This window comes from Apium graveolens, chromosome 11 (genome assembly GCF_009905375.1).
Source record: "Apium graveolens cultivar Ventura chromosome 11, ASM990537v1, whole genome shotgun sequence".
Lineage (NCBI taxonomy): Eukaryota > Viridiplantae > Streptophyta > Magnoliopsida > Apiales > Apiaceae > Apium > Apium graveolens.
In genome coordinates, this window is record NC_133657.1 from 190,010,864 (window position 1) to 190,072,732 (window position 61,869).

The 61,869-nt window shown below is 35.9% G+C and overlaps 1 protein-coding gene across 2 annotated transcripts; it reads right to left on the reverse strand.

The window, feature by feature from the left end:
• Nucleotides 1-24,271: 24,271 nt before the first annotated feature.
• On the reverse strand, nt 24,272-33,270 carry LOC141695035 (amino acid transporter AVT1C). 2 transcript variants are annotated; one of them, XM_074499266.1, is made up of 13 exons: nt 33,119-33,270; nt 32,307-32,514; nt 31,043-31,359; nt 30,649-30,863; nt 30,204-30,227; nt 27,413-27,593; nt 26,704-26,923; nt 26,201-26,336; nt 25,825-25,844; nt 25,408-25,553; nt 25,130-25,173; nt 24,960-25,022; nt 24,272-24,555 (listed from the first exon to the last, which is right to left on the reverse strand). In XM_074499266.1, the coding sequence occupies exons 2-13, from the start codon at nt 32,498-32,500 to the stop codon at nt 24,460-24,462; spliced, it is 1,656 nt and encodes a 551-aa protein (XP_074355367.1). In that variant the 5' UTR covers nt 32,501-32,514; nt 33,119-33,270; the 3' UTR covers nt 24,272-24,459. The 2 variants fall into 2 exon arrangements, with proteins under 2 accessions (XP_074355367.1, XP_074355368.1); XM_074499267.1 differs by lacking the exon at nt 33,119-33,270 and adding an exon at nt 32,611-32,933.
• Nucleotides 33,271-61,869: the final 28,599 nt, after the last annotated feature.

A 61,869-nucleotide genomic window follows, 5' to 3' on the forward strand; every position in this document is an offset into this window, starting at 1 on the left:
CACACTTTGAAAACTTTGCATACAGCTTCTCTTTTCGCAGAATTTCCAAGGAAATCCTCAAATGCTCCTTATGATCTTCTTCCGTCTTGGAGTAAATCAGTATATCGTCGATAAACACAATCACGAACTTGTCCAAATACTGCTTGAACACTCTGTTCATAAGATCCATAAATGCAGCTGGCGCATTCGTTAAGCCAAATGCCATCACCAAAAACTCATAGTGTCCGTATCTTGTTCGGAACGCCGTCTTGGGTATATCTTCCGCTTTGATCTTTACTTGATGATACCCAGATCTTAAATCAATCGTTGAAAGCACGAAGCTCCTTTTAATTGGTCAAACAAGTCATCGATCTGCGGTAGAGGGTAATTATTCTTGATCGTCAACTTATTCAGCTCACGGTAATCGATACACAATCGCATACTTCCATATTTTTTCTTTACAAACAACACCGGTGCGCCCCACGGGGATACACTCGGTCGGATCACTCCTTTGTCCAACAATTCTTGCAACTGAGCTGCCAATTCCTTCGTTTTAACCGGCGCCATGCGATAGGGAGCTTTCGACACTGGTTCCGTACCAGGAGCCAAGTCAATCGTAAACTCAATCTCTCTGTCTGGAGGTAGTCCAGGCAATTCATCAGGAAACATGTCTAGAAATTCCCTTACCATCGGAATATCGTCGATCTTTACAGATTCTTTCTCTACGTCCACGACATGAGCCAAATAAACTTCGCATCCTTGACGTATTAATCTTCTCGCCTCAATAGCCGTTAGAAATTTCTTCTCTTGCCTCTTTCCTTTAAATATCACTTCCTCACCATCCTTGGTTCTTAACTTCACTTTCTTACTTTTACATTCTATTTGCGCCTCATGGTTTGAAAACCAAATCATTCCTAGTATAACCTCAAATTCTCCTAACTTAAAAGGAATTAAGTCAGCAGAAAAGTGCCGACCTTCTATAGTCACATCACAGTCAGGGAAAATCTTATTAACAACAACTTTCTCTTGATTTGCTACCTCTATAATCAAATTAGGCTCTAGAGGGTATGCAACACAATTTACTTTATCAAGAATACTTTCAGAGATAAAAGATCTGGTTGCTCCAGAATCCATCAAAACTTTTACTTCTACTGAGTTTATAACAAGCATACCTGCCACCACGTCCACATCTTGCACCGCATCTTTCATTGACATGTTAAAGGTCCTAGCTCTGGGCTGAGCTGATGGTGCTGGGAGTGACGGCGGTCCAGCGATTCTGAGAACATTAGCCTTCTGCACAGGCTCCTTGCAATTCCTAGCCATATGGCCCACTTTACCACACTTGAAACAAGCCAAATCAGGCTTCCTTACTCCATTTGAACATTCTGAAGAATAATGCCCCTTCTGGTTGCACTTGAAACAGGTTATGTCCAGCTTATTACACCTCCCCGGGTGTCTCTTTCCACAGTTCCTGCATTCTTGCATCTGGGGTCTGCTTTCCTTTCCCGGTTGTCCAGCTTTCTGGAAACGGTTCTTCTGAGCTCCATTCTCGGGTCTAAACTTCTGGAACTTTTGGTTCTGACCTCCACCATTCTTCCCAAACTTCCCTCTGAACTTTGAGCTTCCTTGCTCTTGCTCAGAGCTTTCAAACTTCCTCTTTCTTCCTTCATTTTCTCTTCGAGCAGCTTCTCGCTCACCTTCTACTATCATTGCTTTCTGAACCAATGCAGAATAGTTCTTGATCTCCAACATTGCTATTTGACTCATAATCCACGGCTTGAGTCCCTGCTGGAACCTCTTAGCCTTCTTCACTTCAGTATTCACGTACTCAGGTACGAACCTTGACGATTCCGAAAACTTCACCTCATATTCTGCTACCGACATTTCCTCCTGTCTAAGATCCAGAAATTTCATCTCCAACTGATCTTGCATATAACTTGGCAAATACTTTTCCAGAAACATCTCAGTAAAACTTCTCCCAAGATAAGTCTTTGCCTTCCAACAACGCCTTAGAAGACTCCCACCAGGAACTTGCTTCATCCTTCAAATAATAACTTGCGTACTGAGCTTTCTTATCATCCTTAACTTCGGCTAACTCAAAGGATTTTTCCATCTCCCTCAATCACGACTGCGCTTTAATTGGGTCTGGCAAACCTAAGAACTCTGGGGGATAAACGGATTGAAAGTGCTTGAAATTTCCAACTTTTGGGGCCACAGGTTGTTGCAAAAGTTGAGCAAGTCTGCTCATCATGGTGGTTTCTGGGTTTATTTCTGGGTCTTGGGTGGGAATTTCTTCTTCTTGGTGATCTGGTGAGTTGGTCATTTCTTACAAACCTGATTGAGCAATTATTTAGCAATACGATAACATGGCATATATATAACAATAATTTTTTTTTATGAAATCTCTTTTGTGGGTTTTAAGTTTTACCCAATTTGCACATGCAATCCTATTACTACATAATTCTCATATCAGTGTTGTTTTATCATGGCACGGAATAGGGTTTTATGATCTTTAAACATGGTTATACGAAAACATGGTTGTATTTAAAACATGGCATTGAGAACAGTTTATAAGATAATCGAGGTGCACAAAGGAAAGCAAGATAATAGATTTATTTAATCAAAGGTTACATAGGGAATATTCTGGATATTAAGGTTCTGAATCAAGGTACAATAAATAGAAGGGTTAAACAGAGGAAAAACTGGAAAACATCCCCCTATCTACCCCTAACTTCCAACTACTACTGCTACTACTACACTATTCTGAAATACAACGAGATAAATGAAAAGGGATCCCGGCATCTGACCAAGTATCCCAAAGCCTACCGGCGCTGAAAACAACAACAACAATCTACGGGCTCAACCAACAGTCCCGTCTAATCATCTAGAATCTCTCTCAACACAACCAACATCCAGCGAATGATCTTATGCAGCCTCCGGGCCTCAGCATCAGCATCACTAGTGGATGGTCCCTCATCCAATCTCCTCCTGGCAACTTGCTCCACAATCTGAATCCTAGCTCTCCACTCCTCCATCACCACCGAAGTCCTCTGCCTAGAGTCTCTAATCAACCTATCTACCAAAGCTCCCAACTCAGGAATGCGGGAGTACACAAAGTCTCGGTCCTGGGCTAACTTGCCACCAACACTGACAGAAACAGTCTTAGGCATCTCCGACTCTGGCTCAGGGGCAGGGGTCTCTGAATCTGGCCTCAGGGGTGAAATCTGCATGGGGATCTCACTACTCTCAGAAGGGTCCTCCCCTGGGTCTGAACTAACATACACAGGCTCCTCTGGAGAGGGTGGAACGGGGTCCACAGGGGTACCAGTCAAGCTAATCTCTGAGTCTGAGTCACTACCACTACTAGGATCCTGAGAGAAAACACAAAACAGCAACCAAGAAATAATGTTAGGGGTTAAATAAAGCATCCAGCTAACTCACACCCTAACTCTAGTTTCCACTTTACCAATCAACACTTTCCTTAGACTATACCTAATAGTCTAACTCAACTCTAGATGAGTCGAACTCTCTCGCGACATAGATATATTCCCAAAATACCCCTTTATAAATCCTAACTTGTCTCAGGGACTAGATCCTGTAGCTCTGATACCAACTTGTGACGCCCTCAATCTCGGGGTTAGGAAATGAGGACTCACACACCTCTAATCTAATAGTTAAATATGCATAAACCCCGATTAACTACTAACAGGATCAACAGGATAAAGTATGACACAAGATTACAACTACCAATCACAAAATATAACTTGCAAACCCAAAATACTATTAAATAAACAATATCGATTCCGGCTGGGAACCGACAGATAACCCATTATATCTTTATACACTTCTTTCTAGGCGCGAGCTCACTCATAACAACTACTACCTACTCTGGCAACCAGAAGCCCTCAACACGGTAGGGACCACCAGATACGCTCTTACGAGTAGTGCGCCTAAGCCTGGCCATCTTTTTGCTTAACTGCCATGGTTAGATTAAGACAAAACAAATGAGTATAAAACTCAGCAAGTAACTATATAGCAGTTCTACAATATCAAATCACAATATACTTTGAACAAACTAGGGCATTCTACTTTAATTAATCTAGGTGGCAGATTTCCATTTTTTTTTCTTTGGGATAAGGAAAGGTATCTGAAGAATAGTTGGGCTTTCAAGAAACAAGGCTCGAAACAGGATGAAAGCCGACATTCAACACAAATCATTATAGGATCAAAATAGATCTTTCGATAGAGGAAAGCAACAGTATTTCAAGATATAGAATCAATCATATGATCAACAATTTCAAGAATCAAGGTTCTCGAGCCTTAAGCTCCACAATGACATAATCAACTCTTTTCAAAGCAATATAAACCATTTTCATTTCCAAAAATCAATTTACTGAATAAAAGTTTCAGTTCCCTTTTAAATACTCACTTAGAACCCTTGATTGGATCACTTTATCTTTCCATTTCATCATATACGGGTGATCAGCCCGTATCGACCTCCATTCTGGTTTTTAAGGTACCAATCGGCATAATTTCAGCCTTAAATTGGACTAGTCCCACTAGCCTCTTACCATGACTGGACTAGTCCCACTAGCCTCTTACGTCTCTATCCAATCCATCAGGAATTTATTTGGAAAACCTTGAGTTTGGAAAAACAAATAGGTTTTCTAAAATTCATTTTATCATTACCAAGCATTTGAAATCATTCAGACTCTTTCAAGTCGAAACTCATTCTTAATTCATATTTTAAAGAAACAAAGTTCAGGGAGTGACTCGAATATACGCAAGGAACAATTCACAAGAATTCTGTATCAAGGACGACAAGGCACTAAATAAGAAAGATCAGCATTGACTTAGGGATCAATAGGGTGATCAAGAGAATCAGGGTATCATTAAACAGAGTTAACCAAGATAATCAATAGGTTCAATATGATTCATGGCATTATAGGTAACTTGAACAGAAAGGTCAGGTTATCAATGAGTGAAATCAATAGGCTTATCAATAACAGGTTATCAAGAACATGGATTCTTTAAATCAATAACAGGGTTTCATAAAACATGGGTCTCATAAAACAAGGGTTTCATGCTTAAACAGTTCAATACTCTACATTGTATGAACAACATTTCCTTTATTATCATTTACACAAGTAATCAGAGTTACTTGCCTGAATTTGCTTTCCTGAGGGTTGAACTACTGCCACCTAGTAAATCATTTCCTTTCCTAGCCTGAATGCCCTCACGCTCCGAATCTACAATAAAACCAAAATCTTAATTAGATTCCCAACTCTCGTTCCCGGAACGATCCCACTATACGGTAACTCGATTATATCCTTGACTCGAGCATACGAATATAGCTTATACATATAAGCACATAGCACTTAGCACATAGCATAATCCTTATATACTTAGCAATCAAAGCGTACTCGCTTGACTTTGGCTATGTCTCAATTCACACTAACACGACTCTCTTTTATGAGTACAAGACCTATTTACAACCAAACATTTACATATATACTATCGCTTATATCAATCAACTTAATTTCCTTTTCTTTTGCTCCTTAATTCGAACCATATATACAAAACACATCCACATATATTCATTTTCAACCTCATATAAGCAAGCACAACTAATGCAATTCACAAGGATCATTTAGCACTTAAATTTCATCCCTTTTTAACCAAAAATCCGAATCTTACTCTTATTAAGATCGAAATCAACACTCCCGTTTAATTACCAAAATTCGAACATATCACTTCTTAATCTTTATCATGCAATCAAAAACTCACATGCAAATCCTCAATTTTTGATTTTCTAAGCAACAATCATATGCACACATTCATTTTCTTCCTAACACAATCAATGGAATCTTTTAATCAAGCACACACTTGAATTTCATCAAAGAAACAAAACCCTTTTCTAAATTTTCAAGAAATCATAACATGCAACACTAAAATCCAACGATCACATCATGGAAAATCCACCGGCTCTCCTTTGGATCATGGCCGGTGGTGGTCAAACTTGAGAGAGTCCATAACGGATCTCTTCTCAAGTTTATGACCTCCAATCATGCTTAAATTCACTCTCTTAGTTATGCATCAAGAAATTGTTTTTCTTAAACACAACCATAGTGATTACTTCAAAAAAACCTTTATAATCACTTACATGCAAGTAGGAATCGAGGTATTACCAAGAATAACAACTAATGGAAGCAATATCTCGGTGTTTGAGTGTGTTTTAATGGTTGCATGCGAGTGAGAGAGGTGAGAGATGAGAGAGCCAAGAGGGAGTGAGAGAGAGAGTGTGTTCGAGAGAGAGAGGAGAAAAAAGAAGAAGAGAGAAAAGAGTGAGTGCACAGAAAAGAAGAAGAAAATGGGGGGAGGAAGGAGTATTTTATACTCCACCAAGATTAAGGGCAAAATAGTAATTCAATAATTCCTTTTTGACTGGCGCTTTCTTTCTCTTTTTACTCAAATGCAATGAAATTCAAAATAAAAATATTTCTCTCTCGGAAAGATGAAATTGTCTTGAATAAAAATCTTTAACACGTAGGTTTCGAAATTAGCTTTCCAACCATTACTCATAATGAATTTTTGAGCGAACGGTTGATTTTATATGAATTTCGCAAACTTGTTTTAATAAATACATTTTCCACATAAAATTAATTTAAAAATGCAAAGATCGACAATCAAGTTCACTTATTATTTTTAAAAAGTCTCTAGGATCTTTACGAAGATAACAGAACAAATCCCATGTTTTTATCCTTCTTGGATGATTTTATAAAAATGCGCGAAGGTTAATTAAACATTTACTTAAATCACGTAATTCCTTTAAAATTCACAAAATTGACACAGAACACATAGTCATGCACACAGTCAAGAAATCACACACATATAGTCACATAACGACTCAGGTCTGATCATAGAATCTATCCCTCTTTAATCCTTATCCTCTTTTATGCGTACCGGGTCACGTTCAGCCTGACGGCCCGACGCTCAGCGTTTCGATTACGCTTCTCATTATCTTTGCCAATCAACACGTCTCTTAAGACGCGAAATGCTTTATTCATTCACTTCACATATAATTCACATTTTATATTATTTAATTCCATATTAGGACGGGTTCCGTTCTACCTGACGGCCCGACACCAAGCTTAACTTCTAAGCTGACTCTTTAAATTGGAATATTTTTATCCACGATCCGTAACTCTAGTATACAGATAAGACAAATAATCATCACTTAATCACATAATTATAATCTCATCACATAACACATACTTTATTTTCTTAATTACGACGCAAAATTCTCGGTCGTTACAACAACATCCTACCACCATGTCAAGTAACCATATGTGTTGTTGATCACACACATATTAGATATACTTGTGTCTTGAAGAAGTCAATATTTGGTCTCACATACATATTGAGACAAATGAATAATTTTTAACCATTTTTTTATATTTGCTACTTTATTTTATATTGTTATATAGTATACAATAGTAATTTATGGTATGTAGTCAACTTATATATTTTTAAATCTTTCAACTTACCGAAATGGTATAATTTTTTAAAAATGCTTAATTTTCGATCAGATTATCACATTATTGTTTATGATGGTTTACTAATCCATACTATATTTCATATTCTTCTTATTAAAAAAAATCAGAGATTAAATGACCGTTTAGACTAAAGTTTGCACATACTTTTAATGCTCGTGAATTTTAAATTATATAATTTATGAGTGGTAATTTATCATTTTACGTAGATTTAGAAAAAAGAATTAAGTTTTTATTATAAATTAGAAATATTTTTTATGCATTTTGGTAAATACATAGACATCTAAAAATTTGGACTCATCCTCATAAAAATATTTGAGTTAAATATTTCAATATACATTTAAAATTGCATTTCGATTCAAATATTTGTAAATTGTATATTAAATTATACTCATTTGTTCACTTTAATGTGGATTGATTTGTGTTTTAAAATATAAAAATGATATCTTTTTTGTTGGATTAACCACATAAATTATATATAACATAAAAGATCAAAGTACAGAGTTAATTTTTTTTTTCAAATTTAATCGAATTGAAGATTATTAAATCTAAGAAAATAATGTTAATAATTGTCACACAAATGTGATCGGAGATCAAGACTTTGATCCGGCGGACTCAAGATACCACATAAATTTTTCAAAAAATAATAACGAACGGTGTTAAAATGCATAAAAAATAATACACAATATGGAAAAACATCTCTTCTCTTCTATATATAATAGCCCAACATGGTTGTAATATTAGTAAGACAATTTATTCTCGTGAAATGACAGATTTGCTCATTTTTTTGTTAACTTTTAAAAAAAATGTTTAAAAAAATGTGTTCATTCTCATGCACCAATATTTCTTTAAACCACTACACCAAAATATCACTTGTGTTTTCCACTATACATATAATATGTGAGTGTCATTTAATATTGAGACAATTTATTTAATTTAAACATAAATATTGGATTATTTGTGAAGTTAATTTTAATAATTTATATTTATATATAAGTTTAAACATAATACATTATTTACTAATAATTTCTATGTTTAAAAATATGTTTTAAACCTGTTTTATGTAAATTAAAATATACAAATCCCTATATTTTTTAAAAACTAAAAATAGAATCACACACACACACATATATACACACACACACGTAGGTCACGATTATAAAGAGTTGGTGTACTTCAGTTGAATTCGAATCATAATTTGACTCGATTTTTTTAAAAAATACTTGAAATAGTTTAGCTTAATTTGAATTCGGAATTTGACCCATTTTTTGGAAAATGTTCGTGATTTAGCTATGTGAATGGATTCACTACGTAAATTTAGTCAATTTAAATTACAACTCTGATGAAGACATTTGATCCGTAAGTCGTAATGTTTTATATCAATAAAATGTGTTTGATTTTTTTATAAGATCAATTCAATAAAATATGTATCATACTAACTTGAACAAAGATGGGTTATTTTATGGACTTGACATACATGAAATTTGACATGAGTCGTTACAAAATCTATTGATTACCCAAACTTCCAAGATGTGTGTTTGCCGGCAAAAGTTATGAACCCACATGATTTCAATGTAGTTTCTACGTATCGTATCAAATAAAAGGCTCGGGTTTGAAAATAAATAAATAATATTATTGATTTGAATACCAGACCTACACAAATTATAATTAGTATTGACATATCTTTGAATATCTTTAACTCAAAGATCACTTATACCCAAAAAATCTATCATGATTAGAATCATCAAAGCCTGAAAGAAAAAAAAACTGTGAACACTGCACAATAGTTCATAATTCAACGGTATAAATAATCATTGAGTATATGTTGCTTTGAGTGATATTTTTCACACACTTCAAATAAATTATGAAGCACTATATATTTTATTTTCTAACAAAACCCGCGCAAACTAAAATTTGAAAAATTATACCCTCTGTTTTACGAAATATTGCTAGATAATGGTCCGTGTCTCGCATGGGTTATTATGCTAGTTTGATATAAAAAAGGAAAATTAAAACTATAAAATGCATTTCTTATATAAATATACAAACATATATATAAGTAAAAATTATAATTATATATACATGTTTCGATTCGGTTCAGTTCTAACCGTTCTAGAATGTAAAGGACTTAACAGAGCCGAGAACTGAAATTTCAAGAAAAATAAGAACCGAACCAGACTAGAATAATAGAGGACCTGGATAATTTCAGTTCGATTCGGTTTGTTTCCCATTTTTTAACAGGGAAATGCTTACTCATACCTAATGTGATGTCTGCTTTCGGTCATGGGCCCTAAACAGGTCCCAGTGGGTGCGTTAAAGAATTGGGCCAACACATGCGAGCTGAGCTCTCATGTGTGAGTCGGGCTCATGAGTTGGTACATGGGCTGGGCTCCCACATGCGAATTGGGCTCCCACGTGCGAGCTGGGTTCCCGCGTGCGAGCTGGGCTCCCACGTGCGAGCTGGGCTCCCATGTGCGAGCTGGGCTCCTACATGTGAGTTGGGCTCGTGGGCTAGCATCAACTTATAATTAGGATTACTGGGCGGCCTACCATTATATGCGAGCTGGGCTCAGGTGCTCATATGTGAGTCGAGCCCATGAGCCCACATCTTGTGGAAAATAAAGGAATCATCTTATTTATTGATTTAGAGAAAAGGCGGTGCGGGCCGAGGCGACCAGGCCGGCCCGCGTTAGAGGACTTTGTGTGTAACATGGAAAGTGGCTTATAGATGACTGAGTTGCTCATAAATTTTGAGGCCGACACGGGGTATTACTGCAATCATGGGAAGAAATGCGGAGATGCCGCGAGATTGTAGGAAGCATGTGGAGTCGGTCGAGATTTACGTGACTAATTGGTTGAAGGCCTGACTTTATCATGGGCTTGGGCTGCACAGGTTGAAGAACTCTAACCCTAGCCTATGCGACTTGTTCTCCAAGAACTACGTAAGGCTTGATCCCTATAAATGGGGCACGTAGGAACTTGTATGAGACATGGGTCAACACATGAAAAAGAATAACGAAAACCCTATTCTTTCTTGAGGAGTCAAAATACAAGCTCAGCCACCACCATACATAACCTTCCTCCGCCCTCAAACACCACCCTTGATCATTATTCCGGCTATCAACCTCCAAAACATTATTATACAAAATTATCTCTATAATATTTAGCGCTAGAAGGAGGGGCCTTACATCTTAGGGAGAAATGATGACCAAAGAGAGAAAATCAGTGGTGACACCAGGAAGCGGGGGTAAGAAAAAGGACCAAAACGGGATCGAGCACACGCCCCCGGAGAATCAGGCACCACCGCCACCGACTGCAACCGTGGACAGGCAGGAGGTCATGACGTGTCTCAAGGGGCTAGCCGACCAGATGAACGAGATCAACGCCCGGATGTCCAGGCTAGAGAAAATCTCAGTCCAGAATGTCAAACATAAGCCACGCCGCCGCAAGGTCTCTCAGCATAACTTGAAAGGCAAGGGTCCTTAGAAAAGGTTGATCCACGAGTTTGATGACACGGAAAATGAGACCAAGCAGAAGAAAGAGGCATTACTAGAATGGGATGAGATACCCCAGGATCGGGTAGAGCGGGGAAGCCACATCTCTGAGAGATCGGGTCAAAAGCCAGCTTCATATGAGGTGAGGTCGACTAGTGTGCTAGACCGCGTGAGAAAAAAACAAAGTGATCATGACTTCATGCTCAAGTTAGAGAATTGTAAAAGAGAGAGAGAAGAGAAGGAGCCCGAAGATCAAAAAAACCCAAAAAAGGAAGCGTGCAGCGATTTCTCCACGAAGGCGTCATCACACCCCACCCATGAGGGAGGAACAACGAAGACACATGGTCAATCAGGAAGAGGAGTCGCAGGTGTGACCCGGAGGAGGAGGACACCATGAGCGACCTCAGGGCTCCCATCACTCGAGTAATACAAATGGTGATAGGGAGAGAGAACTTGTTAGGGTGGGAGACCTGAGGAGGATCCTGGACCAGATGGAACGGGAGAAGAGGGGACCCCAGCCTCAATGGCCCCTTCTCCGTTCATGGATGCTATCTGATCATCTCCCTTACCTCGAGTGTTCAGGCACAACCCTGATCTCCTATTTAATGGCAAGGCCGACCCGACGGAATATCTTATACAGTTCAACACTGAGATGGAGGTCTATCTGGTGTCGGAGCCACCCCGCTGTAGACTCTTCGTAATGTCACTCCGAGGTAGTGCCTAACAATGGTTTTTCAAGATTGGATGAGCTAGCATAAGGACTTGGCGACAATTGGAGGACCTATTCATCAGGCAATTTCAGTCCACCCTTCACTACTCACCTCATGTGACGCTAGCCAATATCAAGCAGAGGGTGGAGGAGCCTCTGGAGGAGTACTTTTGCCGGTGTAATATCAAACTTCCTAAGGTGATAGGCGCCAGCGAGGAGACCATCAAGAACTTTTTAATTACGGGGTTGAAAGAAGGGTCGAAATTTTGAAAAAGACTCCAGGCTAGCGAGCCAAGGACCTTGGCAGAATTTTACGAGCAAGATGAACTCTTTAAGAGGGTGGAAAAGTCAATGAGGGAGCTAAAAATCAGCGAGAATTATCGAGATAAGAGAGACCGATCCTCGAGCCCTAATGAGAGGAGGAAGACGTATCAGCGTAGTTCAAGCCCAAAGAAGTCTGCCCAGGGCGAAGAGATGACCCAGGATTCGGGGAGACCCTATATGAGCAAATGGCAGATGCACACCCCACTTGTGGCCTCCATCGACCATTTATATGCTACCTATGCTGGAAAGGGGGTATTCAGGAAGGCAGCCCCCATCACGGACTACAACAGGAGGGATACTTCAAAGTATTGTGCATACCACGAGGCCACGGGACACGATACGTCTAATTGCAGACAGCTCAAAGATGAGATTGAGACGCTGATCCGTCCAGGGAAGCTTACATAGTGGGTTGTTAAGGAGGTTCAAAATCATAGAATAGACTATCATACAGTCCCCCCTCCACCCCCAGAAGAGAAGGAGAGAGTGTCTCGAGCCAACAACATACATATAATTCTAGGCGGGTCTCATATTGGTGGAGACAACCGGAAAACGATGGACAGGTATGCCCGGAAAGCGAAGGACAGGCCCCTCACCAACGTTAACCATCTGAGCCAAAGGCCCCCAGAGCTCTTCGAATGGGAGGCTGATGACATTGTGTTTAGGGAAAATGATGCCAAATGAGTGCATTACCCTCATACTGATTCCTTGGTCATAAAAATGAAGAGTGGGACGGTGAATGTTCATCGAGCATTGGTGGATACCGGAAGCCGGCTGATGTTTTCACCTACGTTGCCTACAAGAAACTAGGATTGTTGGATAGGGAACTAACCTCGACAGGTGGGCACTTATACGGGTTCACGGGAAACACAATCGGAGTAGAAGGCACGATCCGGCTCCCGGTGACCTTGGGAGAAGAACCTTGTGTGGCCACCCAGATCGTCATGTTTACAGTTGTAGATCAGCCTTGTGCCTACAATGTTATAGTGGGCAGGCCCCTTATGAGGGCAATGAGGATGGTGACCTCGATCCTTCATATGACAGTAAAATTCCCAACTCCCACGAGGGTAGGCTTCTTGAAGAGCTGTCAGTACGAATCGAGAGTCTGATACAACCAGGCACTCAAGGCAGCAGAGTTAGGAAACACATCAAAAAAGACGGTCAATCCGGGTGAAAGTGATGTCCTAATGGAAGAAGCAAAGGGAAGGAACAAAGTACGTTCTGAGGGACACGAGACTTGCAATATGATCTCAATCGAGGAATTTCCAGAGGACTATTTCGAGTATAAGGGGATTCAAGTGGAGCCGCACCCTGAGGCTCTGCTAATGGAGGCCTCTCAACCCATCATGTTAGTACAAGAGGGGATTTTAGAAGAGGCAGGTGATGAAAAAGATAGTCCGGAGCAAGTTGTTGCGAGACTCAAGAAAAGGAAGTGGTCACGCGAAGAAACAACAACCATAGATCTGCCCAATGGAATCACCCGCACGGTCACCATGACTTCTGAACGTTTGGTAAATCTGGTTCAAGCTCACCATCCCGAGATCAAGGAGACGGAAGGTTTGATATCACAGAAGTGGGATAAATTAGTGAAGCTCGGACAGACCTAGACCCAAAATTGCCCCCGATGGTTGAGCGGGTTGGGGCCACAGAGGACACAATCCTAATCTTGGCAGACCCGAATGATCCTTCCAAGGTGCTGAAAATAGGCTCTAACTTGAGGTCCGAGCTGAGAGAAGACCTAACTCAATTCTTGAGGAGAAATTTGGATGTCTTTGCATGGTCACACTATGATATGGTAGGGATTGACCCGAATGTCATGTGCCACCGGCTCAAACTTAGATCCAAAAAAGAAGGGAGTCAGACAGAAGATGCGGCCGATTAGTGAAAAGAGGGCAGAGGCCCTCAAAGAAGAAGTGGATAGACTGATGGAGGCAGGGCTTATAAGGGAAGCCTTCTACCCAATGTGGTTGACAAACCCAGTGCTTGTCTAGAAACCAAATGGAAAATGGAGGACATGTATGGACTTCACTGACCTCAACAAAGCCTATCCGAAGGATAGCTTTTCTCTACCTCGGATCGACCAGCTGGTTGATTCCACAGCTGGGTACGCATTACTTAGCTTTATGGATGCTCATTCGGGATATAACCAAATCCCAGTGTATGGGCCAGATCAGGAGCACACCTCATTTATTACTGATCAGGATCTTTATTGTTATATCGGGATCCCCTTCAGTCTCCTTAATACCGGGGCAACCTACCAAAGGCTGGTAAACAAGATGTTCAAGCACCAATTGGGAAAGACTATGGAGGCGTATGTGGATGATATGCTTGTGAAGTTAAAGGAGGCAAAGGATCGTGTTCGCCACTTATCAAACATGTTCCAAATCCTGAGGGAGTATAGGATGAAGCTCAACCCCCAGAAATGTGTGTTCGGGGTCGAGTTTGTGAAGTTTCTGGACTTTATTGTCAACCATAGGGGCATTGAGGCCGATCCCGCCAAGATACGAGCCCTACTCAAGATGAGATCCCCACGACGGGTGAAGGATTTCCAAAGCTTAACGGGGTGAGTGGCTGCCATAAACCGCTTCGTCTCAAGGTCCTCAGACAAATGCCAAGAGTTCTTCAGAGCGATTAAAGGAGTGGGGGAAGAATTTTTAGTGGACAAAAAAGTGTGAGGAAGCTTTTCAGAACATAAAGAAGCATCTCAGCAGTCCCCCGATCTTGTCCAACCCAAAGGCAGAAGAGACTCTGGTCCTTTACTGGGTCATTTCCGACTTTATGGTCAGTATTGTATTGGTCAGGAAGAAGATGGTGTCCAGCTCCCAGTATATTATGTTAGTAAAAGATTGGCCGATGCAGAAACCCGGTATGCGAATCTCGAGAAGCTGGGATATGCTTCAATCCCGACTTCTCGAAAGCTTAGACCTTATTTTCAGGCCCATAAAATAGAGGTAAGAACCTATTATCCCCTCAAGCAGGTGATGCACAAGCCCGAGGCTTCAGGTCGAATGTTGAAGTGGACAATAGATCTCGGCTAGTTCGAGGTGGAGTATAAGCCTAGGACCGCGATTAAGGGCCAAGCCTTGGCTGATTTTATCCTAGAGTTTCCCCCATGTCAGGAGGACCAGGGGGCCCTCATTTTCATACCAGGGGTAGAGGAGAGTGAGCAAGGGAAGTAGAATTTTGCCCCATGGTGGAGCCTGTTTGTAGATGGAGCCTCCAATGGAGAAGGGGCTGGAGCCAAAATTAAGTTGATCAGCCCTGAGGGGCACAAGATTAGACATGCGACCTATTTAGCTTTTCATGCAACCAACAACGATGCTGAATACGAGGCCCTAATCAATGGCCTCAAACTAGCCTTGGAAATGAGGGCGGAGAACGTGTACAGTGATTCTATGATCGTGGTCTACCAGATAAACGGGGGGTACCAAGCTAAAGGGCCGAGGACAGAACTTTACCTAAAGTGTGCACAAAGAATAATCATCATGTTCCATGAAGTGAGGCTGGAGCTTATCCCACACGGGCAGAATGAAGGCGCGGACGAGCTAGCCAAACTAGGCTCGCGTCGTGAGGCCACTCTGCTAGGGGCCGTCCCTCTTGATATACAGAGGCGACATTGAAGGTAGCCTTGGCTTGACATGAATGACCCCTATCTTGGCTTATATAAAAGAAGGAATGATTTCTGATGAAAAGAATGAGGCAAGGAAAGTAAAGTATAAGGCAACACGTTATATGATATATGATGGGATCCTATATAGAAGGGGGTTCAACGTGCCCCTCCTCAAGTGTATAGACGGAGAGGAATGCAACTATATCCTAAAGGAGGCGTACGAGGGAATTTGTGGCAACCACTCGAGGGGTAGCTCTCTAGCTCAGAAAATCCTCCGTCAGGGTTACTATTGGCCAACGCTGAAAAAAGATGCCTTTGAATTTTCTCGAGCCTGTGATAAGTGTCAACGATATGCCAATTATTATAACAGCCCCGTGGCCCCTCTCACATCTCTCATGAGCCCTTGGCCCTTTTCTATGTGGGGAATTGATTTAATTGGAGAACTCCCGAAGGCCAGGGGGTGTCAAGTATGCAGTTGCCACGGTGGATTATTTCACGAATTGGGCAGAAGCTGAGCCTTTGGCGCTGATTTGGATAATGGGAAGCCGTTTGATAGCAAGGAGATGAGGGAATTTTGTGAGCAATTGGGAATTCATAAGAGTTTTAGTGCGGTTAGCCACCCACAAAGCAATGGACAGACTGAGGCTGTTAATAAAATCATCAAGCATACCCTGAAGGCAAAACTAGAGAAAAAGAAAGGAACATGGCTAGAAGAGCTCCCGCAGGTTTTGTGGTCCTATAATACCACCCCGAGAACTACAACCGGGGAGACCCCTTTCTCTATGGTGTGTGGGTGTGAGGCCATGGTGCCGGTTGAAATGGGGAGGATCTTTTCGATAGGATAATTATAACTCAGAGGCAAATAAGGTCAACCATCGACTCTACTTGGACATGATCGAGGAGACTCGAGAGGATGCTCAAATCAGGATAGCAGCATATCAACAGAGGACAGCTCGACACTACAACAACAAAGTTCGAGCCCGGACTTTTAAGGTGGGAGATTTAGTTTTGTGTCGGGTCATGCCAAACACCAAGGTGGTTAGCCACAGAGTCTTTGGGACAAATTGGGAAGGCCCCTATAAGGTAAAATCAGTGCTTTGGGAGGGAACCTACGACCTTAACGATATGCAGGACAAGTTGATCCCAAGAGCCTGGAATGCGGAGCATCTCCACAGGTATTATCAATAATATTGTTCTTTTCAGACTTAGTATTATTAAAATATTCCTAAGTATCGGGGGGTATTCCTATATAGGTGCCTCCCCGAGGCCGCAAGCATATAATTGACTCACTTTCCATTATCTATGAATGAATGATTGTTATTTATTTGTTGTGTGTCTTGATTTTTGACATTTGACTAAGAGACCAGCATGGGAACACTGTCTAGGGACTCCCACGCGAGAAAAAAACAATCACCCTTTTTTATACTCGAGCTGGCCTCCAGCACACTTGGGATCGGTATTATAACAACCAGTTTATATAAAGCGAGGTCATTACATAATAAGCAACACAAGCTCGTTATGAAGTTGAGGGCAACTGCATATGCTAGCCCACATGTGTGAGCCCGTATATGCAGGCCCAAACTTGTAGAGGCTAAGCCTGCGATGCTAAATGTCTAAGCTAGGCACGAGGATAAAATACTTGATAAAGATTGGATATTTTTTAAAAAAAGGATTGACATACGATGAGATCCGCTGGGCTCGGTCCATAACAAAATAAACTCGCATATGCGGCCATAGTTATAATAATTCAAGGATGATAGCAATGCTAGTTAGTTTTACTTGGGTTTTATTTTGAATATATTTTATTCACTTTGAACTTAGAAGCGATGTGAGCCCATAAAACAAAAAAAGATGCGAGCTAGTCCGTCTGGCCCGCTCTATGGAGAGATACCTGTCATACGCGGACAGAATTACAAATAATTCTAGGCCAGTAGGGGCGAAGAATATGTGAGCACATTCAAGTTGTAAAAAATAAAAAGTAAAGGAAATAAGAAAAAGAAAAAGCCAACCAACATAGTGCGGGCACAAAAGACTTGATAATTTATATAACAGTTATAAATAGTTGAGCCCGAAGGCAAGATACTCTGAATACATATGTGAGGCAAATTTGGTGTCCGCTTCCCCATCAAAACGTTTATAAAAATAAATTAAAACTAAGAATTGTCACCTTCTGTCTCTTTCTGGACCTGTTCAGCTGCGACCCGAGCCTGCTCAGCTGCTGCCCGAGCCTCCTCTGCCATCTTGGCATCCCTTCCATCTTCTACTTCAGCTTTTCAGCATGTCTAGCCATACCTGCGCCTAGATTACCCCAATAGAAGTCAGGAACCTTGCTAATGAAAATCTTCATGAAATTTCTTGCTCCCAGGTTCCTAGCATCGAGCCCTCCAGCTCCTCCACCTTCTCCTCTAGGGCCTCTTTTTACTTCTTCCATTCATCTGCGGCCAGGTCGTTGGCTTCCTTCTCGTCCCTCAGCGCCTTCTCGTGAGCAGAAGACAGATCAAGAATCTTTTGATTATAATTGTTTACAAGCTTAATCTTCTCCTGCCCATGCTCATTAACCTTTCCCTGAAGGGACTTCACCTTAGCGTCCAGCTTCAAATTGGCTTGGCTGATGGCTCGAATTTATCGAGCCCTAGACAGCTGGCGGAAGTACACCTCGGCAGCAACCCTGGTCAATGCATCATTATTGGCCTCGAGAGAGGTTGAGGTCCAATTTTTCACATCCTGGTCGCTGACATTGGCCTGAGTGAGCCGGAAAAACATGGTTGCAATCTCTCTAACAGAGGAAGAAGTAGGGAGAGGGACATCGGCTGGAACAGTTCTTTTTGGGTCAGGCTCGCCGGTTTTCCCGTCCTTAGGGCCGCGATGCTTTTTTATCCGAGGAGAGGGCCCTCCACTTTTGAGATACACTGTGAGGGTTGTCAGGAAGACTGGAGGGACCACTTGGGAGCGAGCCATTGTGGCCGCAGCAGTGGGCTGAACTGGACCCAAGGCCGCGGGCGAGATGGGCATTTCTGAAAAATAATCAACCAAAAGAAGTGCGTTAACACCAATACGAGCAGGAAAATGAAACTAATTAAGGTAATGTGCGAGCAGATAGGAGATGTAAATAAAAATTCAATATGAGATATGCATGTTAAAGTAAAGTGTGTGCCGAAAATTCAAGGTGCGAGCCCATGAGGTTGCATGTGCGTAGAAAACATCCTTACCTTTTCTGGTTCTTTTCTTCGATTTCTTCTTTTTAGGAGTTAGCCACACTCCCTCTTTCAAAAACCCACACTCGACCAGGTTCGAGGTAGTTATGTGTTTTTGGATATCTCTGTCCGCGAGAGGGAGCTCAGGAGGCTGTACACATTTATCTTCTCCTGCCCTTGAAGGATAGTTTGAGGCGGGGTGGCTGGTGATAAACAAAAATGAAGTGTGATTATTAGAATATACTACTATAAGGGAAGGAGATGCGGCCAAAAAGAACTTGTCTTACATGGGTTGTAGTAGAAGTGAGTTTGGACTTGAGGCACCTCGTGGATATAGAAGTAGGGGCTCTTCCACTTCCCTGAGTTGCTCGGCCCGTTGTGGATGAGATTTTTCTTATTATACCACGGCTAGACAGAAAGATAGAAATAACCGAAGTCATTTGGTGAGTGCTTCAAATTAAGAAAGTACCCCAATTGTCTCGCGGTGAGAGGAGGGGACCCGCACTTATGATATATGATGTACAAAGCAATAGTGGCCCTGTATCCATTCGGATTAATCTAAAGCGGGGTGAGATGGTAGTATTCACAAACATATTTGATGAAAGGATAGAGAGGTGGGGAAATCCCTAGCCTGAGCAGGAAGGTGGACAAGACCATGTGAGGCACCCTACCCCCATTCTCGGGGTGGTTGAACCTGTAGCATCGCATGTGCGGCCTGGTCAGAATAACGTGACCCTCGAACTGGAACTGGTCGATAATTTTGGCAAAATGCTTTTGAGTGAGGGAAGATGTGAGGTCAGGATAGGCAAGAATTTTTGTCTCCTCTTGGGCCGAGGTCGAGCTCTCCTCCCCGTCCTGAATAATTTGTTTTTTAAAAAAGATCTCGCCTCTAGCTCGGGCTGAGAAGGAGGCACATACGGTTCAAGATAAGCCACAGGGACATAGTTGTAATTGCAGATTTTGACCTGGCTCGTCACATCTGCCACCTCCTCGCTATTAGGAGAATCGTAAGACCAATGCGATCCGTCTTCTTCACCATCGAGACATACGATGGGGTATTTTGAGGCAACTGGCTTCTTTCCTTTATTGGTGTCTTAGTAAGCACTGCCCAGATCGCTGTAAGTGGATTCAGAATCAAGAAAAATGGGGTCGAGGTCATTGGCTGCAGCTTGCTTAAGGCGAGCCTCTCTCTCCCGATCCATTTCCCTTAGAATCTCCTCTACTCGCTCTTTGTCAATAGGAGTGGGCTCGCGTCTTAAAAGTTCCTCTACTCCAAGTGATGCAGGAATCTTGGAGAGGTCCACAGGTCTATTTATCCAATCGTAAATGTTGGTCTCTCTAGTGTAATTTTCAGAATTAGGGTCGAGATGGATGTTCAGCAAGCTGGAACCACTAGCTCGCATCTCGTTTTCAACTCTAGCTATGTTCATAGCTCCCTGTGGGGTGATAACGGAGCCGGGAGAAATAGGTTGGATAAGGCGTCCATAAATGGAGGTGAGCTCGCGTTGGAAGTTCTTTGAGCCTTGCTGCTCAGGTGGATATTGGTTCAAAGGAGATGGAGTAGCTGAAAAGTGAGCCGGGCTAGAGGATGAATGAGACGACCCGTAGGAGCGAGCAGAAGACACACTCGACATCTGTAAGAGATGGTGGAAGTTAGTGTCTGGCCCTAAAAAAATATAAAAATAAATATGGGGCCGCACCTAAGTGTCCTCACATCACACACGCAGTCACGCCTAAACGTCTACGCGAGCAAACGGGCTCGCATCGCAGTTGGTGATTGTGTGTGAGCTCGCGTCGAGCAGGTGGTGTGCGCTCGCATGGTGCATATGAACAAACAAGAATGAGAATGCATGGTATTGGATCAAAGGGGTACCTGTAGATGATTCAAAAGATGATCTTGATGAATCTGTTGTCGGAGAATATCGCTGCCGGTAGACGATTCTTGTGGTGATGATTGTTTTGGCCGTGGTAGATTCTTGAGCAAAATGAAAAGTAATTTGTTAGTGTTCTTGAATAAGTGAAGAAATGAAGTTGAAGTTCACATATTTATATGGGATAGGAGAGAGAAAAAAGAAGCGACACGTGTCATCATCTCAGAGGATGACACAGATCCCTACGCCAGCTGTCCTACAGCTGTCATGGGTTCAAAAGTCATGACCGTTGGAAGGCACGCGAGGCAGCTGTGTGCGACCTCATAGGCTCGCACTCACAGGATCAAAAAAATTAATGTTGGAAAATTTCTAGCCTCAAGATGCGACCGGAAAATTTGGGGGTAGTTGGTATGTCCGCTTTCGGTCATGGGCCCTAAACAGGTCCCTATGGGTCCGTTGAAGAATTGGGTCAGCACATGCGAGCTGAGCTCTCATGTGTGAGTCGGGCTCATGAGCTGGTACATGAGCTGGGCTCCCACGTGCGAGCTGGGTTCCCGAGTGTGAGCCGGGCTCCCACATGCGAGCTGGACTCCCATGTGCGAGCTGGGCTCCTACACGTGACTTGTGCTCGTGGGCTAGCATCAACTTATAATTAGGATCACTGGGCGGCCTGCCCATCATATGCAAGCTGGGCTCAGGTGCCTATATGCGAGTTGAGCTCATGTGCTCATATGCGAGTCGGGCTCATGAGCCCACATCTTGTGGAAAATAAAGGAAACATCTTAGTTATTGATTTAGAGAAAAGGCGGTGCATGTCGAGGCGACCAGGCCAGCCCGCATTGGAGGACTTTGTGTTTAACATGGAAAGTGGCTCAAAGATGATTGAGTTGCTCGTAAATTTCAGGGCCGACACGAGGTATTCCTGCAATCACGGGAAAAAATGCGGAGATGGTGCGAGATTGTAAGAAGCGTGTGGAGTCGGTCGAGATTTACGTGACTAATTGGCTGAAGGTCTGACTTTATCATGGGCTTGGGCTGCACGGGTCGAAGAACCCTAACCCTAGCCTTTGTGACTTGTTCCTCAAGAACTACGTAAGGCTTGATCATTACAAATAGGGTACGCATGCACTTGTATGGGACATGGGTCGACACTTGAAAAAGAATAACGAAAACCCTATTCTTTCTTGAGGAGTCAATATACAAGCTCAGCCACCACCATACATAACCTTCCTCCGCCCTCAAACTCCACCCTTGATCTTTATTCCGGCTTCCAAAACACTGTTATACGAAATTCTCCCTATAATACCTAACACTTAAAATAGCATTTTGAAGCTTTGAAGCTTCAAATACCACGTAAAAAGACGTTAAATGAGCTTAAAACACTACATAAAGTGGCATTATTGTCGGGAAAGATAAAATAAAATTAATATCAAACCCCATACGACTGGGGATGTGCATTGGCTTCGGTCCGCCCCGATCCCTATCCGAAAGTGGCGGGAATTTAGGGATTATTTCGTGTACGGGCCACGGAACGAGGACGATTTCAAAAAAATAACGGGGAGCAGGCCGATGATGATTTTTTTGTCAACCCGACCCGATCTCCTTCCCTAGCCTGATTTGCGATTTTTTTCCCGCTCTACAATATATTTATATATTCTTATTCATGTTCAAAAATATGCAAGTATCAGGAGACAATTTTCATTTCAAAGTATAAAGCATGAGTGAAGTACTCCGAATGTGCTTTGATTTTACAAAAAGATTTCATGTGGTCAAAAGATAAAATTATTATAATTTGCAGTTTAATATTTAGTTTTTGGTACTCTTTTTTTAAAATTTTGCATGGAAAAAAATTGTTTAATATAACTCTTAGTTTAAATGAAATAGTCTCGAGTATCTGCATGGATCCGCGTTCCTTGTTTGGGTCAGCGACGGGAAATGATATGTAATCTCCCGACGTGGAATGGGTCGGGGACGGGGACGGGGATAACATTTCCGGCCCCGAAGTGACCCGACGCCCATCCCTACATGCGACAAGATAATCTAGCGTTTTGCGCAAAAAAAATTTTGAAGAAGAAAAAATTTGGCGTTTATCGAGAAAGTTTTTTGAGAAAGTTTTTTGAAATAAGTTTTAAAAGTGTCATTTATGGTCATCTTTGCCACATGTGTAGTATTACCTTTCAAATTGTGCCATGAAGTGCCATCCCCCTAATTTTACGGGACCATTTGATATTTCGTCAAAAATATAACTTAAAACTTAAAATTAAAAAGTGTCATATAGTGAATACGAAGATCATAACTTAAAAGTTATTTATGCGTCTGGATAATTTTACGTATAAATTACTTATAAGTTTATAATATGTTTGATAAATTACAACTTATAAAAAATTAAAATTTTAATATAATAATTTAATTTATAAATGTAAAATTCAAAAAACAATATCAAAAAAAGAATATTGAAATACAAATTATTAAAAACAAAAAAATAAAGTAAAAATTACAAAATTTATGTAATATGAGCAGCAATCTAATCACGTTTTGCAATCCACATCACCAGTATCGTGCGTCTCTCCATTCTAATTATTGGTAAAATTTTGAGGGATGTAAATTTTACTTTCATGAGCTTGACACGCAACATTAAATATATTGAATAAACTTAATTTGTAAAATATTAAAATTAAAAAAATTAATTTATTTTAATATTTAGGTGTTAATTAACATGTCGAATCATGTAAAACAAAACATAAATATAAAAAGATTAAAGCCAAAAAGAGAAGATTTGAATAATAAATAAGATATAGTGTGCATGTAATTGTTCTAAGGAGCGTTTGGTTAGGGGTAATTAATAAAAATAAAGAGAATTAATTAGACTCATTCCCTTTATTTATTATTTATATTTGTTTAGTAAAAATTGTCATATCATTTTCTCTTTTTTAATATTTGGTTTACCTCAAATTTCTTAATGCCCATTTCCCACCTCCCCTTAATTATTTGCTTCTTCTTTCCAACTTTTTATTTTCATTTTAATTTTAAATTATATCTTACGACCCCAAAGAATAGATTTATATGTAATTTATTAGTTAGTCTTTATAAATTTAAAATCATTTTTGCATTTAATTTATTAAAAAATAGGTTATAAATTTATTAAATTGACTTATTTTAATGTAGATAAATTATACTGTTATAAATATAAAATATATATTTAACTCTTTTTACATTACATTATATTAAAAAAATAAAATATTAATATAATCATGTAAATTTTCATGATATAAACCAAATAAGTAAAATAATTCTAGATCATTTATTTTTTTCTCCTCATTTCCTGTATTCCGTTCCGTTTACTAACACGAAGCAAATGCCCCCTTAAGTCCTTTAATAACAAATCAGCATCCCGGGTTAGTTTATGAAATTGAGAAAGCTGAAACTTTTCCTTTCCTGCTTATTTAAGGTGGATAAGGATAAAGCCCTTTCAGAAATTCACCCAAACAGCATGAATAAATAGTTAATGGGCTTTGGCACATACAAGTGCTTTCCAATTCCAAACATTAAAATTGAATAATTTTATATCTTTGCAAACCCAAACAAGTTCCAAACAGCCCCTAGCTTGTCTACAATATACAAACACTGTAATATATCAAAGATTTATGGGAGTATATGTGATGTTTCACTGCTACTAACTTGTCCAACATTATTTAGAAAAAAAAAACTTATCCAACATTACATAATATTCAGATAAACTGCTGGATAATTTGAAATATAGCTGAGTAGCTTCCAAAAGCTGATGATATTGTGCCTACTGCAATAATCAGCATACACAGAAATCCCTGCAGTGGAAACAAGAAGCAAATGTTGGCAAAATGAGTTGTACATACAGTTAAAAGATGGTATAAAATAATCTATTTTCTGAATGTAGATCAGCAGATGTTAGCTGAACAAGTGGATTTTCCTTTCTTTCTTTTGTTTACCCGAAATCATCAGTTGCATGAACTTGAATGAACACACACATGCTACCGAGCGTCAAACCCTCAACCTCTTGTTATTGAAGAGAAGGTATCCGCTCCACCATTTGTTACCAAGATAACAGAGAATTTGCTAGGCTACTAACCCAAATGTATTTTTTTTTCTTTTAAATAACCAGCCCCCAATATATTTGCAAAAAACTTTAGCTGTTGATATTCTTCCAAATAACACAGAAGAAGAGGAAAAGAAAATAAAGTATTGTCGTTACCTGTAAGGGGGTAACTTTTGCCCCGAATATGCTCAGAAAGCAAGCACAAGGGAGTATGAGAGTCTGCAAAATAAATTTCTATTAACAATGATGATATTTTATATCCAAATGGCAAAGAGTACTTAAAAGGAAAATATAAGTTATTGCTTATGAAATAAGAGAAAACTTACTACTAGCATTGTTAGTAAAGATCCGATCAATGACATCACCAGCCCTGCAAAATTTAAAATTGAGATACTCTAGTTTCTAACATATATGTATCCATGTGTGTTTGGAATCTGGATCTTAACGATTTACAAGTTCAAATAATTAATGTGATTATTTTATTGGTAAGTGGAATTAGTATGGAAGAGACCCATGGCTAATAACCTAGAACACTGAAAACTGTTGCAGTTAAAATGTTGAAACTGTTGAACCACCAAAAAAATAAACAGTGCATGTGGCTTACCGAAAAAGGGAACGCTGAGACCCACAAATAAGGTTGAGAGCACCAACGCCGTTCTAATCAGAATCGAGTAGACATGAAATTGGAGATTGTTTGATGGTATCAGCTCTTCCAGGCTCATAGCCACCGGAGACATAATTAAGGCATACGTTCTTCTTATTAAAGATAACAATAATATAGTTTGGCATTGTAAAGTATAGAAGAGCTGCAAGGAATAATAAAATTGCAAAAGAGGGTAGAATAGTTATTCTAAGAACTAACAACTTTCTGCAATCAATATGTTACCTGTCCATTCTATTTGTTATGCTCTTTGAGTGCAAATGGTGAAGTAACTAGAAGTTGTAGCATGTTTGTGAATTATTAATGAGATACGAGATTATATCATAATAAACGGTAAAAAGTATTTAAAGAAAAGGATATTTAGTCAATGGATTGACCACCTGCAAAAAAAAGAAACATAGACAAACATGTTTTTAAGTTGCAAACTAGAATTCAAACATTACTAGATATGCAGAAAGTTGGTTATGAGTTATGACTAGTGATATAAGATTGCCCATTTCACACCCTAAAAACTAGATAATGTAAGTTGTATCTCCTTCGTAACCAAATGCATTTCACAATTAGACAATTCTGTTTGACATTGTTGAACTCGTAGATAATTATCTTCATAATAGGCAATTTTTTATAAGAAATCTAAGGAAATATATGTGAAAACATGCGAGTTGCTGCAAGAATATACAAAACCACTGCACAAGTGAAACTCCTATATGTGAATCATAATGTCTCCTTGTATTACCGTAGTCCATATAGCAATTTTGGAGGCAACCAAATCATTAGGCATATTAAGGGTGAATTGTGACTCTGTCTCTTCGCCAAACATGAAGTATCCAAATACTGCAACTCCGGCATACAACACCGTACAGAGAGCAAAGCTGCATATTAAAAAACTTTAGTTATGAAGCAAAACTTGTATAAATTCAATATGAAGTTCATTCTCATTTTATGAAGTTTTAGATGTTATGAATTAGTCATAATGTTGTTTGTAAATATTGAGAGTTGTGCCTTCTTCCTACAATAACAGGATCTGCACCACAATGCTTTCACGTCTCAAATAGTACACCGAGTTGCAGTAACAAAATAGTTAAGAACTTTTTGCTCTTGCTTTTTAATTTGCTATAACCAGAAATGTTTTTAACCCTTAACATTAAAAATAGTGCTTCGACCGGTAGGCTAGCTGATAAGCAAACCCATTAACCATAAGATTTGGCTGGAAGGAAAGTTTGTGCATCATAATTTCACCTAGTAAAGAGGACAAGGGGAAACTGGCTCCGGTTTTCCATTGAAGTATAGATATTTGGAAAAACTGCATGTCCTGAGTAGCAAAAACCATAGAGACCAAGTGCGACAGGAAGAGTGGTGAAGTTAAATGTTGTCCCTTTTCCATGAAAACCAACGTCATCCACCAACCCGACCCAGAATAGACAGAGAACCACCAAAATCGATGCAATGACTCCTCCAGCTGAAAAAAATGGGAAGCAGAGTGTAACTTTATATATATAATAAAAAATCAGATCGATTAGTCACGATTCTACATGAATTTGCTTTTGCAACAATGATCATGCAACTCAATATAAATTACATTTGGACAAGCCAAAACCCTTCCAGAGAGAAAAGGCCTAAATTATCCAAGTGCTTTTTTCTACAAAGAACAACACATTTATCTTTTCTGACATGATTGTCTTCTCGCATAACAATACATGCATTTGAAAGCAGGATGCAGGGGAGTCCATATACTGAACTTGTCAGCAAACATGTGATTGTATCTTAAAATCTGGGACATACTAATTACTAATTATCTACCAAGATCTTGACAAAACATTGCCCTACTTACAGCTTAACACTTTACAAATACCATATCTGTTGGAAAACACATAAAGACCTAAAGTTTATAATGAAAAAATGGTAACCCTCAAAAATAAAAGTTGTAGGAAAAAAAATTAGTACGTACCTGAGAAGTAACTTAGAATGCTAAGGTCTTTGAGCCAAACCATTGGAAGAACAGTAAGGGCGGTTATAATGGCAAACAGATATCGTGAATTTAAGTCAAAACCTGCCAAAGTTAAATTTGCGTTTGGAAACAGAGATGACAAATTATCGCTCTCCAAAATTATGTATTCTACACAACTGGCCTGCAAGGAAAGACAAAAGAGATGATCACATTACAATGTTTAAAAGAAACGGCAAGGCTTAAAGGAAACACCGGTGTACAAAGCCAGCAAAGAAATCGAGCTGATTTTCTACTATTAGACAATATGACATGTACCCAACCTTTTTTATTCCTTACTAACAGTTATATTGTAACATCCGATTTTTTATAATTATTTTTAGTTGAATTATTTGATTTAATTATTTATTAATGTTAGTGTGCTGTAGTTAAAATAGTTTTTATAAGTTTATTTTTATTCTTATATTGAGAATATTGTTTTAAGAGTATTAGTTTAAAAAAAATAGTAAGGCTTTTATTAAAAAAGAGTGAGGGTTTTAATAAAAAAAAGGGAGAAAGAATGAAGAGAAGAGTTAGGGTTTGCTAAAAAAAAGGGTTTGCGTTATTTAATTGGAGAAGAGAGGAGAGAGAGAGGAGAAGAGAGAGAGAGATGGAGAGAAGAGGAGAGAGTAAAATAGATAGAAAATGAGGAAAAGAGAAGGGAAGACAAGGAGAAATAGATGAACAACAAAAGTCAAATAGGAGATTATGGATTTGGAGTTTAAGGGATTAGGGTTCTTGTGATTTGGGGTTCTGAATTCTTTGTTAGCATTCTCGATAACTAAGATCTCGAGGTACGAACATCTTTTTTGTACTCTTTCTTTTCAAATTCAAATTCGTGTGTACGGACATCTTTTTTGTACTCTTTCTTTTCAAATTCAAATTAGTGTGTACGGATAACTTCTTTATTCTCTTGTTTTTCGTTTCCGTATTCTTCATTGTATACGATCTGATCTCTTGTTAAATTCATATCTGATTCGTTATCTGTTAGAATTTGTTGATTCTGGTCATTTCGGAAAGGTCTTTTAATTATCTACAACTTTCGTTCCTTGCCGTTTGTGAAATTCGGTCTCTAAATATGAGTTTTATTGCAATTTGTATGACCTGCCTGTTTGACTTCAGGATTTGAATATCCAACCTTTGAAAAATCATATTAAATTGAATATTTGTTCAAATATTATGAGCAATACCATTTTGGAAAGCTCTTTTCGATATCTGCAATTTGCGTTTACATTCTGCTGCTAAATTCTGTGATTTTGATGTCTTAAACATCAAAATACAATTGTAATCAGGGGCTGATTCTGTTCTGCAGTCCGCATTTATTTGTTTTCTGAATTCGTTACTTGTTCGTTTTTGACGAGCCTTACCATTATGGAAAGGTCTTGGAATTTCCTACAACTTTCGTGTTTCGTACTTTTTCAGTTGACTTCATTTTTATGCAGTAATTTGACATTCTTTGAAACTGATCAGATTTGAACTTATCAATAATTAGTGGTTTGTTATTTATTTTGTTTCGTGATGTTGGGTTATAGTGTTTTGAGGTTATTTGATAAATTTATATATGATTTTGGAGATGTAAGATATTTGAGTGTGTGATCTTTGAGTATTTATTTTGAGTTATTTATATTATTTGTATGACTTGGGAGTTTGTAAGACATCCGTCGCGAGTGGATAATCTCGTGCTTGGCACCTCCTATGCGGTGTACTTAAATTGTATGGGCGTGTCGCCGAAGTTGTGGGACACGCAAAGCAATGGCTAGTATGTGTATGATTTGGCCTTTTGGGTAGCACGTGTTTATTGCCGTGCAAGCCCCTGTAAGATATTGGGTAGCATTTGCTTTGTGTTGTGCAAGCCCCTGTAAGTTTTGATGACTACATATTTTTGGAGTACCGAAAATGCAGGACATCCTGTAAGTGTAAGATTATCTCCCATGTTCGTATGTAAGCTATTTTATGTATTATTTTGTAAGTGTGAGAATATGCGTAAGAGTATGTGTAAGGGTATGATTTCATTTTATCATTATTCTTTCGATTATATTATTTGTGATTAATATGTATAATTGATAAGGATATGTGTAAGAGTATGATAAGTTTTGGGTGGTAAGCATTTAGTTTTGTTTTGTGAGTTGAGTATTCATTTTTTTTATATTGTCTCATTCACTATTATTATTGTGCTTCATTCAGATATTCAGTTGTGTTCTTAGCCTCGTCATCTTTTAATCTTTGTTCAATTATGCTTTATTTTATATCCGTATATGAGCCTTTCGCTCACTGTCGGTCCTTTGTTTTTCTTATTTTCCTCCGGCAGGTATTCTCTCTTTTAGGTGGGTTGTTTAAGGGGAAGAGTGCGAGTTCCAAGACTTTGAGGAGATTTGTATTTTCTTAGATTTTCTTTAGAGTTTGTTGGTTTGGTTGTAATTTAGTTGTATTTTATTTCAAGAATCGAAGGTTTTATCGGATTTTAATGGAGTTTGGATTTAAATAAGTATTATATTGAGAAATTTTATTAGTTGGGTTGTTAAATATATAGTAAAGCAATAAAACCATACTAAAATTCTCACTATAATGTTTGTTGTACATTGGGACTAGTGGTAACAATAAAATTGATTGGAAGGGGGCAAGGGCGAGGCTTATAAATCTTAATTTAGTTGAAGACCTTCGAATCAGTTAGAATAAAACTTACAAAATCAGGTTCGAAGAAGACAAGAAGTTTATAATAATTGAATTCTTAACAAATAAAGCAAGTGTCACTTACATATAACTCCACGTATAAAACGATCTGCAATCAGAAAACAGAAAGTATCAAAACAATCTGATCGCAATATATCTTTCTAAAAGAAGGCAAAAGAAAATTTTGTTGATACAGAATGTTAGGGATTAAAAGACTAAATTGTTTACTTTCATATATAGCACAAAGCCAAATACTTAGCTCTCAAATAATCTTATGACATCATGGATAGAATGAAGAAGATTTCTGAAACTACTGTGCCAGATTCAATAATCAGTACTCTCTACAACGAATATTGTATAACATTAATTCGTAAATGATACAAAAATAGAAAAGTAATGCTGATTATTGAACACATCATATGAAGACTTGACATCAAGTAAAAAGTTAAGCATCAATAATCTTGCAAATTGTTTTATAGAGCCCATTTTCTTTGTTTTTAGATGTGACTCTGTTGATTAAAAGAACTTACCGAGATGGCAATGCGGCCTGTAGTGCCAAAGGCAGCTTGGCCGATATCGGGGTATGTCTCAAGACCAGGTTGACTGTCCAAGCAGTTCCGTAAGAGGATCCCTGTGTAGAATGATAAAATTCCAAAAATAAACAGTAAAGAAAGGCTAGACCATCCTCCTTCTTTGACTGCGTAAGGAGTAGAGAGGAGCCCTACTCCACATAGAACATTCATGCCTGCATACAACATAAAAAAATTATATTTATGTGGACAACTAGAAATAGAAATAATTAATCATGCTCTTTAAGTGCCAAGTGGATTTAAATGCACTAGTTAAGGTAGTTATCGCAATATTACTTTATATACTTCTAACCTGAAAAACCAACACCAACAATTAGTGTCTTAAAAAACATACCATTTAGTACAGCCTGGCCATATGAACTCTTACGAGAAACTTCATGCGATACTTTGGAATATTTCTGATCAGAAGTTGCCTTCTTTGAATGTTTTCTTTCTGTGATAGGAGGAAGAAAAGAATGGGAACTACGTCTTAGTTGAGGCAGTTGCTCATCCGATGCTGCTGACAACAAAGGTTTAGCTGTCGATTGTACAATTTCAGGAGTTTTCCTTTTTGTAAGTGAAGATGAAAGGAATGAATTGCTTAATCGTGACAATACAGGTGTCCCCAAAAAGTTGAGGCTTGGAGACGGTACACTCAAATCAATTGATTGCCTGGAAAATTTTGGATAAAAATACTTTGAAAAGACCACATGGTGCATGCATTAATATATAAGGTAAAACTAACATGGAGGATTCCTAGAATAGGCTAGATAGATAGTTATATGCTTAAGAATATGGCAAACAGATACAGTAAGCGTAAATCTGCACTCATGTCTTCAAGTAACCAAAATATATATATTTCGCAACTTTTGTAAACATATAGTGGGTGTTCTGGTGTAAAAATTGATTCTAAACAATTATTTTTCACCTGTGTTCTGGAAACATGATAATAAGTATATAATTTAAAATTGGAACTTAATATAAAATGATTAAACACAAACATAATTGCTGAAAAAAATTCCTTTGTCCTTCCTCCTGAAATGGTTCAACAGGAAATTGCCAGAATAGCTTCAATAAGATTTTGTGTTGACTTTAGCTAATAGGGTACCCCCAGGTATGCTTTGTGATTCCTGAAACTAAGATCGTTTTAGCCGATGATTATCACTCCACAAGGCGACTAGTCCTTGTACAATATATCAAGGAGTGCTGTACATATACTCGACTTGGAAATTTTCTAGTTGAGGCCCAAAATTGGCATTTATGCAATTGATAACCACTATATATCGGCAATTAAATAAACTTCTTATCAGGGATGCAACTGCACTTTTATCATTAATATTACATTAATTGAATCAGTGTTCATTTTCTTCATGGGAGTTCGATACACTCAGCTTATAAATGTCTACACAAAACCGAAAAGGAGAGCAGAGAAACCAAAAAGGAGAGCAGATTCTGCAGACAAACCTAAATTTTACTTGTTTCAAACCTAAATCTTTCACTTCTTGAAGAAAATAGCTGAGAAAGAAAGTCTATATCCCAGTAACATTTCCTCCAGTAGTTGGCAGTGTATGTAATAGATAAAGAGAAGTATGTGATCAACACAAGGGACGCTGCATAACCTGTAAGTTTGAGGCCATGCACTGGAAACGGAACTGGTCCGGCTGTGGTGCTCGTTGTTGTAGGAATAGTTTGAAGAATCCGAATCATCTGAATCGTCTACATTATTCCTCTTATCATCACCTTTATCATGCACATTCTCATCATCCTCCTCACTTTCAATAGACAAATACGAATCCGATACTGAATTCTTCATCTTCTCGCAATATCCTAGTCAAAATCCAAAAATAATTTTCCCACTTAGTCAAATATATATAGCCTTTTTAGCAAAACAGAAACTGCCATTTTTTTTCAATGAAAACTAACTTTCCAGAATCTTGAGTTATTTGAAAACAGAGCTTGTTTATACAAAAGCTCAACTTACACCTGACTAAATTGGAAAATAGGAGATTAATCACTGCATAGCTGATACAGTACATATGGACACAAACACACACATCTACAATATTTGCATGTAAAATTGGCAAGTCTAGAAGTATGCAAATTCCATTCATGCTCACAGCTATTAATTTAACACATAACACAACCACACACACAAACACACACACAAAATCAGTAAGAGGTTCAGATCCAAATTGCACACTGATTTACTGAAGTAAAATTTGTAAATAAGCACACAACAATTACTTATGTAGTATAAGTAACATAACTTATTGAAATATAACACCGTGATACATACAATACGAGAATAAATCTGAGATCGATTTATTTTTTTAAAAAAAATAAACATCAAATTAGTAGTAAAATTAAAGACTACACAGAAGACAATAGTGTAAATGTGAGATTGAGTAGAGAAAGATTAGAGTGTACTAACCTTTTGATTACGGAGTAATTGTGTGTTTGTGTTAATGTATCTATGTATAAAGAGAGACAGCAAGACAGCGGACAGGGAGAGAGAGAGTGAGAGAGAGAGATGAATCAGACTGACTGTCAGTGACTTGGAGTATGTTGGTACGAATGTAGGAGTATATTTATTTATCCCATATCGGGAAATGTTTTATTCCCCGTACCTTTTTGTTACGTAAAATAGCTTACATATGAACATGGAAGATAATCTTACACTTACAGGATGTCCTGCATTTTCGGTACTTCAAAAATATGTAGTCATCAAAATTTACAGGGGCTTGCACAACAGAAAGCAAATGCTACCCAACATCTTACAGAGGCTTGCACGGCAATAATCACGTGCTACCCAAAAGGCCAAATCATACACATACTAGCCATTGCTTTACGTGTCCCACAACTTCGGCGACACGCCCATACAATTTAAGTACACCGCATAGGAGGTGCCAAACACGAGATTATCCACTCGCGACGGATGTCTTACAAACTCCCAAGTCATACAAATAATATAAATAACTCAAAATAAATACTCAAAGATCACACACTCAAATATCTTACATCTCCAAAATCATATATAAATTTATCAAATAACCTCAAAACACTATAACCCAACATCACGAAACAAAATAACATAACAAACCACTAATTATTGATAAGTTTAAATCTGATCAGTTTCAAAGAATGTCAAATTACTGCATAAAGATGAAGTCAACTGAAAAAGTACGAAACACGAAAGTTGTAGGAAATTCCGAGACCTTTCCATAATGGTAAGGCTCGTCAAAAACGAACAAGTAACGAATTCAGAAAACAAATAAATGCGGACTGGAGAACAGAATCAGCCCCTGATTACAATTGTATTTTGATGTTTAAGACATCAAAATCACAGAATTTAGCAGCAGAATGTAAACGCAAATTGCAGATATCGAAAAGAGCTTTCCAAAATGGTATTGCTCATAATATTTGAACAAATATTCAATTTAATATGATTTTTCAAAGGTTGGATATTCAAATCCTGAAGTCAAACAGGCAGGTCATACAAATTGCAAAAAAACTCATATTTAGAGACCGAATTTCACAAACGGCAAGGATAAAGTTATAAACTTACTTATTTTATTAGAATTACATGATTACTCGTAAAACTTATATTAGACTGAAATCAGTTTTCTTTCAAAATAAAACTGAAATCAGAATTATGAAATAATTTATTTACACGACTTTCGACTAAAAACGGACATTAAGTACGATGAAATAATTAAAATATTAAAAATCTACTTTATGTGATTCTAGAACCTAATCATCCTTGAAACAAATATTCATTTAAAAATTATAGTATAAGTCTAACTATTTAAAAACAACGAATAAAGCTCCCAGAAGCCAGATTCAGAGAAGAATATACCGTGTTAGGCACCAAAATTATAAAATATGTAATTTAAAGTCTTCAATTTGTGGACTTGGATCTAGAAAATAAAAAAGAGTGAAGGGTCTGATTATGCTGACGTACTTCTGTACATTCACCTTTATGATTTTCAACTTCGTTCCCTGCAAAAATGTTACTACTACCTCACTCATTTGTAAGTCATTTTTAATTATTTTTTTATATAAAAGTTTACATATTATATTTTTATTTAGAAGAAAAAAATTAAAAAAAATTATATAATTATATTTAATAAGAGTATTAAAATACCTGACGAACCAATTGAGGGGGACGGAGAGAGTATTACGAAAATGTGAAAACATAAGCTATTACGAGTTCTATGGAGTCCACCTTTTTATCGGAGTCCTCGGAGTCCATCTACGTTCTGCAAATAAAATATATTGTAAAACATGTTATTTTGCAAAACATGTTACACAAATAGCATAACTTCAACAAAATCATGCAAATCTCATATATTTACGGTACAATATGTATGTTCTGCAATATGTTCTGCAACATGAACATTTATGTTCTGCAAACTAAATATGTTTTGTAGAATATATATTTTTGCAATGTTCTGTTTGTAAAATGTATGCAATCTACAAGATTTTTGATAGAATAGTGATGTTTGTCGAAAAATAATATGTTTTGCAATATTTTAAGCTATATTTTACTTGCAGAACATATATGGACTCCGAGGACTCCAATTAAAGGTGGACTCCATAGAACTTTACTCGCTATTACTATATTGTAATAATTACTAATTTGTATTTTATAATTATGTAAGAAAATATCGACAAAAATATAATATAATTTAAATTATTGTAACCACGCGTATTTGGAATTTTCTTTTATTGTTCTACTCTTTTAGTTGTTGTTATTACTAATAATCACGAATACTTTAAGGGAAAAAAACAAAAAGAGTAGGTCTATCAAAATAACAAAATGGATCCATACAAAATAGTATCTTTTTGAAAAAAATGTTGGGAAAAGACAACAGTAGCTATTACTACTATATATATCAACCGTTGCTGTCCCTATTAATTAAATCATAATAATGCTGGTTTGTATTGTATACTATTATTTTTCGCAACTTGTACGTGTTTACTGTTGGACTGGGGCCCAATAGTTCCTTCACATCAGTATATTCAGTATACTCATTAGAAATGTAATTTGGCGCAGGCAAGATGAATTTTGAGCGGAGCTTAATTAAGTCGAGACAAGTCGGCTAGTTTAACTAATAATTCTAAATATCTGGCTAAATTCAACTTATTTGTTTTTACGAGTCGAATTGAGTTAACTTATTTAATTTTATATTAAACCGAGTCAAAAATATTATCAAAACTCGACTCATTTAATTTCACGAAATGAATCGAGCATGTACATTAAATTACCTTTATCCGAACTACAACTTATTTGACTAAACGAGCCGAATTCAGTAAAATAATTTCAAGTCAGGCGAGATCGTGAACTACCCTTATAGAATTACGGTCCTCGTAGACTGGAGTCCGTGACTGCTAATTTACATTCAGATTCAAGATCTTCCATATAATTCGCACCTTTCTTCAAACTTTTTAGTATAGAATACAATTTAATTATATTCTAAAATGTTACTCCCTACATCCCACTGCGTAGTTTATATCAGGGGACGTGGGATTAACACGCAATTCAAGACTCCTGTAAAAATTTTATGATTCCCTAAATAATTTTAAATATATTTTTTTAAATTAAAATATAATATTTATATATTTATATATTTATATAAAGAAACAAAAAAATAAAAAAATTATAAAAACAATATTTTATAATAATATTAAATACGTGTCAAGTATGAGACTAAAGTATACAAAAAATTATGAGAATAGAAAGTATTACCTCGTGGAAATACCAAAGCGTCACATGATTCTCTAATATAATAATGTACATTTGCACTTCAACATGTCGCTGTTGGTGACTGTGTTGCCAGACCACATACTTCAACTTCTGAATCACCTACTACTTACGTTTACAGAAAAAAAAAGGATCGCGCTACTACTAATAATAGGATTGTGCAGTATTTCATAAGTCGTAACTATCTGCTATGTTCCGAAAATACAAATTTTAAACCATCGACATCTTATAAATGGAACGAGTAAGATATCATTATACCGATGTCCCGGTTCATTTGTTGACGACTGTTTATTGTTTATCCTTGTGGGTGGATTCTATGGACAACAAGTCTCTACTCCGACTCCAATATTATCCAAACCAAAGTCACGTGTTTACAAAGATGTGGGTGAAATGCGTTTGAGGTGTACATCACATTCGACAGTCCAAGGAATATAGTATTAGTAATTCCTAGTTTAGATTCACATACTTGATACTGCTATATCTTCTCTAGATTCCAACTATAAACTACTCGTTTTCAAATCAACACCATTTGCAATGTGTCGGGTGTACATTGGTCCTGTACTATATTATGAAACATATTGGACTGACGTTGAGAAACACTATCAAAAAAGATATACACATGTTTGCATCCATGGTTTCAGTTTCATGATATGTTCAAGTCATTATAGAAAACTGAATCGAGAGTGAATCGAGGGTTAATTGTTTCATCCATTTGTTTACGGTGCAGCAGATACTATTCCATTTTCATACAATTACAAATATTTGTGTTTATACAAGCTTTTGGTTTGAATCTTAGATTCTGAGTACTCAGTGTGTACCCGTTTGCATGTAGAGTCTATCTCTTGATGGTTATTTTCCAAATGACGTATTAAAATAAATTCTCTAGTTTTCCACTGCTGCTGATAATTATTGTGTTTTTATGGAAGTGTCATTAACACTAAAATTAATAAATGAAAGGGATAATTTTAAAATTTTGTTTATATATTTTGTTAAAATTTATAAATCCATGTTTGGGACTTATTCACCGATCTTAAGATTTTAAACCGAACATTGTATCATATCTCGGTGTAGGGAGCGTCTCCATTTTTTGAATTTAACTATTTCTAATTAGTACGGGTATTGATATTTATTATATTTGTTGTTATCCATTGTAACAAAACCCGGATACTTTACAACTGACAGGTTGTGTTAAAGAGTAACATGTTTGGTTATTCAGCTTAACATTTTAGAGCTATTTGTTACATAAACATTTTACTAAGTAATCATCCCAAATATAAACGCTAAATTTAATTATATTTAACATATGCTAAATTAATATTTATGAGGTCAAATATTTTTTTCTTATTTTTTTATCAAATCAAGAAAATATATTGTCTTCACTATATTAATTTGAATTAATAAAATTATTTATTATTAAATATTAATTTATCAAAATTTCATTATTTCAACGACTTGAAATTCCATATATGATGTAGCATTGTCACGGACACACTGCATTAAAGAAATTGTCGGTTATTATCTATTCTCACTAAAAACTTTACTCTAATTTAACTTAGAGTACTTTTTTTTAGAATTTCATTTTTATTTTTTATTATTTATTTTATCTTGACCTTTAGTATGATTTTATCTCAATTTTACTATTATTTACTTTATTCTTAATTTATATTATTTTTATTTATATATATTATCTATATTAAGAATTTATGATAATTTAAAATAGAGTGATTATACTTAATAAGAACTAGCAAATGTTTAAATAAAAAGCCTAATAGAAATAGACATTAAATAAATAACATGATATTATAAAATAATATTTTTTATTAATATGTATTATATTAAAAGAGCCTAATAAATTAACTAAAATGAACTGTCATTTTCTGATAAAAAACTTTTGTAAAATGTTAGATCATAAAGATAGTGATTAGTACTCCCTCCGTACACCGGATTTTTTATATTGGGGGACGGATGATCGGCACGTATTTTAAGACTCCCGTAAAATATGGTTTTTTAAATAATTTTAAATATTTTTTTTAAAATAAAAATATAATGTTTAAAATTTTATATCAAAAAAGAAAATTCAAAAATAAATTATTAAACTATAATTTATAATAGCCTTAAAATGTGTGCATGAGGAAAAAAACATGTAAAGAATCCACCAGGACGGAGGGAGTAACAACTAACAAGTATTATATTTGTGTAAATATGGTAAGTAAATTTTTTTATATTTTATTATAATGGGGGGCTGGTGCTATGACGATAAAACTGCCCAATATACCGACGAAATGCGCATTACTATCGTGCGTATTCTGTTTTTTAAAAATTTACAAACGTATTCTTTGTAAATTTAAAAAAAAAACAGAATACGCATCTGTAAAATGCGCATTTCATCGGTATTTTGGGCAGTTTTCCCGCCGGTGGATATTTTGGGCACTTGAAACTGTAAAGTGGTGTATTTTGGGTATTATTTCAAATATCAAATATATATTTAAATATATAATGTGAAGATTTTTTTTTCTTTTACAAATCAAATAATATAAAAAAATTTAAGAAAATTATTTAAGAGTAAAAGAAGCTATAATTAATTAAATAATCATATTAAAATAAAAGAGGTAAATAAGTTTTTATTAAATTATTTTTTAAATTCTTCTAATTGTACTAAAGTAAAAAAAGAATAAATAATATATGAATTTAAGGAAAAAAAGGTGAGAGTAAAAGAAAAATAAAATAAATTAAAATAGAGTAAAAAAAAATAGTGAATCGACAATGTATTTAAGGCGAGGTGATAGTGCAGGGCGCCTAACATTATTCTTTAATAACCCTTTTTATCTGTATGACATGTACATGCTGCCATGCCGTATCAACTACCCCCATTGTGTCCCCATTTAAATGAATCACCTTGGCAGTAACTTCGTGATATGTTTCGGTAAAATAAAAAAAATTACGTGATGTTTAACTACTTTTATCTGTTAAAGTTAATTTATGCTAATAACAAATCCTTCATGTTTGCTACTAGGTATTCAATTTTATTTTTAGATAAATAAAAAATAGGTTTTGAGATGTAGGTGAAAATTAATACTCGATTTTTGTTTGTTTGTTACCTTTTTATTTGATGATGGAAAAGATCACTACGTAGACAAGATATTTATAAACCAAATAAAAATGTTTTCATGTAATAATTAGGAGTTAGATGGTTGATACTACGTACTAAACACAATTTGTGTCTTGGTATCTATTAGATTCGGTACAACAAATATAAAAGGTAAAGGAGCATTTTTATTACTTTACAGTATTAAAATTATCGGTCCAATTATCGCTTAGTCAAATATTTCAATAACTAAAACATTTTTATTAGTTTCGCTAAATTGTGCGAGTCCCAAAATAGGGGTTAATAAGCTAGAGGGGGCTGAATAGCTTATAATCTTTTAAAATTTTAGAGCTTGGTGTTTTCAATTTTTTTTTACTGTTTAAAATTTATTACTTGTAAACAAGTAAGCTGAGTGCGGAAAGATAAATCGGTAAAGATGTAGAGACAGTCGATTTTATCCTGGTTCGTGGTGGCTGACTGTCACAAATGGAGTCCACTCACCTCTAGTCCAGTCCCCAAGCTCCTCCCCGGACTTGAGATTTTCTCCACTATAAAGAAACCGCTTTATATCAGGCATAGACGCCTTTACAACACTATGTATTTATCTTGGACCTAAACTACCCGCTAACTCTTCAAAATACAATAGCAAAACCTACTAGACTAATCTTGGAACTTAACTCCCCATTACTTCCTCACAATCTAAGTAGAACCCTTGCAAGCTTGTCTTGGAGCGTAACTCCCCGATACCTCCTCAAAACTATGCAACCCTTTGCGTAGACTTTGTATCTACACCCTTTGCCGGTCTTGGATCTGAGATCGGGTCTTGGCTCTTTACTCCTCTTCACGGTACGTAGACACCCAACTCCTCGTCGGCGTGTCTAAGACTTGGGTCTTAGAGCGAGAATCACCTCACTTCAGTGTCTAAGACTTGGGTCTTAGAGCTAGAATCACCTCAACTAACTCCAGCTCTTGTCAAAGGATATAATACAAGCACTACGACTTATAAAAATCTCTTAAGTAAGAAAGAAGGTTGGATTAGTATATAATAATACTAAACCGAGAGATAATTCAATATCTTAAATAATATGCAAAGTATAAAACACAACACGGGCGTTTTAAATACAAGCACTATTAAGATATCAAATATAAGGCCAGATATAATTTAAGGCCGAATATTAATTACTTAAATAAAATTCAAGTGTATCTTGTTTGTTATTAAAAAGCTTCGGGAGAATTGTAACAAATAGTTATAATGGCTTTTTAACAAATTAAGATAAACCACTTAATATAAACGAGGAGACTTCATATCGTAAATTAAATTATACGAATATTTCTCGACTCGGAATTAAGGTTGGTTTCAACTTCAAAAATAATATAAGTAAGACTCGTGTATATCTCTAATTAAAGTAGATGAGATTTATGTGAGTAACCTTGAACTTAGTGTTCGAAGTTATTTTAACTTCTTTAAATCAACGAGGAAGTCTTGTTTATATCTCTAAATAATATAGTGAGATTTATACAAGTTGCGTTTAACTCGAATTCGAAGTTGTAATAAACTTACTAATATTCAACGAGAGATATTTTGCTTATGCCTCTAATAATTATAACGAGACTTATACAAAAATTCGTAACCTCGGAATTTAGTTAGTTTAAGTCTCTTTTTATTTCAAACAAGGAAGTATTTGTTTATGTCGTATTATATCGACTTATACAAATTTTACTTCAACTTGGAAATAAAATGGACTAACTTGCAAATATTCTACAAGAAACCATTTTGCTTATATCTCTTATAATTATAACGAGATTTATACAAATAGCTTCTAACTCGGAATAAGAGCGAGTCTTTAAGTTACTTTATATTTCAGACGAAGAAATTTATTGTTTATGTGGTTACTTTCGACTTATACAAATCAACTTCAACTCAGAAACAAAAGAAACCGTTAGTAAATATTCGACAAGGAAGCTTTCGTTTATATCTCTATATGAGATTTATACAAACTGCTTCTAACTCGGAATATGAACTTTTTACTTACTTTAACTCAACAAGGAGGTTATTTCTTTATGTCGTATTATCGACTTATACAAAATTGTCTCGACTCGGAATTTAAGTAAATCGGAGTTGTATTTTATTCCAGATAAAGATCTACGAAATATTAACAACTAATTTAGGAGAGAGTAGATGAGGTAGAAACTCTCCTAAATATATTTATAAATTATGTGTACTAACAAGATTTAACTAATTTAGCACGAATACACAAAACTGTAAACAAACGGAATATTTGCGCAAAAGGTCGAACAATTAAGCATTAGCACAAATATTAACTAACTTATGACTCTTGACCTTCCAAAGGCTCAAACCCCTCTTAAATTAAAGAGTGAGTTACAAGAGATACAAGTTAGGATCGAAGCCGAAAACACACCAAAACGAACCCGAAAAGTTACCAAAAAGTGGCCGGAAAATTGGTCGGAGTAAGGGCAATAAACACGAACTTTTGGGAGGTTCTTGGGACACTTAGAGGCTGCAAGAAAGTGGTATTTAAGTTGCCTAAGTAAGTGTTACAAGATATGAAACTTAAGAATTAATAAGGCTTGCTTGCTAGAACTTTGGAGAGGTTTTTGCTACTACAAAAATGGGAGTTTGGGATGGTAAAACTCCAGAATTTTTCTTGTTCAAAATGGCTTGAAGAATGCATGTGAGGAGAAGTGTATAAATAGGCAAAAATGTGGCAAAAAATGGGAACAAACTTCCTTAAATCAAGGAAAATTGTTGGTTGACCTTTGCAAACAACCAAGACATTTTGTACAACATATTTTATCATACAAAAAACGTTCCTAACTTGTACTATATTTAAACATCTCAAAATAAAGTGAATAAATGCGAGAAAGACGAATAAAAATGCATTTTTGTATTAAACTGAAAAATCACTCAAAAAATATGAAACTTGGGGAATCCCCTGGAAATAATCCCAGGAGATCATGGTAAAAATTTCATCTTGAAATTATTTCACCATCTATGAATTTTAAGCGACCGATAAATCAGTTACGTACGGATTTTAGGGGTTCCGGAAAAAAGTCATGAAAAATTATGAAATTCCTACCAATATTATAAATAAATATATTTATGTCAAATTCCAAGTTTCAAGTCAAAAAGATATTTTTATGTATCGTTTCGGATTTTTCAAACGTTAAAACAGCCTTCTAGAACGACCGAAAAAGTCATTTGTCTCTACCGATAATTCAGACAAAAGTTTTGAATTGATATATATTCACACATAATATTTCTTGAATAATAATGATTATAAGATCCGAGGAATAATTATATTTAAATTTATATTGATTTTATCCGGATAAATAAGCATATCAGGGTTTTTCGGATAAAATATGTATTTAATCAGTTAGCACGGCTTTTGGAAAGATAATTTGATATTTATATTCAAATGAATATATCAAATATATTTGAGAGTAAAACTTTTAAGATCAACACGCTTTTAAATAATTTTGATAGTTGAAGCTCGTAAAAGCGGTGTTATGAAAATTCTCGATTTTCGTGCGTTCGGCCGTTGCCCGTTCTTTCTTTGACAGAAACAACTTAGATTAGAGCATATCATCAAGTTGATATATCTATCCCAAATTATGTCATTTAAGTTTCGTCAAAAAATATTTTAGGGAAAAAAGTCCGGATAAACCGATATTGACTTGATTCTCGGAAAATGCCACAAATACAAACCTATGGGAGGATTACTATTTGATTTAGTAAACTTCCTAACTTTTTAATTTAACTTCACACGTAATTGTTTTAAAAAAAATAATCAAAACCTACGAAAAAGACCGTATCTCACAAATTGCCTAACAAAATTTGTGTCTCAGTGTCTATTAAATTCGGTATAACAATATAAAGGGTAAAGGAGAATTTTTATTACTTTACAGTATCAAAATTTTCGGTTCAATTGCCGCTTAGTCAAATATTTGAATAATTAAAACATTTTGAATAGATCTTTTCTGTTAGTTCTGTTAAATTGCCTAACAAAAAGTTGATGGGACTTGAGGGGAATCGAACCCGTGACATGATATAGCACATGTTGATGTGTACAACCATTTAGGCTACGATAACATTTGTCACAATTTTAATACTGTTAGGTCACACACACTGTAGAAGGGGGTTGAATACAGTGTTTACTACAATCAAATCGAATATAAGAACTCAAGTAACAGAACACAGATTTTATTCAACACAATAAAATCTGTTACAAAGAATTGTTCTCTCTCAGTGATAAACAAATTATCACGAGAGCTGCTAGGGTTACAAAGAATAATATCCTCGAATAAGATAACACATATAGTGTAAACCCTATGTCTGTGTTTATATACTACACAGTTACAAGATAATCTTCTAATTGATATCGAATATAATTCTGCTTCCTAATATATATCAACCAGTTATCTTTTCTTCCAAGTATTATATTCTTCATAGAATTCTTCTCCATGCATATCTCTTCTTATATTTTAGCTCGATCTTCTTTCCTTTCAATCAGCCACCTTCCTTATCTGAACGTCTCCTTAAGTCCTGATATTATCTCTTGATAAATATCTCCTGATAACTTAAGTTCTGACAACTTAAGTTCTGATATCTTAAGTCCCGACTTCAGTATAAGTATTGATTTCCAGTTAAGTACTGATTTGTCCTGTTAAGTAAGATCTGAAAATTAAACACAAATCATCATTAGACATGACATCACAAATATATCTAACAATCTCCCCCAACTTGTAAATTAGCATAATATGCAAGTTCAACAGATATTTGATGATGTCAAAAACATTAAGTACAAATGCATGAGAATTCGACTAGATAACTACAACTTACAGTCCTTATAGCTTTACCATCCTCAAAGTCTGATTTCAGCTTCAGTCTGTATATCCTTCAAAATTTAAGAAGTTGTAGATCTTTGACTTGGCTTCAATTTCTGATCTCTTTGATATCAGGAGTTGTTCTGAGATAGTTCTTCAACAAACATCTCTCAGCATATTCAAGTTCATTGACCATCCTCCTTTTAACATTTTTTAGTTCAACTGTATCTTCACCAGTTTGAAAGATAGCAGCCCTGAGATCATTTTAGGTTTTCTTATATCCTGATCCAGTCTAATTATAAAGACTTCATCAGACTCCAGATTGAATTCAAGTCCTTTAATACCAAAAAATGTAGTGATGATCTTTGCGGTATTAGGCTTCATTTCAACAATTTCTCCACTGTGAGATCTGTACTTAGGACAATATGGCCTGTCAGACTTTACAGAGTAAAGCCTCTTCTGTCTTTGAATATTTGATTTTAAATAACTTGCAGCACCATCTGTTGATCTGTTTTTTACTTGAAGTAGAAATAGAACATGTTCTAGTTCTTCAAAATACTTCAATAAAATAACATTCTTCCTAATATGGAATACCCTTGCATCTGTCATAAAGTATAACATAACATCTTCTTTCAAAACAGAGTGGTAAACCATTTGTACAGATTCAAGTTGATTCAATCTCTCAGGAGTTGTACCTACTCCTGGTTCACTCAAGGAAGTTGGATCATTGATAGTATTGTTTACTCTCTTCTCTTTAGAACTACCCAATCCTGATTTGTCTCTTGCTTCCTTTCCTGTAACAACTCTTGATTCAAAACCACTTGATGTAGTCTTCAAAGGTTGAGTCTGTTGAGCTTTGGTAAAACCAGGTAGTAACATCCTTGAAGGTTTAACATGAGCAATGTCAGAAGTTTCCTTTTCTTTATCTTCTGATATCAAGCAAACTTGAGCTATATCAGAGGTTGTTTGCTTCACTGTAATATCAGAATTTACTAAGTCCTGACCTTGAACAACATGAGCTACATCAGAGGTTGTTTGAATATCCTTTTTCTTCAAAATCAGACTAGCATCTTCATCATATTTTGTCTCCAGATTCATGATTGGCATATATACCTTTACAGGTTCATCAATTTTTTCTTTGCCCTTGGATCATGGATCTACCTCCACTTGTGATTTGACTTTGGTTGCCTCAGAAATTGTCCTCTCCTTAATCACAATACCCTTAGGTTTTGGAAGTTTCTTTTCAACAACAGAAGCCTTAGACTTGGAGTTGAAATTTTATGCTTTAAGTCTAGCTTCTTCTTCCTTTAGACTTTCAAAGTCCATTCCTGGATTTTCTTTGAGAAATAATCTCTTTGAAATTTCTTCATCAAGCTCCAGATGACCAGTAGAACTTATCATTTTACCAGTATCAGAACTTATTTTTCTCCCAGTATCAGAACTTGATCTCTGTGTAGAAGTTTCAGCTGTCTTTGATGAAGAACCTTTGCCTTGACCATGACCTCTACCCATTCCAGAGTTTTCCTGGTCATTATTTCCATCATCCTTACCCTTCAGTACTTGACTAGATTTGCATTTGGACTTAATCACTCTCTCCCCCTTTTTGGCATCAGCAGGTAGAAGAAGAGAAATAAGCAATTCCACTGAGAATTGGATCTCATTGAGTTGAGTTTGCTGAGAAGCTTGATTCTTTAGAATTTCAGAAATTTGATCTTGTTGCTTCTCATGAGTCTTTTTAATATACCCAATTCGGTCAAAGGCTAGCTTGAAAAATTTGTTCTTTTCCAATTTTATATTCATATCTTGTTGGATCAGAGATTCTTGAATTTTGTTCACCTTGTCATGAGTTATTGAGTGTTGACCTTGAAGGTGCCTTGTACTTATTGCAGTAACTCTAAGTTGTGCCTTGAAATCATCATTTATCACATTTCATCAGCTTTAGCAAGGTGCTCAGCAAGAATTTTTTCATTAGGAACAAAAGTAACTTTGTTCCACTCCTTAGTCCACTCCTTTCCTCTAGGAGTTTCACTCCAAGGTACTGGTGCATCCTCTCTAACAAACTTCTTGATCAAATCAGCTTTGTTAACTGTTTGTAGCAGCTTCAGCATCTACGATGCAGCTTTGTTAACTGAAGGACCAGCTGCATCAGCATCCACATTTGTAGCAGCTTCACCAGTAATTTCAATATTGTCAGCATCAGAACTTACAGAGTCTGCAGTATCAGCATCCTCTGAGAAAATAACAGTATGGGAGGCTATAGAGGCTTCAACATCATCCTCTAAATTCTGATTTGCAACTAAGTTCTGATCAACATCCAAATTTTGATGCCCACCTAAAATCTGATCTTCATCATCTAGATTCAGAACTGGTGTTGATGGAATATCTGCATTGAAATCAGCATTCAAAATTGGTGTTGTTGGTGGAGTGAGTTGAGTTGGTGGAGCTTCCAAGTACAGAACCTCAGGCACAACCAAGTTATGTATGTCTATTTCAGCACTTGTACCCGGGTCTTCAACATGTACTGGATTATTGATAGGAGACACATGAACTCTGTCCTGAGAAGTTTCTTGAACTTGAGTTGGTGACAGTGGTGGTGTAGATTCAGTAGCTTCAGCAAATTCTGGTTGTACAGAAGGAAGAGATTCAATCATAATTGGTTCTGTTGGGATCAGAGATTCCTGACCCCCTTCCTTAGCTGCTGCTTCCTCATCTTCTGAATCTGACTCAACTGTGTACCTGTGAGCTCTTTGTTTCTTCACTTTCTTTAAGGGAGGAGACACTGTGGGAGGTTTATCATCATAATTTATCTTTCTAAGCCTTTTGAGGGGCCTAGAACTCCCAATTTCAGTATCTTTCTGAGAAGTGATCTTCTCAGCTTCTACAACAACAGGTTCTGATAGGGGAACCTGTTCCTCATTATTTGACTCATCTATTTTCTCAAATCATCAACATTTATAATTGACCAGTATTGATTCAAAATATTCATCACAGGATAAAGTGAATAATTGACGAAGTAAAGATTAACAATTGGCGAGTAAAGCATGCACAGTCACATAATTTGAGAAACAAAGATCAAATCTTGCAATTAAATAAAATTTCAATAACATATTAGATGAGTACATTTGATGAAATTTATCAATTACATTCAAAAATTACAAGATAGACCTAATATTAGAATCTTAACATCAACAGCCTTAGTCCTAGTATAAGAAAACCCTATCGACTAGTTCCTGTTGCTGCTGACGAAGAGCACTGCAAGACGAATGATCTGTTCTTGCTGACGGAGAGCTTCTCTCCTTTCCTCCTCCAAACGATCAAGATGGAGGTGATACTCTATCGAAAAGAACAAGAGGTCTGTGTGAACCTCTTACGAAACTGAATTCCAGAGTTCATCAGGAATGGCGGTGACATGCCACTCCTGCTACCAGTCATCACAACTCAACTCTATATTGAAAGTTTCATAGTTCATGAATAAATTGAAACGAACCATATTTTTGATGAGTATATAAAAAGAGTGAGTTTGTGAGAAAAATGGAAGATGTATTGGCTAGAATGTATAGTTGGTTTAAATAGCCAATAGAATACCAAGAGACATGCGGAGTATTTAATAATTACAAGTAAAAAATATGATACCTTGTCTCCCAAGACCAATGTGTAATAATAACAGTCAGTAAAAGATCTAAAGCCAGATTTAATGGGCACAGGAAATAATGAACAATTACTGTGCACAAGTAGGTTTTCAAGATATACACGATAACCACTAATCCACAATTATTATGACTGATTTATCTCATATAATCCAATATCCTGAGAAAATATAACCGTTCAAGTAATGACCCAAAATAAACCAAGTAAATAAATACTGCCACGTAAGCATTAGAACTTGATTATTATCAGAATTTAAAGTCATCAGAATATGGCTCCTTACTCGAAAAGTGAATGTTTATTCCTGTAATTTTTCACACAAATACTGATATGGGTACATCAGAACTTAATCATCAGAACTTTCATCAGAACTTGTCCTCAGAATTTATGCAACTGACACTTAAAATGTTCATCTAAAACAATATTGATCACCACAGTAATTTTTATCATTCATAAGGAGTGTAAGTGTGTGCATTTAGCTAAATATCAGTCAAAGAGTAAAGTCTGATTCACTTTAGTACATCTTGGAAATAAGACATAACTAAGAATTTTGCTCAAAATCTGTCATTATTCTGAAGTCTACTATAGAATGAGTTCATGCATGAGTCCACCTCAACTGTTTTGTGCTCATTTTATGCAACTTTTGAAATTCCTTTTTACAGTGGCTTCTCAGTGTAAGTGAGTCACGACTGCTTATCAGAATTTATGTCGTTATCAGAGTATTTCTCCAGTAATCAGAGAATGTGAAAAGTCACCAAGAAAATTTATTTTGCTTTTCTAATGCATATTACTTAATACCAGCAATGCACTTGGGTCATCCCTTCCACATTTTTACTCTAGATCTCAAATGAGTACCTGATATTTATTTCTTTTCTTTTTCTTTTTCTTTTGATAAGTGAGATTTATCAACATCAGAACTTAACAGATAAGAAGCACTATTCTAGTTTTTGACTTAGTAATAAGATACACAAAGTAAACATAATTAAGCTCAGTATCCGAATTTGTTAGTGTTAAAAGATTTCCACATAAACAATTACTTCATACAAGGGATCATCAGTATGTCAAAGACTACTAGGTCAGCATCTAGCACAGTTATCCTCATTGGATTGAATAGTCACAGAAACATTCATATCATTATCAGAGTTTAGAAATTCACATCAGACAAAAATCAGTACTTAGAAAATTTTAATTTAAGCACAGAATACACAAAGATAATAATATCTGTAAATACTGATCATAAAGTCTGATGTATCACAACATAAACTAAGCCGATTTAGAGAAAGAACCTGAAACCATTCCAAGTTCATTTACCAATCTTGTAAAAGTAGCTTCACATAGTGGTTTTGTGAAGATATATGCTAGTTGTTGATCTGTTGGAACAAAATGCAATTTCATTGTACCTTCCATCACATGCTCCCTTATGAAATGGTACATAATGCTGATGTGCTTTGTCATTGAATGTTGAACTGGATTACCTGTCATAGCAATAGCACTTTGGTTATCACAGTAAATAGGGATTTTAGAATATGTTAACCCATAATCCATTTACTGATTCTTCATCCAAAGAATCTGTGCACAACAGCTTCCAGTAGCAATGTATTCTGCTTCTACAGTTGATGTGGAAATTGACTTTTGTTTCTTGCTAAACCAAGAAACCAATCTGCCTCCAAGAAATTGGCAGCTTCCACTTGTGCTTTTCCTGTCAATTTTGCATCCTGCAAAATCTGCATCTGAGTAACCTATTAGCTTAAAGTTTGATTCTCTAGGATACCACAATCCCAGATCAGCTGTACCCTTTAAGTACTTGAAAATTCTTTTCACAGCTGTTAAGTAAGGTTTTCTTGGATCTGCTTGAAATCTTGCACAAAGATAGGTAGCATACATGATATCAGGTCTACTTGCAGTTAGATAGAGTAGTGAGCCAATCATACCTCTGTAATCAGTAATTTCTACTGATGTACCAGTATCCTTATCCAATTTTGTTGCAGTGGCCATATGAGTGGATGCACTTGAACAGTCTTGCATTCCAAATTTCTTCAATAAATTTCTGGTGTACTTAGATTGACAAATAAAAGTTCCTTCTTCATTCTGCTTGACTTGAAGGCCCAGAAAATAGCTAAGTTCTCATATCATACTCATTTGATACCTTGACTGCATTAACTTGGCAAACTTCTTACAAATGCTGTCATTTGTAGAACCAAAAATGATATCATCAACATATATCTGCACCAAAAGTAAGTCATTTCCATGGTTGAGATAAAACAATGTTTTGTCAATAGTTCCTCTGTTAAATCCACTTTCCAGAAGAAACTGAGCTAAGGTCTCATACCATGCTCTTGGAGTTTGCTTAAGGCCATAAAGTGCTTTATCAAGTCTGTAGACATGATGAGGAAATTTTGAATCTACAAAACCGGGAGGTTCTTCAACATATACTTCTTCTTCCAATTCTCCATTAAGAAAAACACTTTTTACATCCATTTGAAAGATTGTAAACTTTTTGTGAGCAGCATAGGCCAAAAATATCCTTATGGCTTCCAATCTAGCAACTGGTGCAAATGTTTCATCATAATCAATTCGCTCCCGTTGAGAATATCCTTTTGCAACCAGCCTTGCTTTATTCCTTGTAATTATGCCATCACTATCAGTTTTGTTTCTGAACACCCACTTTGTACCAACAACAGATCTGTTCTTTGGTCTTGGCACTAGGCTCCAGACTTTATTTCTTTCAAATTCATTTAACTCATCCTGTATTGCTTGCACCCAATCAGCATCTTGAAGAGTTTCTTCCACTTTCTTTGGTTCAGTCTGAGAAAGAAAAGAGTGATAGAGACATTCATTTGATGTTGTTGTTCTAGTTCTAATACCTGCTTCAGGATCTCCAATAATCAAGTCAGGTGTATGTGCTTTAGTCCACTTCCTTGCAGATGGAAGATTATCTCTAGAACTGGATGCTCCCCCATGATCCATGCTGTCTCCATCAACATTATTTGATGCACCCCCTGAAAGTATGCTCTCTGAGTTGGATTCTTTCAGAATTTGAGTTTCCAGAAATATCAGAACTTGGCCCATCAGAACTTGATGAATCAGAACTTGAAGAGCCTGTTCTTGGTTCTGATGCTTCTTGAGATGTGGTTTGATCTTCAATATGCTCCCCCTGCACAGGTGCATTTTCCTTTGGCGTAGTTACCACAGTTTCAATAACATCAGAGTTTAACCCATCAGAGTTTGCAGTATCAGGATTTAGACTGTCAGGATTTACAGTATCAGAATTTAAAACTTCATTCTCAAATCTCAGCTGATCATGATCATTGAAATCTTCAAGTCTTGTAATCTTCTTATCATCAAAAGAGACATTGATAGACTCCATAACAACCTTTGTTCTTAAATTGTAGACGCTGAAGGCTTTTGTGGAAAGTGGATATCCATCAAAAATTCCTTCATCAGCTTTTAGATCAAATTTGGATAGTTGTTCAGGATGAGTCTTAAGAACAAAACACTTGCATCCAAATACATGAAAATACTTCAGGTTTGGCTTCTTTTTCTTCACCATCTCATATGGTGTCTTTCCATGCTTGTTGATAAGTGTTGCATTCTGAGTAAAACAAGCAGTCTGCATAGCTTCATCCCAAAAATAGGTTGGTAACTTTGCTTCATCAAGCATAGTTCGTGCAGCTTTAATAAGAGTTCTATTCTTTCTTTCAACAACTCCATTTTGCTGTGGAGTTCTAGGAGTAGAAAATTCCTACTTGATTTCATGGTCTTTGCAGAACTCTTCCATAATCAAATTCTTGAACTCATTGCCATTATCACTTCTTATTATTTTCACAGAGTCTTTAACCAATTTATCCAGTTGTTTGACATGATCAATCAAGATGGATGCAGTTTCACTTTATGTGTGCAAGAAATACACCCATGTGTATCTGGTGAACTCATCCACTATGACCATAACATATTTCTTCTTTGCAATAGACATGACATTCACTGGACCAAATAGATCAACATGTAGTAGGTGATAAGGCTCAAGAATTGAAGATTCAGTCTTGCTCTTGAATGGAGATTTTCTTTGTTTTTGCCTTTTGACAGGAATCACAAAGGCCATCAGGAGCAAATACTGATTTTGGTAGTTCTCTCACAAGATCTTTCTTGACAAGTTCATTTATATTGTTAAAATTTAAATGAGAGAGTTTCTTGTGCCAATCCCAGGTTTCTTCAATTGATGTTCTGCTTAACAGATAGATTGCAGAACCATCAGAACTTGTTGAAAGCTTGGCTTCGTAAATGTTACCATGCATGTATCCTTTCAGAACAACTTTGCCTGTAGATTTGCTTACAACTTCACAGTATTCTTCAAAGAAATCCACATGATAACCTCTGTCACAGATTTGACTAACACTCAACATATTGTGTTTAAGTCCTGAGACTAGAGCTACTTTTTCAATGATGACATTCCCAAGATTGATATTGCCATATCCCAGAGTTTTTCCCATGTTGCCATCTTCATAAGAAACACCTGGGCCAGCCTTCTCCACAAAGTCTGATAGCAGGGCTTTATTTCCAGTCATATGTCCTGAACATCCACTGTCCAGAACTAGGATATTTTTCATGTTGCCCTGCAATCACAAAGACCACTAATGATTAGTTTTAAGGACTCAGACTTGCTTGGATCCTTTGGCCTTATTAAGTTTGTTAACATTTACAGCGAATTTAACATCAGAGTTTATGTCAACAATTTTCTTATCAGAATTTACATTATCAGACTTTGCATCAGAACTTACACTAGAAGGAACAATGCTAACTTTCTTTAAAGAAGGTTTTATTTGATAATAATTATTGTACAAACTATGATATTCCTTACAAGTATAAATGGAATGCCATAAACTACCACAATGAAAACAAGGATTTTGTGGCCTATATCTAACAGACTGACTCTTAACTCCTGATTTTGAAGGTAAGGAGTTTATGTTCTTATTCTTCCTGTAAAAAGAAGCCAGATGGTTAGAATTTCCATAGTTATAACATTTCTTTCTAGGAGCATTAGGAACAGGCTTATAATCATTGCTTTTATTCACACCTTCCTTTCCATTCCTATTTTTCCTAGGTGGCTTTACCTTGTTTACATTCTTAACATCTTTCAGCTTATACTTAAGCTGCTTCTTTGTCATCAAGCCTATGTTAACTTCAGTTGGCTTATCATGTTTTGGTTTGTCAGAAGTTAATTTTTCTTTAACTTCTGATTTATCAGTATCATACTTTACAGCTACAAACTTAACAGGATTTACCTTTGACTTTTGTTTAACAACTATAGGCTCAATTTCTACAGTTCCTTTATTATTCTTATCATCTCCATAACCTAAGCCCTCTTTCCAATTTCCACTACTTAAAAAATTCTGAGTTGTTCTGCCAGAGTTAGTCCAAGTCCTGATAATCTCTTTTTCCTTTTCTAACTCAGTTTTTAGAGATTCATTCATTTTAAGCACTTAATCTCTAACATATAAATCATCATCTCTATCTTTCTAAGTTTGATGGAACATAACTAACTCTTTTTCTAAATAATCATTCCTCTTTTTATAAGCAAGATTTTCAGAAGTTAATCTTTCACATGTTAAAGTTTGATCTTTATAACTAATGAACATGGTTTTAAGATATCTTCTCAACTCAGTAATATCATCAGTATGAAAAGCATAAGTTGTTTGAGGTACCTTTAACTCAGCAGCTTCAGAACTGCTATCAACATTTGCCATCAAGACATAGTTCACCTCACTTTCAGAATCTGAAGTGTCTGTCCAACTTTTCTTCTTTGTGACAAGAGCCTTGCCTTTGTAACTTTTTCCTTTCTTGAAATCAGGAAATATGTGGCATTTCTCACTACAGTTGTAGCATTTGACATTTGAGTAATCTCCTATGTCAGACTTTCCTCCTTTGCCTTCAGATTTTCTGAAACCTTTCTTATCAGAACTTCACCTTTCCTGGAAAACTTCTTTCCCCTTCTGAATTTCCTGTAAGCTATCTTTGTGATACCCTTCACCATAAGAGCACACAATTTTATCATCTCTTAATCATCATCCATCTCAGATAGACTTTCAGTTTCTGAATCCTCATCACTATCAGAACTTGATGAATCAGTATCAGACTTTGTGATGAGAGCCTTTTCCTTTGCCTTTCCTTGAGACAACCACTTTAGGGGATTCCTCCTCAGCCTTAAGAGCAACTGTCCTTGATTTTCTCCCATGCCTCTTGCTTCTTTGTTCCATCTCAAGTTCATAAGTCTTGAGCATACCATAAATTTCATCAAGAGCATAGTTGTCTCTTATAGTAGTTGCCTTCAAGTCCCAACTTTCAGGAAGATCTAAAAGGAATTTAAGATTGGTATCTTCAAGATCATATTCCTTATCCACCAGTGACAGATCATTCAAGAGTTTGACAAATCTGTCATATAAACCAGTTAATGACTCATCAGGTTTAGAGTCAAAGTGTTCATACTCTTGAGTGAGTATAGTCTTCCGGTTCTTCTTAATTGAATCAGTTCCCTGGCATCTTGTCTCCAACGCATCCCATATCTCCTTTGCAATCTTGCAGTTAATTACCCTGTTTGACATGACATTATCAATGGCATTATGCAGTAAATGTCTTACCTTTGCATCCTTTGCAATAGATGAGATATCTTTAGTTGTATATTCACTTTTCTCCTTTGGTATAGACTTTGCTGGCTGATTTGCAACTACAACATAGAGCTTGGTTGGCTTATGTGGTCCTTCATTAATTCTGTCAAGGTATTCTGGATCTGTAGCTTCCAGAAACATAGTCATCATCACTTTCCATATGGAATACTCAGAAGGTTTCAGTATGGGAACCCTAATAGTCTCATATCGATTATGGATTTGAGTCTTTGGAGTTTCTTCAGTTTTGGTGGGCTTGGTTGGAGTTTTCTCTTCTTCAGACATGATTGTTTTGGATCTTTACTGTATATGTGTTAACAGACTGCTCTGATACCACTTGTTAGGTCACACATATTATAGAAGGGGGTTGAATACAGTGTTTACTACAATCAAATCGAATATAAGAACTCAAGTAACAGAACACAAATTTTATTCAATACAATAAACTCTGTTACAAAGAACTGTTTTCTCTCAGTGATGAACAAATTATCACGAGAGCTGCTAGGGTTACAAAGAATAATATCCTCGAATAAGATAACACATATAGTGTAAACCCTATGTCTGTATTTATATACTACACAGTTACAAGATAATCTTCTAATTGATATCGAATATAATTCTGCTTCCTAATATATATCAATCAATTATCTTTTCTTCCAAGTATTCTATTCTTCATAGAGTTCTTCTCCATGCATATCTCTTCTTATGTTTTAGCTCGATCTTCTTTCCTTTCAATCAGCCGCCTTCCTTATCTGAACGTCTCCTTCAGTCATGATATTATCTCCTGATAAATATCTCCTGATAACTTAAGTTCTGATATCTTAAGTCCTGACTTCAGTATAAGTACTGATTTGTCCTGTTAAGTAAGATCTGAAAACTAAACACAAATCATCATTAGACATGACATCACAAATATATCTAACAAATACATTCTCAATTGACTATCACACTATAGAAATCCCTTTAAAAAGCCATTTTAAAACTCATTTACTACATTCTAAATTGACTATCACACTAAAAAAATCTCTTTGAAGAAAACTAAAATTAATAAAATCCAAAAAAATTTGAAAAATACCTAATAATTATAATTATATGTTTATTTAAATGATTAGGATCCAAAATAACTCGTTTATGAGATTTAGATTATGTATTGTATTTACGAATATAAATTTTGAGTTTTTTACTAAATTAATAATGTGTCTGTATATTTATGTTAATATTAAAATATTAATATCTAAAAGAGGTGAGCTTACGATCTTCATGTGCCCGTAAAATCATAATCACATTTATAAATATTGAACAAAATACTATTTTTCTTACATTTCTTAAAATCATTAATTCACTTCCTATATTTATATTACAGTTTAATTTATATAAGATTATTACAATATATTTATATACATGAGTAATCAAATAATGTATAATATATATGATTGCGATATATACTGATTATGATTTGATTTATACAAAAAAATTGATAGCATATATTTAGTAACATCTATATTATACATACATAAACTAAATTGATTATTTCGTTTGGTAAGTCAAAATTCATAATTAAACTATAAAAATCAATTTAAAAGGGCTCGGGAATAAATTTTATTAAACTCTATATCGATTTTTAAATTATATAATTACATAAAAACCACTTTTATTGCAAACATATCCACCATCACCATTATAATCACTATCATTTTACGAAAATCATTAATTACGAAGAGATTTAGAAATACAAGTCGATGAGGGATTGATAAAGATAAATCAGATTTGATCATATAGAAAAAATGAGCAAGTCAGTTATCGAAAATGAAAGATAAGTAATCAAAAAATAATTATAATGCATGTTTTTTTGCCGGTTTTATATTATAATGCATGTTTGATGTGAATGAATGTAGGAAAAGTGGTCGAATAGAAGTAATGAAAAGATCGAAAAGTAGTCGAAAGCGGCCTTAAATTTACATGCAGCTGACCAGTTATAAGTTGGCATAGAAATTTGGTGCTACTTGTCATTTTAATAAGGCGGTTCCTAACCATAACAAAATCGTCCACTTCTTTATCTGGATAAGTACATTTTGACTTAGAAAAGTTTGAAAAAGTGACAAGTTCTCATTTTTTTTCGAAAATCACCTATATTATCATGTTTGTAGTTACATTACACTGTTCGTTTTAATTGTTTACATTATAAAATGTATATCAAATAATAAACGTATAATATTTATGCATATACTAAATCGACTATTTCGATTTGCAAATCAAAATATATACCTAATATAAAAAATGAATTTAAAAGAATTTGAGAATAATTATATTCAACTCTATATCGATTTTTAAATTATATAATTATATAAAATATATGATTAGATTTGCCATCGAATCCACAGTCACCATCATATTCATTATCATTTTATGGAAATCTTTAATTACGAAAAGATTTAAAAATTCAAATCGATGAGGGATTGAAATAAATAAATTAGATTTGATCGAATAGAGGAAATATGAGCAAATTCGTTATTGTAAATAGAAAATATGCGATCAGGGAAAGATTAAAGTACATGTTTCATGCGAACAAAGGTAGGGCGGATTGGGAGGTAATGAGATGATCAAAAAGTAATCTCAAACATGTTTAAATTCACATGCAGATGACCAGTAATACGTTGAAGTATCATTTTAATAAGGCGGTTACTAATTGTGACAAAATCGTCCACTTTTTTTTATCTCGGATAAGTATATTTTGACTTAGAAAAAATTGAAAAAATTACAAGTTCTCATATTTTCGAAAAGCATTTATGTTAACATGTTTGTAAATACATTACATTGTTAGGACGTTAACACACGCTAATATTACACGCAAGTATACACCTTCACAAGTAATATAGAATAAATTATAGTCCGTTCCCACATAGACTCTTTTAAGTTAATCTTCAATTTATGCACTTATGCAACAATGGTATAGTTATTATTCAATGCTAAGATGATAAAAAGTTAAGATTGTTTATAACTGCAAGATTATACTAACTAATAGTAACTAAGAGAATTAAGGTTGATTTACTTATATAACACAAACATAGGATTCTAACTTCATTAAATACTTCATTCAATAGCCTTTTTGTTCTTAACCTTGGTGATGACTCTAATCAGATAACACGAAACTAGTTAACGCCAACTTTCTTTGTAGGAATACCCTACTACTAGACATCCACAAAAGAGATAGAAGCTAAATAGACATCAATTATATTGAGACCCTATATGTCTATAGAATTTGACAATATAACGGTTTAATGCACAAGTTATCTATCATGATTACATAGGGCAAGTAAGATGGTTAAAATTACCTACGAATCATGCATATCACAAACATGAATCCATGCTAGCATGGCAAGTTCTAAATCACTATATTCACTTTCGCTTCAATAAAGATTAACACGCTATCTTATAAGTCCGCGACGCTCATAAGACGAATAAGCACAACCAATACTAGGATATCATACAATCACCACACACTAAGGTATCGAAAAAAATTAACTAAAGAAATCCATAAGTAAATCCTTTATAACCCCACGATAACGATTAGCCCATAACCGAACTCATCATCACCGTGGGTTCCGATAAAAGCATGGTATAATAAACTAGGTCTTTATAAAATTGAATAATAAACAAAGTATGTAATCAAGAGTAATAGGTTCAACAAAACAAGAAAAGTAGCATCCAAGATTACAACTTAAAACAAAGAATCACAAGAATAAACTAGATCCTCTTCGCCTTAGTTGTATTTGTGCTCCTCGGTCTTCTTGATGTCTTCTCCTTAAGCTCTGTTGTTGAAAACGTCTTTAAGTTGTCTTTAAATAGCAGACCAATTAATCCAGAAGCCCAGAAAAATAGTCTTCTAATTGAAACAGAAATCTGGAATCCCGACCTGGCGCGATCGCGCGCTGCACCAGCGCGGGCGCGCTGTCATTCTGCTTTTCTGGCACGGGCGCGCGCTAGTACAGCACGGGCGCGCCAACCTTCTGGAAAATAAATTTCTGCTTGCTTTATTCAGCTGGTTCTTGACGGCTTTGCACGAGCAATCTTCATGACACATTCCTAACACCATTTTAACATCAAAGCAATGCTAAATCACCTCGATCCCTGTTATATGTGCCTGAAATGTAAAACACTACAAAAACACATCAAAAAAATAAATAACTTGAGTACAAAACACCAATTCAAGCCTTTATAGGACGTTCTAAGTGGACATAAATGCCACTTAACACACCCCCAAACTTGAACCGATATTTGTCCTCAAGCATAAACAGACTCAAAGAACAAGAAATAAAAATGCATGAATGCAACTATATGAATGCAACGATCCCCTCAGAATAACTAAACCAACCAATAAGCAACATCTCAACAAATGCAGTTATTCGCACAAAGATCAATCAAATCCCACAAATCAACTTACAAGCCAGAAACATGCGTGTGTGCAGATGCTTAAAAAGGCATACTATCGCAACTAGATCAATAATCATGACTCACTACTTATCAAGGCAATCACAAGGTTATAAATAGAATAAACGCTAAACTCAAAATGACTTATAACACTTCAATTCTTATATCAGAGTTATTATATGGATTCATGCTTTTATTCACAACACATAACAACACAAATATGCTCATTTGACCGTGTAATGAGTGAGGTCCACAAAAGACTTATGCAATAATACCCATGTAGCGAGCGTTAGGTTAGTGGATCCCAAACTATGAAAGCCTTAGGTCACTAGGCACAAAGTCCCCTAAGAACTTAATAACTCGAGTATTAAAGAGCCCACTCGTGATCAATTATGCATAAACACATCTTTTTTTTTCTTTTTTCTTTTCTTTTATTTTTTTTCTCTTTTTTTTACAAGAGCAAGTGTGTTTCGCTCCATCTCGCTCAACCTTAGACTACTCATATAAAATGAGCCGGCTAATAGCCATTTGACACCTGACCATAACAACTAGCAATGAAATCCAATATTTCCTCCAATTTCTAAATATCCATGTTAAGTTGTCATTAAGAGAATATCCTAAATTCTAAATATAAACAAGTGATTAAACCTCGACAAACAACAAACCATGATCATGATCTAGCACTCAAGCAACCTATAAGTCTTAGTGAAATTTTAATGCTTCTAGCATGCAAATCAACTCAATAGGACTTAACATCACAATATACGACATCACTACACTAGCATCAATATCACCAATCAATCGGTAAAGCAAACTTAAGGGATCATGCTAAAATGCAAATGCATGAAACTATATGCAACATACTAACATGCAAAAAGATAAAAATAAAAAAAAACTAATACATGAAAAATATGCAACTATATGAACAAAACTATCATGAATATTGTTATTCCTAGTGGACTAACAATGAGATTTACAGAAGGGGGGTTGAATGTAAATATCAAAACTTTTTCAAGTTTTGAGCAGTTTATAAAGTTGTGTGTTCAAGAAGAACAAGTGTGTGAATTGCTTTAAGCTAATACAGACAGATATATATTCAAGCACAAATGTAAAGAACACAACAGACCTTAAAAACTTTTCTGGTGGATTTGTTGTTCCACCAGAGATGGTATTTTTAGAAAATCTGTGATTAAACAATGTTGATCACAGCTGCATCCTAGTACAAACTAGATGAATTTTCTCTCAATATTTTTCTAAACAGCTCTGGAAAATCTCTCATCAAATTACTAGCTTCTACTTGGTTTATATATTACCAAGTGTACAAGTGAAAAACAATATAAAAATACAGTAATAAAATAAGTTCTTCACTTGCTTCTTTTCCTGTTCACTCCAGTACTTTGTTGACTATTGCATCTTTGTACTGAAGAAGAACGGCTGCTTTTTCTGTTGTTCCTGAAATTCGGCTACCACATCTCAGTTGTCTCTATCAACCCATGTGCCTCTGTTTGTAGGTACAACTACCACTTATCAACGGCTAATCATCAGAACATCCGTTGAAGCTTTCATCCGTTGATGCACTATCCGTTGAAGCTTTCATCCGTTGATGCACTCATCCGTTGAAGGATGTTATCCGTTGATGACTTTATCCGTTGAAGCTTTAGAGACATCCGTTGAAGCTTAGCTTCTCATCCGTTGAAGGTCTTTAAGTCATCCGTTGATACCACTTCACTTATACAAAATTACAAGGCATGAAGTATTTACAATTGGCCTTCCTATCTGTATATCATCTAGTAGTCAACATGACTCATAGTTTCTCTCAACTTCTAAGAATTACATTTTAAATACAGAGACTGAAATATGCTACAACACTAGACTTATTTCTAATTAAAGCTACACCATCAACGGATAGCCAAAGTGGTCTTATCCGTTGAGGCTACAGACACTAAATTTCTACTTAAGTATTTTGTTAAACATATCATCAAACTAATGCACATACATTCCTAACAATCTCCCCCTATTTATGTCTATAAGAATTGTAGGCATAAATTCAGGGTTAACTTGATGATAACAAAACACTTAATAGATATATGAATTGAAACTAAGTAGAAATTTAAAAATGCTGCAAAAGTGTATGTACTAGGAGGTAATTGAAGATTTACAGTGTTTCCAAGGACATTCCTTTAGTCTGAGCAAATCATCTTTTTCTTCTTTGTTCCCTAGTTTTCTTTCCTATCCCTTTGTCATTTTCCTCAATTTGGAGTTGGAGTTGTCTGAAGAATTCAGCTTCATCTTCAACACTGACATCCAACTTAGATTGCATTACTTTGAGAGTTTCATTGCTGGCAATCTTGAGTTGGTCTTCAAGTCTGAAAAATCTTCTGACTCCTTTATCATCTCTAAATTCCATCAACCAATGAGGTGATTTGTGAATTTTCATTTCCCTTTCTTGAATGAGTAAAGTCCTGGGTAAAGCATTGGGCTCCCTCCAAGTTTTCCTTATATTGGCTATCTTGTTGAGAATTTCAGTCTTGGCAGTTCTGGTAAAGCCAGAATCCTTTTGTATAGCTGAAAAGACTCTAATCAAGGTAGAGTAGCCTTCATCCAGAATCCTGTGGAGAGGCCATGTTCTTTCCCCAGCTCCTTTATATCTGAACACTAATCTCTCTGGTAGCTGTCTGTAGGCAGCTATTCCCCTTACATCCTCCAACTCATCCAGATAGAGTTCAATGTCTGAAATTTCTTTTATGTCACAGATGTGA

Bases quoted from the DNA above. Each gene is read 5' to 3' on its own strand.
- LOC141695035 (XM_074499266.1), bottom strand. From the start codon at position 32,500: ATGAAGAATTCAGTATCGGATTCGTATTTGTCTATTGAAAGTGAGGAG. The intron at 26,924-27,412 runs GTACGTACTAAT...CATTTTTTTCAG, and splicing joins CATTCTAAGTTACTTCTCAG to CTGGAGGAGTCATTGCATCG. The intron at 25,023-25,129 runs GTAAGTTTTCTC...TTTATTTTGCAG, and splicing joins CTTTACTAACAATGCTAGTA to ACTCTCATACTCCCTTGTGC.